The sequence below is a fragment of the Barbus barbus genome, assembly GCF_936440315.1.
Source record: "Barbus barbus genome assembly, chromosome: 1".
NCBI classification, from domain to species: Eukaryota; Metazoa; Chordata; class Actinopteri; order Cypriniformes; family Cyprinidae; genus Barbus; species Barbus barbus.
Window position 1 is genome coordinate 6,928,638 of NC_136729.1, and position 72,089 is coordinate 7,000,726.

At 36.0% G+C, this 72,089-nt stretch overlaps 3 protein-coding genes across 19 annotated transcripts; 2 read left to right on the forward strand and 1 right to left on the reverse strand.

Moving 5' to 3' along the window:
- The first annotated feature begins 1,042 nt into the window (after positions 1-1,042).
- Positions 1,043-20,989, forward strand: LOC306887535 (AN1-type zinc finger protein 6-like). Of its 17 annotated transcripts, none has more exons than XM_079445346.1 (9): positions 1,089-1,217; positions 2,994-3,024; positions 4,808-4,931; positions 5,094-5,247; positions 9,398-9,467; positions 10,270-10,364; positions 12,409-12,534; positions 12,694-12,789; positions 20,201-20,989. In XM_079445346.1, exons 4-9 carry the CDS (start codon positions 5,103-5,105, stop codon positions 20,347-20,349), a joined length of 681 nt encoding a protein of 226 aa, XP_079301472.1. In that variant the 5' UTR covers positions 1,089-1,217; positions 2,994-3,024; positions 4,808-4,931; positions 5,094-5,102; the 3' UTR covers positions 20,350-20,989. The 17 variants fall into 17 exon arrangements, with proteins under 17 accessions (XP_079301468.1, XP_079301481.1, XP_079301466.1 ...); XM_079445353.1 differs by lacking the exon at positions 4,808-4,931 and adding an exon at positions 12,000-12,082 and having other exon boundaries at positions 1,093-1,217; XM_079445352.1 differs by lacking the exons at positions 1,089-1,217; positions 2,994-3,024 and adding exons at positions 1,873-1,976; positions 12,000-12,082.
- Positions 20,990-21,948: 959 nt separating this feature from the next.
- LOC306864249 (fumarylacetoacetase-like) lies at positions 21,949-40,373 on the forward strand. The gene is made up of 14 exons (XM_079408129.1): positions 21,949-22,103; positions 22,496-22,606; positions 22,685-22,806; positions 23,314-23,363; positions 26,158-26,248; positions 27,244-27,341; positions 28,585-28,637; positions 29,636-29,735; positions 32,407-32,537; positions 35,195-35,270; positions 35,370-35,416; positions 36,143-36,244; positions 39,611-39,728; positions 39,819-40,373. The coding sequence occupies exons 1-14, from the start codon at positions 22,023-22,025 to the stop codon at positions 39,893-39,895; spliced, it is 1,257 nt and encodes a 418-aa protein (XP_079264255.1). The 5' UTR covers positions 21,949-22,022; the 3' UTR covers positions 39,896-40,373.
- Positions 40,374-53,377: 13,004 nt separating this feature from the next.
- On the reverse strand, positions 53,378-53,563 carry LOC306870615 (cortexin domain-containing 1 protein; the record flags this gene model as incomplete). The annotated part of the gene is made up of 1 exon (XM_079417998.1): positions 53,378-53,563. Exon 1 carries the CDS (start codon positions 53,555-53,557, stop codon positions 53,378-53,380), a length of 180 nt encoding a protein of 59 aa, XP_079274124.1. The 5' UTR covers positions 53,558-53,563.
- Positions 53,564-72,089: the final 18,526 nt, after the last annotated feature.

Consider the following 72,089-nt stretch of genomic DNA (forward strand, 5'->3'; position numbering starts at 1 on the left):
TCAACAAAACTGAATATATGTGAATTCATATACTAATACTAGACACGTTAAAGATAATGTGGACCAAAAATCTTTGTCATATCTTTATGTTACCATACTTTACTAGCCTTTCGTTTTGGAGCTTTGATGCATCTATCATCTGCTCAAGGTGTAAACAGGAAATAAACTGCTCTGGTCATGTGACAATTTGCACTAATTATGTGAAACTGCACATATTTAATTGAGATGGGATTAAATGTCATCTAATGATTCTTGTTCTAAATATGTCTGACAAGATTATTTTTTTTGGTATATGAACTGTTACACTGAAGGACTAGAATATAACAAATGAAATTTAATAATAAAATTACATTTTATGTTAAATTCTAGTCCTTCAATAAATACAATGTATTAATAATAATAATAATAATAATTATATCAGTTATAATAATAATAATATCAGTTTGTTTGGATATAATAGTTGGTTTGTTCAAAATAGTCATTTTAAAACTCTAAAAGTCAATTTTAAAAAAGTTAAAAGAATAAAAGGGGAGTACCGTAATAAGTCTATTCAATATACATTGTTTTTTTTTGTTTTTTTTTTTTTGTTTTTTTTTAAACAACCAGTCCAAAAAGAAAGTTCCTCTATATGTTTGTTATTATTATTATTATTATTATTAATAATACATTAAATGTATTGAAGGACTAGAATTTAACATAAAATGTAATTGTATTATTAAATTTAATTTGTTATATTCAAGTCCTTCAGTGTAACAGTTCATATACCAAAAAAATTAATAAATCTTGTCAGACATATTTATAACAAGAATCATTAGATGACACATTTAATTCCACAATAGTGATCATAAAAAATATTTTAATTTATACAGCTCGAAAAACCTTACTGACTGATGTTTTAGTGCACTTCCTGCAAATATGGAAAAAATAAAGTCTCAATTAAATATTTTTTATTTTAATTTTTTTTTAACAACCAGTCCAAAAACAAAGTTCCTCTATATGTATGTCGTAAAAATATGAAAATGAATATGTAAAGCGATGATTTGTCATCGGGGAGGTTAAAGTGGGGGCTGGAGCGAGCGTCAAATGTTACTCGATGGGGGAAGGGAAGCTGGCTAACGCCGAACACACTTCACAAACATTATAATAATAGTGCAAGACCATAAAACAAACTCTTCTAATCCAGCGACATCGAGACATTAGTCGCCAGGAGTGCGGAGGTGAGTTTATATGCGGGTGTTATCAGTGAAACAGCTGTTTGTGATCCGTTAGCTAACTTGACATGAACGAAACCTGGTGTATCTGGTCGCGTTGCAAAAGCTCACCTCACAATTATTTATGTGTAAATAGCCGTTAGTTTGGAAGACGAGTAAGTTAGCTGTTAGCAAGCTAATAGCGAGATAATTAAGGGAGCTAGAAAAGTAAACAGTGGTGAATTACTATATTGCTCTTTAGTTTACAGCGTGTGTAAGTCTACTAACGTTAGATAGAAAAACATATGCCGGCTGTTAAAACTACAGTTTATGTCTTTGGGGAAGTATGTGATGTTAATACATTTGAACGAATTTGATAGCAGTCGCTGCAAATAATTAATAAATGATCGCAAAATCAAACCTGATTCGTCTTTCTTTTATTTTAACACGTGTTAAAAAAAAAAATAGACCTGATTTAGAAGTGAATTGTTCTTTAGAGTCAAATCTTCAGTTGATAAGTGAATCGGTTCACAGTAACGGTTGATGCACACATCAGAGGTTATTTTGAAACGAACTGTTCAAATGAGCCGACTCGTGAAAATGAATCAGTTCTTGGTGTACGTGGGCGTGGCTTGCAGGACGCGACCAATAGCGCTTCAGTGGGCGTGTACGTAACCCGTTCTATTATTACTCGATGTGTTTTGCGATGTCCAGCTTTCATTTAAACAGCTAGCGACGTTACGCACAAGATAAACAGAGAGGTGCTCACTATAAACCATTAACCAGGTAAGGAAGGCAAATGTATGGCTATATAGGCGACATATTACGATGAGATCTGCTTTTAGTCAATGTTGCCATTGTTGTTATGATTACTTAAACAAAGGACAATGTAAATAGTGCAAGTTACCGTGGAAACCTAATTATCTTAGTGCTAGGATCCAACTGCTGTAAGTTCTAGTTATAGTCAGTCGGTTTAATTGATAATAAAACAAACTCATTTTAAGAGGAGTGTAGGTGTACTTTACTTCTATTTCTTTGTCCTAAACAGTGACCCCATAAATAGTGCCATGTCATTGATGTTAGCTTTAAAAGACTACTAGAGTATTTGTATTGTGTGAAGATGTGATCTGGTTATTTATTAAGGGAACTGTTAACACTTCTACCTCACAAGCACTTCTTTATCTTTATCCCATTGTGATTGTATTTTCCCCATAAGTTAATGACACTGTCAACCCTAACAGCAAAGCCATATAAAGCACTTCAGTGCTTTTACTACAGTCTTTCCGTTTCCAAATGGTTTTAGATTCTGGAAGCTAATAATACAACAAATGGGAAAAAGTAGCCATTTGTATTGCAGAGCATTTTTTTATTTATTTTTTATTATAAAAAATCTGGTATATGAGGTGAAAAGATCAAAATAATAACAGTAAATATATATCGTGCATACAATTCAAACCTATTGTTATGTAGTCACATTTGCTTCTGACCACTTCTGAATGTTTGAATAATCCAATTACAAAGAAATTTGGCCATTCCTTTAATTTGATGTGATTGGATCACCTTCCCCATTCCCTCTGTAAAGCCTCATCGTTTAAAATGTGGGACAAGTTACACCCCAAAGTTTAATACTTAAGCTTAGCAGTTTGTTCATATCGAACCTAAAGCTTGAGCAGTAGCAATTATGATGCAGTATTCTGCATACTTTCCTTTGTTTATGATATCTATATGTTGATTGTGCAGTTCTCTGCTGTATTTAACTACTTTTGATTCCTGGCAATATATATTATGTTTTTCTCAATGTAGGAAACCATCAACTTGGGGATTTATCTCAAATGTAAGACTCTTTAAGGACAGCATTTCTAGAAGTGCTTTCCTAAAATTACAATCACACCTACCTTTTTAATTCAAACAGACTTCAGCAGATTTCAAAACAAGTAATAATTCGTATTTAATAATGTTGTGATGCTTAAATTGACTCTAATGCTTTGAAATAGTTTTGTTTCATTTACCAAATATACCAAAATTAAGGTGCATCATTTCCAGTTATTTTCATTATTTCCCAGGTGTTATTTTTTAAATTATCTTTGGTACTTTGGTACCTGTGGTGGTATTTGTGAAGGTGTTCTGTAATGGTCATTGTGTTATAGGCTTGTAGCATATGTTCTTGGTCTTTCTTGGCCAGTGTCCTCAGTATCTCTCCAACAAGAGCAACAGGATCACTGAGTGTCTTTATCTGAGCTGTTCTGTATCTGATCCAGTGCAGGGCCTGTCACAGGGCAACACATGTGAGCACAGCGACTTACTGCACATTAGCCAGACAGTGTAGGTTTGTGTGCACATCCTTTTTGATAAGTAGGCTATGTTCTGAAGAAACTTCGATTGAGTTTTTAACATTCACATCAGAATTACGCACTTCTTTCTCATCAGCTCTTGGGCCATTTAAACCTGTTTGAAAGTTGATTTAAAGCTGCTGTTTGGCTTGAACATTGACCGAGAACACTGCCATGGTGAAGCATTATGTTTGGAGTCTCTCTTTGAAGTGTTTATGTAATGATAAAGTCAACATGGAAGCAGTAGTGACTATTTTTTCTTGCTATATTTTTCCTGCTGTCGGGGCAGTGGTGGCCTAATGGTTAGAGAGTTGGACTTGTAACCCGAAGGTGGCAGGTTTGGGTATCAGTAGGAAATGTAGGTGGAGTGAGTGAATGAACAGTGCTCACTTCCACCCTCAAAACCTATGACTTGGGTGCCCTTGAGCAAACCTAACCCCCCAGTTGCTCCCCACAGCAAAAAAGGCTGCCCACTGCTTTATGTGTGTTCACTACTCACTGTGTGTGCACTTAGATGGGTGAAATGCAGAAAATGTATTTCAATCATGACAACTCTCTGAAAAGTTTAGCATGGTGATGGATATGACAATGTTAATGTATTTGGTCTTGGTGGAATAGATCTGCTACACTGCTGCTGAATTGCTGCTGCTGTTGGTTATCGCTGTAGTTGTAGATTATTGCTGCTGCTGCAAGCAAGTACAGGAACTTGCTACTGCCAATGCATATGGCGATACGGTGCCATGAGTATTTAAGACGTACTGCTGCTGCACAATAGCATATAAAATAACCCGCAGCAGACTTATACAGGTGGACCTGGGGAAGGTGGAGGGCTTCAGAGAACTCTGAAAGCGTGCTGCAAGAATCTCAAGTGAATACTAGCCAGCCATATAAATGCAAGGCATTAAGTTCATTGGCTGCATGTCCAGCATGAACCAATCAGCTTGCGCCATCTAGAGTTTCATGACTGAACTCTTTATATTTAAGAACATAATTGAAATCACGCTATAATTTGAATAAAATTACAAAGTAAATAGCATTTCTCATTAATTTGTAATATGTCTTGTCTGTCTGTCTGTCATTCCATCTATGCATCATTTTATCTTAGCTCCATCTATCCGTATATCATATATATTTGTCTGTCATTCCATCTTTCTGTCTGTCTATATCCAGCATTCTATATTTCTATTGTTCTGTCTGTCTGTCATTCCAACTATCCATCATCCATATTGTCTGTCTGTATTTTTTTTATTTTTCAAATTGGAATTGGCCTTTTCTCCCATCTTTCAGCACAGCGAGGACACTTCTTTTACAGTATGAATGTGAGACAGCCGCACAGGTAGTGTGAGAGAGACAGACCCTTACAGACAGGTCCAGAGAGACAGTTAGAACATGTCAGAGGAAGATCAGATAAGTGTCTTAATCACTCAAACATCTGCACAAAGCCTAATTCAGCCGTACACTCAAAGCACAGATCGTAGACTCAGAGCTCTTTTAAGGTGAAAATGCATGCTTTTACGTCTGTTATTTAGCCTCTAAATTTTTTAATGGCGATCTCTCTCTGTTCTGTCCACAGGAGAGGGATATGGCTCAGGAGACCAATCAGACACGAGTGCTCTGTTCCAATGGTTGTGGGTTTTACGGGAACCCGCGTAATAACGGCATGTGCTCGGTGTGCTACAAAGACTCCTTACAGCGACAGAACAACAGCGGCAGGTCCAGCGATCCAGGTCAGTCAGATGTATCGCAGAAAGACCCATTTCCAACTCTTCTGTGTTGGCAAGTACTATTTTACCATCAGAATTTAACGGTATTTGATCACATCAGGAGATGGCATTGATTGGTTTTTAATGTCAACCCAAAATTCTGTGCATAGATTCATAGAACATTTGTGAGTTAGCTTTGCAAATGGGTTTCAAAAGTAAGAGGGGGTTGTGATTTTAAAAGGAAGGTCTTTTCAAAGGTGGAGGAAGTTATTACGTTTTCATGATGGACTGTAAAGACAAACTTTTGAAATACAGGTGCTGGTCATAAAATTAGAATATCGTGAAAAAGTTGATTTATTTCAGTAATACCATTCAAAAAGTGAAACTTGTATATTAGATTAATTCATTACACACAGACTGATATATTTCAAATGTTTATTTCCTTTAATTTTGATGATTATAACTGACAACTAATGAAAGTCCCAAATTCAGTATCTCAGAAAATTTGAATATCAATTAAGACCAATGCAAAAAAAGATTTTTAGAAATGTTGGCCAACTGAAAAGTATGAACATGAAAAGTATGAGCATGTACAGCACTCAATATTTAGTTGGGGCTCCTTTGGCCTGGATTACTGCAGCAATGCGGCGTGGCATGGAGTCGATCAGTCTGTGGCACTGCTCAGGTGTTATGAGAGCCCATGTTGCTCTGATAGTGGCCTTCAGCTCTTCTGAATTGTTGGGTCTGGCATATTGCATCTTCCTCTTCACAATACCCCATAGGTTTTCTATGGGGTTAAGGTCAGGCGAGTTTGCTGGCCAATCAAGAACAGGGATACCATGGTCTTTAAACCAGGTATTGGTAGTTTTGGCAGTGTGTGCAGGTGCCAAGTCCTGTTGGAAAATGAAATCTGCATCTCCATAAAGTTGGTCAGCAGCAGGAAGCATGAAGTGCTCTAAAACTTCCTGGTAGACGGCTGCGTTGACCTTGGACCTCAGAAAACACAATGGACCAACACCAGCAGATGACATGGCACCCCAAACCATCAATGACTGTGGAAACTTTACACTGGACCTCAAGCAACGTGGATTATGTGCCTCTCCTCTCTTCCTCCAGACTCTGGGACCTTGATTTCCAAAGGAAATGCAAAATTTACTTTCATCAGAGAACATAACTTTGGACCACTCAGCAGCAGTCCAGTCAAGACGCTTCTGACGCTGTCTCGTTCAAGAGTGGCTTGACACAAGGAATGCGACAGCTGAAACCCATGTCTTGCATACGTCTGTGCGTGGTGGTTCTTGAAGCACTGACTCCAGCTGCAGTCCACTCTTTGTGAATCTCCCCCACATTTTTGAATGGGTTTTGTTTCACAATCCTCTCCAGGGTGCGGTTATCCCTATTGCTTGTACACTTTTTTTCTACCACATCTTGTCCTTCCCTTCGCCTCTCTATTAATGTGCTTGGACACAGAGCTCTGTGAACAGCCAGCCTCTTTAGCAATGACCTTTTGTGTCTTGCCCTCCTTGTGCAAGGTGTCAATGGTCGTCTTTTGGACAACTGTCAAGTCCGCAGTCTTCCCCATGATTGTGTAGCCTACAGAACTAGACTGAGAGACCATTTAAAGGCTTTTGCAGGTGTTTTGAGTTAATTAGCTGATTAGAGTGTGGCACCAGGGGTCTTCAATATTGAACATTTTCACAATATTCTAATTTTCTGAGATACTGAATTTGGGACTTTCATTTGTTGTCAGTTATAATCATCAAAATTAAAGGAAATAAACATTTGAAATATATCAGTCTGTGTGTAATGAATGAATCTAATATACAAGTTTCACTTTTTGAATGGTATTACTGAAATAAATCAACTTTTTCATGATATTCTAATTTTATGACCAGCACCTGTATGCTTATTACGGCTGTCGCGATTCGTCGATCTAGTCGATTTAAAAAAAAAAAAAAAAAAAAAATTGTCGACTTCATTTTGCTCGCGTCGACTAACCGGCCAAATACTGGAAGTGGCACATTTCACAGACGAGAATCCATAAAACACATTATTAGACTATTTTCCAAGGCTGCATGATATATTAAACCCATTTAAAAATCATAATTAAGCAGAGTTGTGAACTCACAAACGTTATGATTTATTTAAATAATTATATGCGATTTAATTATATTTATCTGGGAACGCAACATGTGCCATTTCATCAGATTTGTAAGGTAAATAATTTATAAATCTACACAAACACAGGAGAATACATCACGATTTCAAAATAAAAGCTCAAACCCTCACTCTGAGTTTACACGGTTTGATGTCCACATATTCATTTAATTACAGTGGCTATAGCATTTCTGTCCGAAAGAAATGGCCAAATATCAACGATTAAGTGGACATTTGAATTAAATGGTGCTCAATATTAAACAAGGATTAGATCGCGCAGTAATGTGTAAAAACAATCGTCAGGCCGTTGGTGCCCCCTGCAGGCCTTTGTTATGCGTAATCTACATTAGCTCTATTGTTTATAGTACATGTATTTGAACAGTTTTGTTCAATAAAACCATGTGATTTCATGCTTTTGATGCTTCATTTGAACTAATTATCGCATCATTGCTATTTTTTTTTTTATATATTTATTTTTTAAGTCATTTTAAAAGCTATTGTTCTCTTGCATCTATTTTTATTACCACAAAAAATGTTTTATTTCCAAATTCATTTTTTTCCATTTTAATTTTTCTATACTCTGTTTTAATGGTTAAATTAAATTTTATTAATCAAAAAGCCTGTCTAATTATTTTTAGAGTTTTACAGTTTTATCTTTACCAAATTCTGTTTTCCATTATTTTCTGGATTCTATTTTAATGGTTCCATTAAACACATTTACACTTTTCGCCTAAATAAATTCTGGTAAAAACTCCTTTTAAAAAGTGTTTTTTGATTATAATTTTATTATTATTAGACTAGAACACGTGGATATGTTGTCATTCTTACACTATAATACTGAACTTTGATTTCAGTGATTTGGACTGTGAGATGGACACTTGCTTCTTGCACTCTGTTGCACTTTACTTTTGCTTTAAAAGGATTTCATAGAAATTTGGATTTCATTTGGTTTAATAAAATATTCTTAAAATAGTTTTGTTTTTGTTTAATCGTTTAGATTAATCGAAATAAAAATAGTCGTTAGTGGAAGCCCTAATGCTTATTATGAATCATTCATGATAAGATCAGAATTATGTTTTAAGAAAGTGGAAATGGTCAATAATGGCAAGATATTGGTGGTTTAATTGTTGCTCGATTTCATGCTACATTTCAGAAGTTTGAGTTCGGTAAATGTTTGTAATATTTTTGAAAGAAGTCTCTTGTGCTCATCAAGGCTGCATTTATTTGATCAAAAATACAGTAAAATTTGTAATTGTGTGAAATTATTATTATTATTACTGTTTAAGATAACTTTTTTTATTTTTATATATATATATTTGATACTCAAGAATCCCTTATTATTATTAATGTTGAAAACAGTTGTGATGCGTTATATTTTTGTGGAAACCCTGGTACATTTTTTTTAAATAAATTTTTGTGCTGTCAAACGATTAATCGCGATTAATCGCATTTAAAATAAGTTTTTGTTTTGTTTAGATAATGTGTGTGCTGTGTATATTTATTATGCATATAAAAATACACACACACATGTATATATTTAAGAAAAATGTTGTTTATATATTAAATCTATTTATAAATATAAATTATATGAATATACATATATGCATGTAAATGAGAATATTTTCAAAATATGTACATGCATGTGTGTGCATATGTACATAATAAATATACACAGTACGCACTAATAGTACGCATAATATTGTGTAAACTAAAACTTTTATTTTGGATTGTGATTTAATCGTTCGACAGCGCTTTTTTTTTTTTTTTTTTTTTTTTTTTTTTTTTTTTTTTTTTTTTACTGAATAAAGTTCAAAAGAATAGCATTTATTTGAAATGATAATCTTTCAAAAAATAGCTTTGCTGATCCTAAACTCCCCCTTCCCCCCCACGTCTAAAACAAACCAACCCTCACATTTTCTGTTACTTTGATCAACTTCTGAACTTATTCTGAAGAATAAGGAGAGCTTAAAATTGAAGTGTTGACATTTTGGGTTTCCTGCTCTTTCATTGCCTGCAGTGTCTTCCAGCCTTAGCAGTAAAGGAGAATCTATGACTGTACCATCGACATCACAGCATGAACAAAACGGGTACAACATCTTCCTCTCTACCACCCTTTCATCATTTCTCATAAGTTGCTTAAGTCATTTCAATTGCAAAGGATGTAGTTTGTTTGTGCAACTCTTATTTCAAAAGGTCAAAAAAAGGTTGTGCACTGCCATTTATGTAACAATAGAAATATTTGTATGACTATCAGTGGGCAGGTCTACTGTTGTTCTTTTGTGTTAAACTCAGGTATTGCATATTACATAATGTCAAGCTGTTTTTGTGCTGATGGCAGACTTAATTTATGAATAGTTTATTTTTCATCCAAGTTCCAATAAGTATTTATTTTTTAAATCGGTGGGGTACTACTGTAGTTTTTGAATTAGATTTATTTTTAGGTTTTAATTTTCATTTTAGATGGTTTTGGTAAAATTATTATTATTTTTCTTATTTTTAAATTGTTTATTTAATTTCACTTTTAGTTATTTTAGTACTTTGTTAAACCAAATAAAAATGAGAAATGTTGCCTTGGGAGCTAGCTGAAATAAACCCAATTAAAAAAAAAAAAAAAGATTTTATTTGTGTAAAAAAAGAAAAAAAAAAAGTTTTTTTAAATTTTTTTTTTTATGGTTAATTCACTGTTTTGTAGTGTATTTAATCTGTAGGTTTATCCGTAAATAGGCATTACAGCATGGTTGTTAAATATATGAACAATTTCTCATTTACTTTCCAGCTGTGAAAAAAATTACTCGTACTGTGATATAAGGTTTATAACACCCACTTCTAAGTTTTACACAACTGGTATGCTTTTTCACTTGTATAATGTTCTCTCATCATCCTCTTCAGTCAGTGTTTTACAACGCCAACACCAGCAGCAGCAGCAGCAGTTACACATAAAGAAGGTGCTTCAGCAGCAGCTCAATCAGGCCTGAAAACACCAGGTATGTTCCCTTTTTCACTTTGACCCATTTATTATGACATCCCCTGCTCCAAAACCAGACACTGAGCAGATTACCATGACACAAAAAGAGACAAACACTCTGTCAAACTCCATAGAAACAGCCAGACATCATCTTCCAAATGCCTCTGATTGTTTTCTTTGAGAGCAGGCCAATAAGTGCTCAAAGTTCACTTGTTATATTTGATTAAAGCCCTGTTTTCTTCTTTTTCCATGGCTTAACTGGCTTACATTAGTATGTCTACTGATTTTACTGATCATAAGGCTCTTGTTTGTTATTTAGGTAGAATTGTTTATAAGATAGAGATTAAAGGTGGGGTATGTATTTTTTCAAAAACGCTTTAGAAAACTGAGTCGGGGCAGAGTACCAAAACAAACTTGTAGCCAATCACCAGTAAGGCATGTGTCTACTCGTGATGTGGAGGAGAGCGCGTTCAGTGCACAGCTGTGCCGAGCGACCGAAAGATAGAGATGGTGGATAAAAAACGAGAGGAAAACGTCTGTGGAACGCTAAGGCAAGAAGTAGGACCCGTGTAAATATGGGATCAGCTTTCCAGCGCTGGACAGAACTCAAGGAGCAAAAGGCCTGCGATCGGACGCGATCTTTGGTTCTTTTCGATAGGTGAGGCAGCAGTTCTCTGTCGGGGATTTGTCGTGTCGAGCCGCGCAGCATCCAGTGTAGACAGCATCACTGATTATAATGACTTTATTTTTCGCGACGCTCACGTCTGGTGTAGACACGGTGTAACATTGGTTTTGCTTTTTCACAGAACTAATCGTTGTGTAGGCTACGTATGTGTGGGGCAGAGCTATCAAAATAGGGGCGAGACCCTTTTGGGGTAGGGGCGTGTTTGTTTTGGTGATTTCAAATATCAACATTGGCTTCCTGAAATCGCTTACCCCACCTTTAATGATAAAGGTTATTGAATAACAAATGTTGATTGAAAACCAAGCACAGGTTTAGTCATATTGCTTTATTTTCTCTCAGTAATGAGCTTTAATCAACTAGCATTAGCTTGCAGGCAAAAGCAGTTTGTTTTTAGAAATGTTTAGTAATTTATAGAAATATTTTGCATGTATACTGTATTACATATTTTGATTTTGACATTTGTGATTGCTCAAAACAGAAATCTTTTGTAACAATTTAATCTTTACAAAGTGTTCTTTTGAACTTTTTATTCCTTAAAGAATCCTGAAAGAAGTATCGCAGATCCCAAAAAATACTAAGTAGCACAACTGTTTCCAACACTTATAATAAATCAGTATATTAGAATGATTTCTGAAGGATCATGTGACTCTGAAGACTGGAGTAATGATGCTGGAAATTCAGCTTTGCATCACAGGAATAAATTATATTTTCAATTATCCATCCACCTTATTTTTCCCATAAGAGTAAGTGCGGCCATTTGTGAAATTAATGTGTCTGGCTTCCGGTGTCATCTGCTTCCAGCTATTTTTAGCTGTACAAAACTGCTCATTTTGCTGCTTGAAATTGCTAATTGGTGTGTCTTACCATATTATTTTAATGTATTATCTTAATTATGAACACACTGGTTTGTAGTGCAAACAGTTTTACTGTTTACTGCATGTTGTCATTCTTCTCGTTATTTCCCTATAGCGACTAATGAACCGGAAGTCTCACACATTCACAGAAAAGGGCTTACTTCCACGTTGAAAAACAAGATGGATATTAAAACCATGGTTAGAAAACCATTATTTTAAATTGTAATAATATTTCATGATATTACTGATTTTCGTGTATTTTTGCTTAAATGAATGCAGGCTTGGTAAGCATAAGCGACATCTTTAAACAAAAAAGTTACAAATCTTACTGATCCCAAACTTTTGAACGGTCTTGTGTGTGTGTGTGTATGTATCTCTTTCAATAACCATTTCAATTTTTTTCTACTTGGTTAATTAACAAAAGTGTTAACTCTCCAAAGTGCAACAGCCTAGTTAATGAGTAATGCACAATTGCTGGTTTAAAATAATGATAAAATTGACTGTGTTTGCTTGTATTGACGAAGTGTCTTGCAGTAAATTGGCGAGGAACATCCAGGAGTCCAAGGCAGGTAAATCATCAGCGGAGGATTGCATATCGAGAGGGAAGAGGAAGCTTGATGAAACTTGTCAACCGACAGAAAGAGTGTCTGGTGAGTATCAGCATCAGAAAGTTCATTTTCTTCAGAATGTTTTGATCAATAATATCTGAGGAAAAATTTTAGGCTCAAACCGGATGCCGACCAAGAATTTTTGATATACAGAATGATAGCAGCATTTCTAACTATTTGACACCTGTATTAAACTCTTAGCCTCCGATGTCTCAGCGCAAACCTCAGATGTACCAGAGCAATCCAGACCCAAGAAGAACCGCTGCTTCACTTGCCGCAAGAAAGTCGGGCTCACTGGTATGCAAAACCAAGCAATACATTGAGAGAGAGATAAAAAGTAGCTTCAGCAAGAAATGTTTTGTTTGATTCAACATAATGCGTTACATATACTCTTTTGGACCATGAGGGTGAGTAAATGACAATTTTCATTTTTGGGTGGGTGAACTATACCTTTAATAATTATTATTACTATGGAAATATGAAATTATTTATTTAATGAAATGATAGGCCTACTCGAGGTAAGAAACTAAAACTGCCAGTAGGTGGTGGTAAATGTCTTGATGGTTAAGTCATCAAGTCATTTATTCATTCATTTGATTCGTTCAAATGGCTGATTCATTCAGGAGTGAAATAAATGGCTCTTTATGAATGGTCCATTGAAACATTAGGCTTGTTCCAGCGGATCATCACCATCAGACCGATCGGTGTGTTTTTTTTTTTTTTTTTTTTTTTGTCACACACCGATCGGTCTGCAGTGCTGCTTCAAATCCAACACGCCTAATGGTGCACCCAATTTGTTCAAAACGTGGATTAAGAAATAAAATGCCGCTGTGTGTTGCTCGGAGACTAAGGCTGATGATACACGGGGCAACTTTCTGAGCAATGTTGCCGTCAACAGGCAACCAGGTGAGACACGGGGCCCAAAACCGATCTAAAGTATCCAGATAGAAATTTGTTACCCATTCTCAGTGAGAAAGTGCCCAGCAAAATTGCTTAAGTTGCCCCGTGTATCATCAGCCTGACAGTTCTGCTTTGTCTTTAAATTTTCATTGGCAACGTTGAGCAAAACAGACAACCTTGTCTAAAATAACACAATATTAACTTCTTATTTATTGAACCGGTTTAGAAGATTAGTATCACATTTGCACTCGTGTGATATTTCACTTATTGTTTGTGTGATACTGCTTAACTATATGATGTAAATATGAGACAAAAACTCATACAGGGGCATTTTTGCCCCATATCTTAAATTTTAGGGACATTCTAACTACGTTGAATGAATGAGGCAAGTGCGTTAAATGCATTAATAATTCTAATGCGTTATTTTCACCCCGGGTCCCAAAGACGGTGCTTTTATGTCGTTTAATGTCGTCTGTTCGTCTCCAAATTAGTGTAAGTTTACCGCTAACTCTTAAGGAAATCACCCCAGAATTCATCTATGATCGCCAAAGTCTTCTGAATATCAGCAACGCATACGAGCATCAACTCTCGCCGGCGGCTACTGAGAAGCTACGAGGCCTTTGTTTACTGCTGGAGCCGGACCTCGAGACCGCGGCCTCGCCTACTGACGCTACCCGCACAAGGCAGCGTCGCAAGCGGTGTGAGAGAGGACGGAAGCGCGGTAAGCGCGGAGGTATACGAGCTAGGCTAAGAGCTAACCCCTCAAGACCGGCTCTTCCAACACTCATGCTCTCAAACGCTCGCTCTCTGGAAAACAAACTGGACTTAATTCAACTCAGTCGATCTACACAGCATGAGGCAAGGGACTGTTGCGTGTTTGTTTTCACCGAAACATGGCTAAACGACAACATCCCGGACTCCGCCATTCAACTGCACGGGCTATCCAACTTCCGAGCGGACAGAGATTCATCACTGTCTGGTAAGACACTGCTAAAGACCAGAGATGAAGCATTCAGATCAGGGGATAAAGCAGCCCTCAAAACAGCAAGAGCCAATCTGTCCTGTGGCATCAAAAAAGCAAAACGGTCATATGCCCAAAAAATCAACAACCACTTCACAGACAGCAGAGACACACGGAGCCTGTGGCAAGCCATTCAGACCATCACTGACTACAAGCCCCCGCCACAGGCCTGTGATGAGGACACATCCCTCCCCGATGCACTCAACCACTTTTATTCACGGTTTGAAATGCAGAATGACACACCTGCACAAAAACTGCCCACACCTTCCAACGACCGGGCGCTCTGTCTGTCTCCAGCCGACGTAAGGAAGACCCTATCTAGGATTAACCCACGCAAGGCTGCGGGTCCTGACAACATACCTGGCCGTGTTCTGAGAGACTGTGCTGCACAGCTGACAGATGTCCTAACAGATATCTTCAACACCTCGCTGAGCCAGGCAGTCGTCCCCACGTGTTTCAAATCCACAACAATCATACCGGTACCAAAGAAATCACCTGTGTCCTGTCTCAATGACTTCCGTCCCATAGCACTGACTCCAATCATGATGAAGTGCTTTGAGAGGCTAGTCATGCATAACATCAAAACCAGCCTCCCCAACACACTCGACCCGCTCCAGTTTGCATACCGTCCAAACCGCTCTACGGACGATGCAATTTCCTCCACCCTCCACCTGGCTCTTACCCACCTAGAAAATAAAGACTCCTATGTTAGAATGCTGTTCATTGACTTCAGCTCGGCATTCAACACAATAGTCCCACAACAGCTCATAAATAAGATAAACCTGCTGGGCCTTAACAATTCCCTTTGTAACTGGATCCTGGACTTTCTAACTGGAAGACCTCAGTCAGTCCATGTCGGCAACAACACCTCGAGCACTACAACACTGAGCACAGGTGCCCCACAAGGCTGTGTGCTTAGCCCGCTGCTCTTCACACTGCTGACCCACGACTGCACTGCCAAGTTCAGCTCCAACCACATCATCAAGTTTGCTGATGACACAACAGTGGTAGGTCTCATCAGCAACAACGATGAAACGCACTACAGAGAGGAAGTGGCACAGCTGGCTGAATGGTGTGGCACAAACAATCTGTCCCTCAATGTGGAGAAGACAAAGGAGGTTGTGATGGACTTCAAGAGAAACTCCGTTGACCACCCCCCACTGACCATCGACAGCTCGACTGTGGAGAGAGTCAGCAGCACTAAATTCCTGGGGGTGCACATCACAGAGGATCTCACCTGGACCACCAACACCATGTCACTCTCCAAAAAGGCACAACAGCGCCTACACTTTCTCCGCCGGCTGAAAAGAGCAAGTCTCCCTCCACCCATCCTCACCACATTCTACAGAGGCACCATTGAGAGTGTGCTGACCAGCTGCATCACTGTCTGGTACGGGAACTGCAGTGCTGCTGACCGCAAGACCCTCCAGCGGACAGTGAACACAGCTGCAAAGATCATCGGTGCCCCTCTCCCCTCCATCCTGGACATCTTCCTTACACGATGCTCCAGCAAAACCAACAGCATCGTGAAGGACTCCACCCATCCCTCCCACAGTCTCTTCCAGCTCCTACCATCAGGAAGACGATACCGGAGCATCAGAGCCCGCTCCGCCAGACTGCTCAACAGCTTTTTCCCCCAGGCTGTGAGAGCCCTGAACTCAAACCACCCCACCCCCCTCTGAAACCCCATGCAAACCCCTACCTCCTGAACATGGACCACCCCCACCCCAAACCTTACCACACCAAAGAAAAAAACTGTATGGAACTTAATTTTTTTTTTTTTTTTTTTTGTGCAATTCAAGTGTGCTACACACAGGTGAGTGGGCCTGTACAAACCACCTGTAGTAACACACTCTCCTCTATGTGCACTATGGACACTTTACACTATGGACACTTTACACTATGGACACTTACACTTTACACTATGTGCACTATGGACACTTGCACTGCTGCGTGTGCACAATCTCACAAAAGACTCAGCAATATGTATGTTTACATGCTCATGCACTACAAATCATCCCGCACTGTTCCCCAACCAGCTGCTGACTCAAATGTCTCTCTTTGCACATGTGCGGTATTTGTGAAGCATTCGTATAGTTTGTATTTTTTATCTTTTATTTTTTAGTTTGTATAGGGTAATATTTATGTGAAGCATTCGTATAGTTGTATTTTTTTATCCTTTATTCTTTTAGTTTGTATAGGGTAAATACTTATAGTATACTTATAGTTAAATATGTCAGTAGGTTAGTTGTGTATAGGTTTATAGTGTTTTTTACTTCATTGTTGTATGTCTGTATTTATGTAGCACCGTGGTCCTGCGAGACACGACATTTCATTCCACTGTATGTCCCCACATGTAGCGGAATGACAATAAAGCTCAACTTGAACTTGAACTTGAAATATATATATATATATATATATATATGTATGTGTTCAAAATAATAGCAGTCCAACATCACTAACCAGATCAATCACTGTTTTTGGTAGAAATTATATTTCTACATGGCAAATACTTTACTAGTAGGTTTGGTAGAGTAATAGAAAACCAACAGACATGACATGCATGCTGTTGATTCTGTGTAATTGAGTCATTGATTGAAAAGGGCATGTTCAAAATAATAGCAGTGTGGAGTTTAATTAGAGAGGTAAATCATTCACAAGTGGCCCTTATTTAAGGACGAAGGCAGCAAATGTTGTACTGTGCATTTTTCTCTGAAAATCTGAGTAAAATGTGTCGTTCCAGACATTCAAAAGAATAGCGTACTTTGATTAAAAAGTTGATTAGAGGGAAAACGTATAAAGAAGTGCAGAAAACGATAGGCTGCTCAGCTAAAATGATATCAAATGCTTTAAAATGGCAAGCAAAACCAGAAAGATGTGGAAGAAAAAAAAAAAAAAAATAACATTCAAATGGATCGAAGAATAGCCAAAATGGCAAAGACTCAGCCAATGATCAGGTCCAGGACGATCAAAGAAAGTCTAAAGTTACCTGTGAGCACTGTATCAATTAGAAGACGCCTATGTGAAGCCAAGCTATCGAGACATATGAAGAGGTTACAATTTGCCAAAGAACACACTGACTGGCCTAAAGAAAAATGGCGCAATATTGTGTGTACTAATGAAGCAAGATTGTTCTTTTTGGGTCTAGGGGCCCCAGACAGTTTGTCAAACGACCCCCAAACACTGAATTTAAGCCACAGTGCACTGTGAAGACAGTGAAGCTAGCATCATGATATGGGGATGTTTCTCATACTACGTGTTGGGCCTATTTATCGCATTCCAAGGATCATGGATCAGTTTGAGTACATTAAAATACTTAGAGGTTATGTTGCCTAGTGTCGAAGAGGAAATGCCCTTGAAATGGGTGTTTCAACAAGACAACAACCCCAAACACACCAGTAAGCGAGCAGCATCTTGGTTCCAGGCCAACAAGATTAACGTTATGGAGTGGCCAGCCCGATCTCCAGACCTTAATCCAATAGAAAACTTGTGGGGTGACATCAAAGATGCTGTTTCTGAGGCAAAACCAAGAAATGCAGAGGAATTTTCCTCTTGCCTGTACTTTCCTGTAGATCAAATAGTAGAGCATGGCGCTAGCAACGCCAAGGTCATGGGTTCGATTCCCAGGGAAAGCAAGAGCTGAAGAGCTGATAAAATGTAAAAACTGTAACTTGAATGCAATGTAAGTCGCTTTGGATAAAAGTGTCTGCTAAATGCATAAATGTAAATGAATTGTGGTATAGTGCAATCGTCCTGGGCTGGAATACCTGTTCACGGGTGCCAGACTCCATGCAACACAGATGTGAAGCAGTTCTCAGAAACCGTGGCTGTACAACTAAATGTTAGTTCAGTCATTCACAAGAAAGCTAAATCTTCAAGCATTTTTCAGTAAATGTTTGACATGGTAAAGAAAAATGCAGACACTGCTATTTTTTTTGAACAGCCTAATATTCCCTTTTTTTACTTTCTGTAAAGTAATGACAAATTTGTTAAATTTTTCTTCATATTTTGATTTCGAATAGAATGCGCAATGTTCCCAATGCATCTGTGTGCATTGAAGTAAAAGTTATTATAAGGATTTTGAGTTTTACTCGAGTTTAAAAACACACTCCTATTATTTTGATATATATATATATATATATATATACAGGTCCTTTTCAAAAAATTAGCATATTGTGATAAAGTTCATTATTTTCTGTAATGTACTGATAAACATTAGACTTTCATATATTTTAGATTCATTACAACACAACTGAAGTAGTTCAAGCCTTTTATTGTTTTAATATTGATGATTTTGGCATACAGCTCATGAAAACCCAAAATTCCTATCTCAAAAAATTAGCATATCATGAAAAGGTTCTCTAAACGAGCTATTAACCTAATCATCTGAATCAACTAATTAACTCTAAACACCTGCAAAAGATTCCTGAGGCTTTTAAAAACTCCCAGCCTGGTTCATTACTCAAAACCGCAATCATGGGTAAGACTGCCGACCTGACTGCTGTCCAGAAGGCCATCATTGACACCCTCAAGCAAGAGGGTAAGACACAGAAAGACATTTCTGAACGAATAGGCTGTTCCCAGAGTGCTGTATCAAGGCACCTCAGTGGGAAGTCTGTGGGAAGGAAAAAGTGTGGCAGAAAACGCAGCACAACGAGAAGAGGTGACCGGACCCTGAGGAAGATTGTGGAGAAGGACCGATTCCAGACCTTGGGGGACCTGCGGAAGCAGTGGACTGAGTCTGGAGTAGAAACATCCAGAGCCACCGTGTACAGGCGTGTGCAGGAAATGGGCTACAGGTGCCGCATTCCCCAGGTCAAGCCACTTTTGAACAGAGAAGCAGCATTGGACTGTTGCTCAGTGGTCCAAAGTACTTTTTTCGGATGAAAGCAAATTTTGCATGTCATTCGGAAATCAAGGTGCCAGAGTCTGGAGGAAGACTGGGGAGAGGGAAATGCCAAAATGCCTGAAGTCCAGTGTCAAGTACCCACAGTCGGTGATGGTCTGGGGTGCCATGTCAGCTGCTGGTGTTGGTCCACTGTGTTTTATCAAGGGCAGGGTCAATGCAGCTAGCTATCAGGAGATTTTGGAGCACTTCATGCTTCCATCTGCTGAAAAGCTTTATGGAGATGATTTCATTTTTCAGCACGACCTGGCACCTGCTCACAGTGCCAAAACCACTGGTAAATGGTTTACTGACCATGGTATTACTGTGCTCAATTGGCCTGCCAACTCTCCTGACCTGAACCCCATAGAGAATCTGTGGGATATTGTGAAGAGAAAGTTGAGAGACGCAAGACCCAACACTCTGGATGAGCTTAAGGCCGCTATCGAAGCATCCTGGGCCTCCATAACACCTCAGCAGTGCCACAGGCTGATTGCCTCCATGCCACGCCGCATTGAAGCAGTCATTTCTGCAAAAGGATTCCCGACCAAGTATTGAGTGCATAACTGAACATAATTATTTGAAGGTTGACTCTTTTTTGTATTAAAAACACTTCTTTTATTGGTCGGATGAAATATGCTAATTTTTTGAGATAGGAATTTGGGGTTTTCATGAGCTGTATGCCAAAATCATCAATATTAAAACAATAAAAGGCTTGAACTACTTCAGTTGTGTTGTAATGAATCTAAAATATATGAAAGTCTAATGTTTATCAGTACATTACAGAAAATAATGAACTTTATCACAATATGCTAATTATATGTGTGTGTAATATTTGTGTATACTTATTTTATAAATCTGGAGTATATTGTGCTAATTTAGCTTTTGTTTTTATATGACAGGCTTCGACTGCCGGTGCGGACACTTGTTTTGCAGCATCCACCGATATTCAGATGTTCACAACTGCAGCTTCGACTACAAGGCTGATGCAGCTGAGAAAATAAGAAAGGAAAACCCGCTTATCGTTGGGGAGAAAATCAAGAAGATTTGAGTTGAAGATTGCAAAGATTTTTTTTTTTTTTTTTTTACCCTCTTTCCCTTGAAACCTTGAATTGTGCATGCTACAATGAAACCTATACGCAAATTTATTTGGTCCCTTTGTTTCATTTTACCTCTCAAATTTATTTACTATAAAATACTGTGGTATGTATACCTTGAAATATTTATATAATTAGTCATTTAATTTGCATTAATAAATGGGTTTTAGTTCTCACATGCTGAGAGGACTCGGGTGCCTGTGCATTTCTGGTGATTGAACAAAGCTTGCATGTTAAAACCATTGCCAATTTTTTATTTAGTCTTTTCAATAGCGTTTGTAAAAAAGAAAATTACATTATTTACTTAAGAAAACCTTATCTTTTTTTATATTATATTATCAATTACTGTATATGCTTCATCAAATTAAGGTTTATAAGTCATTTCAAATATACAAATTAGGTTTGCGACTGCGGTCTCTGGTTTAACAGTTTTTTTGCACTTCATTGCAGACTGATTTACATTTTCCTCATAGCTCATTTATTAGAGAGTGGAAGTTGCAAGTGGTTTAATTTATGTTTGTGTATTCACTGCATTCATTCAATAAAGTTTTACATGTCACACTAGTAAGCTCTAGTGACTCAATTTAGCCAAGTATGCAGCCTCCCTAGTGTTTTTTTACTGGCATTATGTGTTTATGCTATTAATGTTAATACCTCATAAGACTGGTAATACTGCTGCAAAATCTTGCCATTAGTGTTACGGTGCATAGTTGTTTAAAGGTACAAATCATTTAAGTGGTTGGCAAACCGATTATACCTTAATTCATGCTTCTTATGACAATACGTGCCTTTCAAGTGCTGAAAATGATCTTTTACATAACCCTGACTTATATTTATGAGCCATGAAATCTTAAAGTAATGTCAGAGGATATTAGAAATGAAAGAAGAAGAAAAAAAGTAATATTTTATACAATGTAGTCTATCAAAATAGTCTGTGTTCTGGAAACGTTAGCTAATTTATAGTTACAAAAAATAAAATGTTAAGACAAAATTGTTATTAGATTATAACAACGACAAAATAATACTAAAAGGAGTGTTCAAGGGGAGCCTTTCCACATGAAAATATACTACACTGTAATAAAAAAAAAGTTGAGCCAGCTTAAAATTTTAAGGCAACCAGCTTCAGCAGATTTTTGAGTTTTCTCAACTTGTTTTAAGTTTATACAACAAAAAGTTGAGAATCTTCTACAAAAGATAAGTTGAGAGAACTCAAAAATCTGCTGAAGCTGGGTTGCCTTAATTTTTTTTGCTTTTGCATCTGAACTGTTGTGTGTGGAAAATATGATTATTCAGTTTTGTCCATCAAAAAACTCTCGTTAGACAATGTTTTTATTAGGTTGTCACAAAAAAAAAAAAAAAAAAAAAAAAACCTTTACAACGTTGGTTGCACAAAACGTTCCCAGAACATTAGGAATTAGTTAAAGTAATGGGACCCATAGGGTATTGTTCTGTGGATGGTGCTTTCTCTGCTGAGTCACGTTGAATAGACGAAGTGTACTTGACATAGGGAGGATAGAAGGAGGCGTCTCTGATTGGCTCGCCGCTTCGACACGTCAACATCTGGAAGAGGTTACTCGCGCTGCTGTTTACTCTGAGAAGTAGTTCAGAGTACGACTGCAACTTCAAAATGTCTTTCGTAAAAGTGGAGGAGAAAAGTGACTTTTCTTATCACAACTTGCCTTATGGAGTCTTCTCCACGCCGGATAATGTGAGTACACGGTTTATTCACTCCTGGAAGTATGTTTGTCTGAACTGAATGACTGAAGTATTATGTAATAAGAGCGTGTTTAGCTTTATAAAATGACTAAATGGTGTTACTCAGAATAGTATTACTTCCTCTGCAATACTGTGTGGACACGAGGTTTCAAAGGTCAGAATGCACATGGAAAATCTGCAGAATCTAAAGTAAACTCTTTTATTGACAACCAAATTTTATTAGCATGCGTTTATAACACTGACAAAGCATATAGTATTTAAAGTAGTAAATATATAGATAATCAAGCTGGAGAACATGATCTGTCATAAAAGCAAAGGAAATCCAAAGACATTCTGAAATCCATGCAAAATTTTCAACTTATATGACATGTTTGGATATAACAGCCCAGGCATAGAATCGGCGTTGCCATTGGAGACCAGATTTTGGACCTCAGTGTTATCAAACATCTTTTCAGTGGACCAGCTCTTGGGCATCATCAGGATGTTTTTGAACAGGTGAGCTCCATATAGTTTTGTATTAAACAACATCATGGATTCTTTTGCATCCTTATGCTGTTTTTTTCTTCATCAAAGCCCACACTCAATGCTTTTATGGCTCTGGATTATGATGCTTGGAGGGAAGCGAGAAAGTGCCTCCAGATGCTTCTGGCTGCAAACGAGTCCACGCTGCGTGATGATGTCGGTTTAAGAAGCCGGTAAATATCCCTCATATAATATGGATATTTCATTTGGTTAGTGTGCTTATTACTGCATATGTATATAAGTATGTGCTGTATACTGTCTATATGTAGAATAGTACATATATAACATTTTAAATGGTAGTATGCAACTGCATTTATAATTTTTCATTTATAAATATTTATTTTTATTATTATTTATCAATACTAAAATAATTAATACAGTAATAATAGTATTATTATTTATTATTTTATATAATTAGTACATTAAATTCTCGATTTATAATAGAAAGCTGAAGGAACGTTTAATGACGAAATAATAATAATAATAATTTTATTTAATTAATAGTATTATGTAAATATTTTATATGTGTGCGTGTGTGTGTATATATATATATATATATATATATATATATATATATATATATATATTTTATTTATTTTTTTTTTTACCAGAAAGCTGAAAAAAAAAAAAAATTATTTATTAAAATCAGGAAGCTTGTGTGTGTGATTTGTAATCTCCAGGGCATTTGTTCAGCAGAGTTCTGCCGTGATGCATCTCCCAGCTGAGATTGGTGAGTGTGAAAGTCAAATAAATGGCCTCAAACTCCATATTTCCAAATCATAGGACCATATTTCATATAAAACTCATGTTTCAACTCTTTTCCTAAATATAGATTTAAAGTCAACAGTTCCATTTGCAACAGTTTAACTTCCATTATCTAATATATTTCAGAATTAAACAGTAAATTAATCTAGAAAACATGTACAGTGGGACTTTATTATTATTTTATCCATAAGGAATTGATTGGATCATGAAAAGTGGTGTTATACAGCAGAATTAAGACTGGCGGTGAAGAGGGATTACTCTTACTGATGTCTGCCTAATGCAAAGTTGAGGCCGAGTAGGTTATTACATTTTGATGAAAGATTATAAAGACAAACATTTTTCATTGAAAAAACATGCACTGGTCAATAATACATACATCAACACTTTGAAGTTGTCTTTAAAGCAGTCAATGCTGTCTGAATTTGACTAGTGTCTTTAAAATGGTCCTGTAGAGACAGAAGTCATGATTCTGTTTCATAATGACCACTAGAGTGCACTGTTCACTAACTATCGCTGTCAGAGCCATTCAGAAACCCTCTCATGCCATGAAAGATTACAGCCTTCACTTTGTTCTGCATTTCTATGTTTTTTCACTACAGCCCCTTTTCTCTCATAGGGTAGCACTGATTTAAAAAAAAAGACACACACACATTTCTATACTGCATAGACAGCCAGCTTGTCTTAAAACCTCATCTTGTTAGCAGTGAATTACCTCACTAACTTATGCAGTTACTTTAGGATTTATTTTTATTTATAAATACTTCAATACTTATTCATATTTTATAATTATTTGTGATAATCAGAATTCTAATAATTATTGTTTATTTTTAATTTAAATACTGAATTCTTGATCGGTCTTTCTTGCTCTTGAGCATGAAAAATGGTGCTATATAGCACTAACAGTAGTTCTTGGCTCGTAATCATAGGGGAACCACTTTTGGTGCTATATAGCACCATATCTTTAAAGGTGCTATACAGCACCTTTGTCAAATGGTGCTATGTAGAACCATAAGAGGTGCCATATTGCATTGTATTTCTTCAACAAAAATGGTGCTAAACAGCACCAACAAGTTCAAGTTTATTTGTATAGCGCTTTTTACGATACAAATCGTTGCAAAGCAGCTCTACAGGAAATTAAGTTTCCACAATATATTTATGCAAAATTGGATATTTTTTTATGTTGTCTGAGCGTTGGCATCCTCTGAGGTCCTCTGAGGGGTTGGCATCATCTTTTCTCAGGTGTTCGGTCATCTCAGATCATTTAAGAGTTGGATCCAGACTGAAGCGTTTGTAATGGGATGTTAATCCCGTGGCAGAAACAGAGAAACAAATAAGGGAAGGGGGGTGGGGTTCGGTGCTTTGCTCAAGGGTCTCACCTCAGTCGTGGTATTGAGGGAGGAGAGAGTGTTGGTTATTCACTCCCCCCACCTACAATCCCTGACGGACCTGAGACTCGAACCCACGACCTTCAGGTTACAAGTCCAACTCTCTAACCATTAGGCCACGACTGCCCACACACTCAAACACAAATAGAGACATAATTAGCGTAGCTGCTGTTCCATCTAAGCAAAAATTATTTGTTCAACCCAAGTTAAAGAATAATAATAATGTACATTTGATCAGATATAACTGCAGTACAAGATTATAACTTGTGATTCTTGAAGGAATGTTTCTGCTCTAAACAATTTTGAGGATGTGGAAAATCTGGAAACTTTTGTGAAAGGTGGTTTTCATAGTGTCTTGATGAAGGAGTTACAGGGATAGTGCATCCCAAAATTCAAATTTATACCTACACTACCAGACAAAAGTTTGGAATAATTAATGATGAATTGAATACATTTTTTTTTCCTATTTTTGAAAGAAGACTTTTATGCTCACCAAGGCTGCATTTATTTGATAAAAAACTAAAATCAGTAGTATTGTAAAATATTATTACAATTTAAAATAACTGTTTTCTATTTGAGGATATTTAAAAATGTAATTTATTTCTGTGATTTATTGCTGCGCAGTTATTATCATTATTATTGATGCTAAATGATTTATAACGTTTCTGATGATTTTTTTGCGATATTTAAATAGAAAACAGTTATTTTAAATTGTAATGATATTTCACAGTATTACTGTTTTTACTGTAATTGTAATCAAATAAATGCAGCCTTTATGAGCAGAAGAGACTTATTTCAAAAACATAAGCAATGGTAATTATTCCAAACTTTTGACTAGTAGTGTATATATTGATTTTTTAATAAATAATTTACTTTTTTTATTTTGTCTGGCATTCCAACACTGTATTATGTTCTTTTTCCATGAAACAAAAGTAATAATCGTCCTCTCTTCCAGACCTCTTAAATCACTTTTAGAAACGGATTTTGCATAATTTATACCAAATGTCATTTGATATCAGCTGTCACATGACCAATTAAAAACTGAAAATTAGGATTGAGATTTGAGATTTTGAGTGGAGGTGACGGTTATCAGTGAGTAACTAAAATAAATGGAAGTTTCTGTCATAAATGTATAATTCATTTTCTCACACAAAGCGAGAGGATTAGTTATTGATGACTGAACTTTCATTTGTGGTTGAGATGTTTCTTTAATGTTGTGCACCAGAAACAGAACTGAATAAACCTGAGCAGAAGTCTGACACAGAGGGTTAAGGCAAATTGTGATTTTTCACTCGTGTCACTACAAGTGTTTACTCCTCATTAACCCCCCTGTTTTTTCCCCATCATCTTTTATTCTCCCTTCTCTTGTAACAGGCGACTACACAGACTTTTACTCATCGAGAGATCATGCCACCAACGTTGGAATAATGTTCCGTGGAAAAGAAAATGCCTTGATGCCCAACTGGTACGTGACAGCCTATTAATATTCCTCACCCTCTTAAATACTAATATCCGAAGCAAGCGTGCAGCCAAATCACACCATCACCGGCTCCTGCTGACTTCATATTTCACTTATCTTGTGAGTTACTAATCACATACGTACGAGTTTTAAAGACCCAGCAAAGTTCCTGTAAGTTATTCCCATAAACACTCGCTTTATTCTTTCCCAGCGTATGCCTGTCAGGCTAAATAATGCACCTGCGCATTTTTCAGCTCGCTGTGAAAAACGTCTTTTAGCAATAACTCTTCCCTCCGAAACAGAACTGTATTTCTTGTCACATTTTCACTTACAAGGCCCAGAGAGGGAGTCATTCGCTCGGAGACAGAGCTAGGACTCGTGTGGAAATAAAGAGGGAAGTTTTCTGAAATTTAATTTCGGCAGCTCGCCTACCTGAAGTTCCCCTCGGCTCAGTCAATCTGTCAGCGGACCGTTCCAAACATGTACCACTTCTTCAAGAATGAATGAGAATTAGTCTGGAGGAAAATCTATTGTTGATTTACATGGGGCTTGAAGAATTTGGGAGAATTTTTGCTCTTTTCTATACAAAGAATTTCAACTGAACTGAAAGAGTTCATTACACACTCATATATTATGTAAACAAAAACTTTTATTTTGGATGCGATTAATCGCGATTAATAATCGTTTGATAGCACTATGTATTATGTATGACAATAAATATAGCGAAATCTTACAACATTTCAATGTTTTTCCATTTAAGCCATTATTGTTTTCTACTGTTCTTCTTAAGATCTTCTTTTATATTCTGGAGAACAAAGAAAGTCATGCAGGTTTGGATTGGGACAACATGAGGAGGCATAAATGATGACAGAAATGCAATTTTTGGATCTCTTAAAGGATGCAAAATTCACCCAAAAGATAAAAAGACCCCCATCTAAAGCACTGCTAGAAAGTTATGATGTGTTGTGATAAAGGGAATGATATATTATCCTGTCCTGTAGGCTGCAACTGCCAGTGGGGTATCATGGGAGAGCTTCATCTGTGGTCGTCTCTGGAACACCAATCAGAAGACCTCGAGGACAGATGAGACCAGACGCAGGTAAACTAAAGATGGTGGATAAACCACAGACTCATCAACACAAGAAGTTCTTCTGCTGTAAATTTAGAATTTATTAAACTAAAAATAAACTCTATTGTTTCTGTTTGATTGTGTTTAAAGGAATAGTTCACCCAAAAATGAAAATTTGTTAAAAATGTACTCACCATCATGCCATCCAAGGTGTAGATGAGTTTGTTTCTTCATCAGATTTGGAGAAATGTAGCATTATGACACTTGCTCATCAATGGATCCTCTGCAGTGAATGGGTGCCGTCAGAACGAGAGTCCAAACAACTGATAAATACATCACAATAATCCACACCAGTCCGTCAGTTAACATCTTGTGAAGTGAAGACGGCTACATGTCTTTAACTTCAAACTGATGTTTTAAGCTAAAATAGTCCCCTATCCAAAACCGTGCTTTCGCAAGATTCCAACTAACAGTGTAAATAACTCAACATGCATGAAGTATTACAAACAAGCAGCTTTTTGCTTTACAAGATGTGAATTAATGGTCTGGAGTGGTGTGGATTACTTGTGGATTACTGTGATGTTTTTATCAACCGTTTGGACTCTAATGTAATGTAATAAATTACATTAGCAGTGATGATACAAAATGTATTCAAATCCAGTGAAGAAACAAACTCATTTGCATCTTGGATGGACTGAGGTTGGGTTAATTTTCAGCAATTTTTTTAATGTGAACCATTCCTTTAATTGACAACAAAATGTTCATAATTCAAAAAATGTATATGAATTCTTTTGGAAGTATAAATATGTTTATATAGTGTATATATTTATTTAAATGTATGTATTTTGAAGTTTATTTTAGCAGTGCACATTTAAGTGCACATTGCAGTGTTCTCTGTGTGAATAACGTGTTGTGCATATGGCACAGTCAGCACATTAACAAAAAAAAAACACAATATGTGCATTTGCTTATTTTGCAGCATAGACATCATAGCAGTGACAGGCTGATTAATGGCATCATGTTTCATGAAAAACCTCCATGTGGCATGAAATGATGGGGCTGTTATGATATTTTCCCGTATGTTAAATGATTGCTTTCACTGGTCAGCAAACCCGCGCCGTTCATTATTACAGCCTCACTTGAGAACTGATCTGACACGTTTAAGTGGGAACTGTAAATATTATGCAAATTCAGCCTCTAATGAATTTTGCTGCGAAATCCATCATAACAGCTGTAAATCTGTGTTTGTTTCATAACTATATTTCTCTTTCAGCTCAACCGCCCATCTTTGGACCTAGCAAGCAGCTGGATATAGAGTTAGAGATGGTGAGTTAATGTGTTATATGATATAGTTCATTAGTTTATTAGTTGAGCATTTAGTTGTTCCTGATTCAGTCCTGTGCAGCAATGATGTAAGGAAATAAAGACTTATAGATCTCAATCCTTCCCCATTGTTCCCATAAACAAGGTACATATCTCAGAAGAATGTCTTTACAAGAAATGTACTTTCAGTGTAAATGTTTCCAAAATTGCATTCAATTTGTCACTTTCTGCTAGCATGTAATGCTGTATTATGCTGTTGCCATTTCTATGATCAAGGTTACAGCTAAGCGCTAAATCGCAATATCTCAAATCTCTTTTGCAGCTGAATTTATATATATATATATATATATATATATATATATAGGTATATAGTGTGTGTGTGTGTGTGTGTGTATACTGTATATATATATATCAAGCCAAATAGCCTTTTTAGTGAATGCTGAAATTCAAAATTATTTATTAAACACTTAATGTAATTCAAGTAATTTTGTAAAATCAGTAAAACTCCAGTTAAAGTAGATTTGTTCACTAAATATTTAACAATTATTTGCTAAATATTTAATAATATTAATAAATATGCAACCATAAAACAATAAAAAATTATGCTTTTGAATGCATCAAGTCAGCTTTGTTGTTTTTACCATCACTTTATCCTCCATGCATGAATATCATATACAGTTGATTTGAAATAACCAAAATGTATTAATGTAATTTATTTGTCACTTTCTCACTGCAACTGTAAAAGCAACCAGAAAAACCATTTAGGCTTAATGTAATGAAATTATGAGTGGTGCAATGCTCTCTGTTATTTACTCATGCATTTATGTGCTACTTGGATAACAATGTTGTTAGGCAAGGTGCCACAGAGATTAAATAATATTTGCACTAGCATTCTGTTTGCTTATGCAGATACTTGTCTCAAAATATGGTGTAATATTCTAAACATATAAATTAGGATGATATACTGTTAATAAATATTCAATATGATATTTGTTTTTCAGGCGTTCTTTGTGGGAAAAGGGAACAAACTTGGAGAGCCCATCCCAGTGGAGAAGGCTCAAGAGCACATCTTTGGCATGGTGCTTATGAACGACTGGAGTGGTGAGAGCTAACTTTGGCAATGCATGTTCTTCAAAATCAACTTCTAAGATGTTATATTAGCTTATATAAACTATATATTGCAACACAAGTGTGAAAAATAGCAAACGAGATTTGAGAGGGGAAGAAGAATGGGTTGAATTCCATACAATCGAATTATCATGGATCTATACTGGTATGAAGGACTTTTGTAAAGAAGTTCATATGTCATTAAACCATATGAAGTATTTTACATTTCAAATACACTGCATTTAACACCACCCATCTTGCTACAAAAACAGCAAAACATTAATATAAATCTCAGTTTACAAATCGTGCCACAACTCGGCTTCACTTGAGAGAATTTTAATCATATCTTGCAAGGTTTCTTCAACTGTTCAGAGAAGCCTGGTGCTGTGAGTCTGACGTGGCGTGATTTAGCAATGTTTCCCGGTCTGGCAAGTGTGCCATTTCTGAGCAACAGCCACTGTTAATTCTTTTTATTATTCGTCTGTCTCTTCTTAAACCTTCGTCTCCTTCTTGAGTACACTAAACACATTGCATTTTTATGAGCTGTTGAGCAGACTCGGGAAATGAGAAACACTTTTAGGGCCAGGAGGCAGAGGGTGACGCTTGGTGAAGTGTGCATGCCAAACTACGTCCATTTACACAGCATCTGCTTAGCTGTAGCTCAGTTTCTTTTGGCAGAATGCTGTGTTTTTGTAGCAGAGCGAGTAAAACACAAGTATTTTGACTTGTAATAGTTTGTGCCAATCAAAAAATTTAGTCTGTGCAGTGAAATCTTGGCTGATATCAGTAAGAAAACATAAAAATTGTTTCATCAGAATTGTTGCAAATTAGATCATTTACTTATGTACTTATGTTTTTTTTTACATAAATGCATGGGCATTATTTTGTACACGCAGTGCTGTATTGCTGTGCTTTGCTGCAAAACTTGTAAAAATGTAAAGAAATATTACATAATATATTAAAAACTTCATTCAATGCAAAAATGCATTAATAAGTTCTAATTAAATTTTTTATTTGTCACTTAAAATCATTATTTGAAATGTAAAAATGCACCACTTTGCGCAATATCTGTTTATTTACTTTTTTAGTTTTTATGTATTTTATATTTGCCATTATTTTGCATTTGCATTGCTGTCTTGCAAAACTTAGCGAACTACAGATAAATTGATAGAAATATTATATAATATATTCAACATTTTTCATCACTTGTTTAATACTAAAATGCATCACTAAGCAATTTATATACTGTATGTACTATTTTGCCCAATATTTTTGTGTATTTATTTGCTTATGTATTTTATATTTGCCATTATTTTGGACTTGCATTTGTGTTTTTATTTCAATGACAAACTGTCTCATGAATGCTTATGGCTTTTTTAAATTGCACTTCCTTCCAGATTTTACTTTAAATTCAGTGTTTTCTTCCTTGCATTTCTTTAGAAAACCTCTCTTTCTCCTTCCTCACCAGAAGCGAGTCCCATTTGAAACACATTCCTCAGAAATGCTTCGTGTCTTCTAGCGAGAGTCTGTCAGAATTATGCAGAGGGTAGATACCTGTATGTTCCGCAGCTCCAGAATATCTTGTGCTGTTTGGAGCAGATTCTAGAAACTGTCTGCATTCATGCAGAGAGATGACGTCTTGATGATGTGTATTGGCATCTCTTTGGCATCTGTTCTGTGTAATGCTGCGAGAAATACTCGAATGCATCAGTCTGGATGAGATTTCTATAAATATGAATGGATTTAAAACACAATGAATAAATAAAGACATGAGACGGCTAAAGAATATCAATGCATTGAGGCTGCAGACTTTCTGAAAGCTTGCGGTTTCAAATTCAATAATCTTGCTTTAATGTGACCGGATTTATTTGTCTGGACAAAAGCTTTATTGGGCTTATTTTGCCAGTGCATTTTAGTTTGGGAAATTGAATTATACTGCACTGTAATGTATTACGGTGAAGTGTGGGAATTTACACTGCACCAAATTATTCCTTAAATCAATTCTTGCACTGTTGCAAAACTAAGTGAATTACATGGTCAGTATTGTAAGGGGTCATGCACATTTCCACCGCACAGACTGATCCTAAATGTTCAAAGATACCTTCTTTTGTCAAAATCTAAGGTAGCAGTGCATGTGTGATATAACAAAGTGAGAGAACTGTTATATGAAATAGTAAAAATACAATAAATTTATTACCAAAATGCACTGTTAAAACTACTTTTTTAAAATGTATTATTTGGCCAATATCTGTGTGTGTTATATGTTTATGCTTGTTGAAGTATTTGAATATTGTGTTGTTAAAGTTAAGTTCTATCTATGTAGACATCAAGGCCGCACACTAGGATTTGGAACACAGCCCGTTTGTGCCTGGTGCAATGAATAACTGCACATTTAATTTGAAGAAACTAATTATATTTAGTTAAAGAAGATGAAGCAGCACAGGTAATGATCCATCCTGTCCCAGATTCAGGCAAGCTGCAGAAGAGATAAAGTTTAAAGAGAGTTTAAATGCATCAAGTTGTTCAGGACTCATGCATTTAAATTGTTTTCAGCAAATGTTTTAAAGAAAGTTTTGTAGAAAGTTTGTGCCCCTGCATAACGCACTGCCACAATGCCAGTGCATGACTTATTATACATTGTCTTTTTTTCTCTTTTATGTTGCAGCTCGTGATATCCAGGCTTGGGAGTATGTTCCATTAGGTCCGTTCCTGGGCAAGAATTTTGGGACCACTATCTCTCCCTGGGTCGTCCCAATGGAAGCACTGATGCCCTTTGTTGAGCCCAATCCGCTCCAGGTAAATTGGGTCGAATCTGAAGTGTAAGAGTGTGAATATTTTGGGAATGGGATGACACTATAAATTCTCAGTCATTTGTTACTGCATTCCTCAAAATGAGTTAAAAATAACTGCATGCACAGCACATTTCCAGCTGCTTTTTTCTGTGTATCGGTGTATTTTCTAGTTTCCTGTTTATTTTAAGATCATACTCTAGCACTGCATTACAGTATTTGATTCCTTTCAACCTCTATATGCTGTTTGAGAAGACTTCATTTCTCAGGTTTTGGCCTTTTGAACTTTATATATTTGGTGGGACTTTCACTTATTTTAAGATCATTCTCTAGCATTTCACAGGGACAGATTATGGTAGATTATAGAAAAACTGAATGCTTATTAATATTAGTATTAATTCTCAGCTCATTGGGACTCTGCAATATTAGAGCATCTCTAATTTGACATAAACTACAGTTTGGGGTCAGTGTTTTTTTTTTTTAAATAATACTTTTATTTTATAAAGGTGCATTAAATTGATCAAAGTCTTTATTCTTATTTTTGATCAATTTAATGCACCTTTAGAAAATAAAAGTATTATTTAAAAAATGTTGTTACAAAAAAGTTATATTTCATATAAATGTTGTTTTTTGATCATTCTGTTGAGAGAATCCTGAGAAGAAAAAACAAACAAAAATATGAAGCAGCACAACTGCTTTCAATATTTTAATAATGTTAAATGTTTCTTGAGCAGCAAATCAGCATATTAGAATGATTTCTGAAGAATCATGTGACACTGAAGACTGGAGTAATGATGCTGAAAATTCAGCTTTGCGTCACAAGAATGTTCAAATAGAAAAGAGTTATTTGAAATTTTAATTTTTTCCAGTTTTACTGTGTTGTTGATCAAATAAAGGCAGCCTAAACATTTCATAAACATTAGAAAAAAATCTTGCCAACCCCAAACTTTTGAATGGAAGTGTGTAATATCAGCATAGTATCTCATGTTTTTCCAAAACCTGCTGTCTACTACACATGTAGGCATCATCCTTGTAAGTGAATGATTTGGATCTCTACACAGGCAGCAGCTCCATGTATCACACAAATAGCCTTTCTTCATGCTAAATGGATGGGTGCCTTTAGAAGGCAACATAATCATGCCTACCTTTGGTAGAAGATCTTTGGTGCCTTTAAAACGCTGCCTCCTTTGGCTTTGAGCAAAGTATCCGATTAGCACCTCAGGAGCGGCCATTGCAGACCCATTATCTTTAAAAATGATGGTCAGAGTGCGAATTTAGTCAACTTTACAGTCCCGTTACAGCTCTGTGGAACAGACTCTTCATCACAGACGGCAGAGTGCAGACTTTGCATATGAGCAGGAAATGAGACGTGCTAAAGGCCGTTCTTTGAGTTACTGCTTTCCTCTTTCTCTACAGCAGCCAGCCACTATGAGCGAATGAGGCACAAACACATCTTTATTCTCTTTTACGAATTCATTTGTTGGATCAATGATTTGTTGGATCTCAATTGGTGGTTTACTGGCCAAAAATGGGCCGCAGGACTGTTCTGATGCTTCAGTGCTAATGTAGTTTTTTTTTTTTTTAAAAGCAAATATATATCGACTGTAACACTTATTGTGCATTTAGCGCAAGAAAAATAGAATCTTACGTTTTAAAAATAATTGAAACTGTTTAAATCAGTGTTATTTTAGAGTCATTGAGATAATATTTTAGTTTTTTAGTAATTTTGGTCATTTTGTTTTGTGCTTTTGTCATTTTTAGTATTTTTGGTTTTTAAATTTGTTTTAAAAAATGTATTTTAGTACATTCAGTTAAACTTATTAAAATAAATATTGCCTTGGCAACAAGCTAAAATAAATATTTATTTTTAATATTTTATATTACATATATTAATATAGATTTTTGTTTTATTTCATTTTATTTCTGTTACTGTTTCATTTCAAGTCACAAAATGTTTTTAATGGTTTTAATTTTAGCTAACTGAAATAACCCTAGTTTAAATTCATTTACGTATTTCAATTCCATAACATAGCATTTTTCTTATTTCCATCACTTATTTTAGTATCACTGATATTTTTTAAATTATATTTCATTTGAATTTTTATTTTTTCACTTTTTTATAATTTTTTGTGCATTTTTGTTGTTATGTATATATATGTATAATGTACATATATATATATATGTGTGTGTGTGTGTGTGTGTGTGCATTTTTTAGTCTATGTAGTATTTATTTCTTTTTTAGAAAATGAGAAACTGAGCAATAAATGAAAACAAAACGTTGTCTTAGCAACTTGCTGAAATAAAATATTTTTAGTTTTAGTTAACTATAATAATCCTGATACTGAGCTGCAACAAATATATATATATAAAATATTAAATAACAAAATATTTTAAGAGCCATCAAAATAAAAATTGTGCATAAGTAAAACTAGTGTTATTTTTTATTTATGTATTTATTTATTTTGTTTTATTTTTTGTCAGATGCATGTCTACATTTGAATGGCTTTTTGACCTGGATAACTAGGACAACCATGGCCTCTTGATGCAAATATTGAGTTCAGGTGTGCCTTTCTGCACCTGAGAAGACTTTATTTTCAGGCTTTGGCTGAGATGCGTTCTTAATGTCTGGTGAGGTTTCCTAATGTTATTTTATTGTCATTTCAGGACCCTGCGCCTCTTCCATACTTGCACCACGATGAACCCTACACGTTCAACATCAACCTGTTCGTCGCTGTGAAAAGTGTGTGTCAGTTCTGTAACATCTGTCTGTCATTATGCATACGCTGCACGTTAAAGCGCTCAGTCTTGTTTTCTTCTTGTTTGTTTCTCATCTGTCCAGGTGAGGGGATGCGAGAGGCCGCCACCATTTGCAAGTCCAATTTTAAGGTAAGATATAGATTTGCATTTGTTTTGCATTGGCACACTGCTGTTTCACAAATAACTCATACTGACAACTTACTGTACCCATTTGAGTATACATGATTTTCCCTGGAAAAACTCCAGCATGAACCAGATATGGTTAAAATAAAAAAAGAAATATATGATTGCATAGAGGAATTGTATAAGGTAATGATAAACATACTCTACACAATTATGCAGAATTGCTGGCCAAAATATTGTAAACGTTTGGTCATACTGGGACAAGAAACAACAAAATACTGACAATTTGGGCCAAATAAAAATGTAAAAATATTTTGTGATTACCCTTTGAACCCAATAGATGTGATTTTATCCCCACTGGAATTGTTTTGTGCCGTTTTCTGTGCATAAATACACACTCTTGCTGTTTTTACGTGGACTGTTTGTCTCGTCGTAAATTTCCCTGTGCAAGTTTAGATTTGCAACCGCACACCATTACCTAATTTGCAAAATTCCATTAGTGAATCAGGCACTAAAATAGCACAGACTGTGCAGAGCAAATAAACAAAGCTATTCGTTCTTAGTGAAACTCCCCTCCGTCTCTGTGTTGGGCTCCTTGTGTTCTGGGAGAAACTCATTCCATTTCCAGGCTTTCTGTATCGTCACATGCAGAGAACGCCATTTCCTCGTTTAGTAAGAACGAGGCATGTGTAGTAACAGCAGGCATGTGTAATGTGTTGTGTCTCTTCTCAGTACATGTACTGGTCCATGAAACAGCAGCTGGCACACCACACAGTCAACGGCTGCAACGTCAGACCGGGAGACCTGCTGGCTTCAGGCACCATCAGCGGACCGGTGCGTGTGTGTGTGTGTGTGTGTGTGTGTGTGCGTGTGTGTGCGTGAGAGAGACAGAATGTTAAAGAAATAGTTCACTCAAAAAAGAAAAAACTGCCATCTCATGATTTAGAACAAGGCCTAACGAGTCAGATACGTTTTGGAACCTTAAAAAAATAATGCTTTTAATTTTTATTAATTTAAGTAAATATCATGGAATCCACATTTGTATTTTTATTGTAATTCAATGTTAATTTTAGTAAATAATATAAAAAATATAATCTGTATATATATATATATAAGTAATATTAATATAATATAGCAATATAACACATTTAACTGTAATTATTAATAATAGTTTATATAATATATATGTATTTACATGTTTCTGTTCTGTTGCTGTTTTTCACTTTTAAAGCACACATTAATACAACTATTGTTGCCCAAGGTGCTGAACAAACAAAGCAAAACAAATAAAGACCAAGAACATCCAAAGATAAATTCAAAGTAAACACTAAAAATTCAATGGCACCCCTCAATACCCAGTAGAATTCAAAGCCTGAGATAATAAATTAATTTTTAACCAAGTTTTAAATGTAAATATAGTTGGAGCTGCTCTAACATACAAGGGTAAAGAATTCCACAGTCTAGGTACAATTACCAAAAATGCCTGATCACCCCTAAGTTTTAATCTAGGCCTAGGAACAGTTAGAAGCAGCTGATCAGAGGACCTAAAGGATCAAGTAGGCGTGTGTCGTTTAAGAAGGTCTGCAAGGTAAGGAGGTGCCAAACCATTTAATGATTTAAAAACAAAAAGCTTGAATTCTATTTGGAAACGTACTGGCAGCCAATGAAGGGGAAAACAGAGCTGGTGTGATGTGCTCTTGTTTTCGAGTGCCTGTCAGCATCCTAGCTGCTGCATTTTGGACTGCCTGCAAATGCTTTCTGGCTAACTCCTCTATAAAGGGAATTACAATATTCAAGCCTCGAAAAAATAAAGGCATAGATGACTTCCTCAAGGTCTTTAAAAGAGAGAAATATCTTTACCTTAAAGCCAAAAGTCTCAAGTGGAAAAAGCAGGATTTAACGGCAGCATTAATTTGAATTTTTCTCTAAAAAGGGCTGTGATTGGCTGTGAAAACTACTTTCTCCAACGCTTTTGGAAAAAAGGGAAGTTTCGAAATCGGTCTAAAATTTGAACAAACTGTAGGATCTAAATTAGCTTTTTTAATAAGAGGCTGCACTATTGCATGTTTAAAATAGACAGGAACAGAGACAGCAACAATTTATTATTGCCATGACACTCGGACCAATGACACTAAAAGCGTGTTTAAAAATGCGAGTAGGGATAATATCTTGATGGCAAACTGTTGGCTTCAAATGTTCAACGATCTCTCCCAAGGTTTCAAAAGATACAGGCTCAAAAACGCTTACAACCGTGCTGTCCGACAATGGTATTACATTTATTAATAGTTGAAAATGAAGAACGAAGATGTTTAATGGTAGAAAGACTCTTGGAGGACCCTGAAGATGTGTTATATTTTGATGACAAAACACTTATAAGTAATTACAGACTGCCACACAACATATTACAGTTAGCACTGGAACTGCAACCAGCATAATAGAGACCAACAAAATTGTCACGGAGCATTACTGTGAATAATGTGAATAATGCCTTACGTTTTTTTTGCAAAAGGCGATTTTCAAAGTGAAGTAGCTTCTATTATTTTGTTTACCTCATCAGCTGTGTTGGTTGCTTGGTAACAGACCTGAGAGTGGATTTGAGCTTGATTGTGCCATTTAAGATTTCCTAACTAGAGATAATATACTATTTTGTAAGATAGGATAATAATCCCAAATCAATTTAAGATTTGCTTCTGTAATACGAATTTGCGAAAAATCCTAATTTAACATATCATATCTTAAGTTAAGACCTAAGATGAGAAACTTTCTGTAATACGCCCCCTGGACCACAAAACCAGTCTTAAGTCACTGGGGTATATTTGTTGCAAAAGCTAAAAACACATCGCATTTTTCTTTTATGCCAAAAATCATTAGGATAGTAAGTAAAGATCATGTTCCATGAAGATATTTAGTAAATTTCTTACTGTAAATATATCAAAACTTCATTTCTGATTAGTAATATGCATTGCTAAGAACTTAATTTGGACAACTTTAAAGGCGATTTTCTCAATATTTTAATTTTTTTAAATCGTCAGATTCCAGATTTTCAAAAAATTGGCACTTAAGACTGGTTTTGTTGTCCAGGGTCACATTTAAAAACTTCTGATAATTGGCTAGATAATCCTTAAAAATCTCATAAGAAATATATGAATATGTATATGTAATTTAGGTTAATGCATTGGAAGCCACTTTTAAATTTTTATATTTCAATCTGTTAAATTCAGTAAATAATATAATGAATAACTTTTAATTATTTATAATAAAAAAAAAAAAAGTAATTTGGTAAATACACTGGAAGTCACGTTTATTTGTTATTTCAATCTTTAAAATCTGTAAATAATATAATAATTAACTATTAAACTAATAAATATAACTAGAATTATTAAATATAAAAAATATTTAGGTAAATAAACTGGAAGACACATTTACATTTTGATATTTGAACCATTAATTCCAGTAAATAATATAATAATTAAGATTTCAACTTCATTCAATAAGATTAATCATAAAATCATAAAATACTGCAAATAATTCAGAAATGTTTGTCTTCTGTAAAAAACAATTAATTAACAAAATAGCATTTAATTTTATATTATCTGTTAAATTCTGTAAATTATATAATAATTAACTTTATTAAATTATAATTATTAATTATAAAAAGATAAATAGTTAATTTAGCTAAGTACACTGGAGCACACATTTATATTTTAATATTATTTTGATCTGTTAAATTCAGTAAATAATATAATAATTAACTTTAATTATTACATTTAACTATAATTAATAATATTTTTAAAAAGCGATTCAAGTAAATACACTGGAAGCTACATTTATTTTTCCTTTTTGTCAATCTGTTAAATTTTGTAAACAATATTATAATTATAATAAATTACATAATTAATATAATTATTATATTAATTATAAATAATTAATATAATATATTAATTATAAATAATTCAAATAATTATTGTAAATAAATGCACTAGAAGACATATTTACATTTATAATTTCAATCAGTTAAACTGACTAAATAATATTAATTACCATTATTCATTTTAACAATTATTACTTATAAAAAAATAGTAAAAATTAAGAGATTAAGAAATATGTCATATGTTTGTCATATTTACCTGAAAAAGCTAACTAACATTTCTCTGTACAGAGCTGTATTACATAGGACTGACTGTATTTGTGTGCATGAAGGACCCTCAGAGTTTCGGCTCTATGCTGGAGCTCTCATGGAGGGGATCCAAGACTATTGATCTCGGCGATGGAGAGACAAGGACCTTCCTGAAGGACGGGGACAAGGTCACTCTCTCAGGTGGGCTTCTGGAGTCTGTGTGTGCTTGTTTAATGTGTGTTGATGGAAATGTGATCTCTGTGATAAGGGTCATGGTCTTTCTCTGTGCAGGTTATTGTGAGGGCAGGGGTTACAGAGTGGGCTTCGGTCTGTGTGAGGGGAAGATCCTTCCTGCCCTGCTACAGTGACGCACATCTGTCTGTAAGCCAGACACAACAGCCATGAACAAATACAGTATTATTCAAGATCTAATATCCACAGCCTGTTTAAACCTGTTTAGAGGTCTTTTATAAATAACGTAAAATGCTTTTTACGTTCATAATCTGGTGCATTTCTGAGTGAAACAGGATATTCAATAAGAAATAATGTAGGGTGGGACTTGATTTTATCCATCTGGATTGATTGGATGGTGAAAATTGGTCATTAAATGTCATTAAATATGAAGGAAAATGTAAAAGAACGTGTTTCTTTAAATAACCTTTGTGATCTTAAGAAAATATGTAGGTAAAATAGTAATGCATCATTATGGGCCTCCATATGCTTGAAAACGGTCATTAATTTCTGCAATTGAACTAGTTTTTGCAGAAATTACACACTTGAATTGCTTTGTCATTCTGTTACTGAAAAATAATTCAATAAAGTTACTGATTGCTTTTAAACTGTTTTAAGTCATGCTTTTAAATTTTTTAATGTTTCATTTCATTATTTTATTTTATTATATATTTTTTATGTCCGTAAAATGTTTGGCCATTGCATGTTGCTGAGCTAATAATGCGATATGATAAAAATGCATACCACTGGGTAAAATAATACATTTCTAATTACTAATCATTTTTGCTTTTCAGTATTGATTGAATGAATATATTTATAAGAATTTCTCTCACTTCATCTTGGGTGGATGTATTTTCGTGTATATTATTTATACATTAATTGTGTAATTTGTATTTATTTTATTTGCATCTTCAACATTTTACCAGGTTTTATTCTGCACGTTACTTGTTCCATGGTACTACTTCGATTTTTTTATTATTATTATTATTATCATGGTGCTACCATGGTGTTTTTAAATACCTTTTTATTTAGTTGTATTAGTTTATTTATTATTTTTATTTTATTTATTTCACTGCAGTGCATTTGGGGATTGAGAGAGATGAAGAAAGCATTGCAAAGGTGATAAAACAGAGCCAAAAAGAAACTTGGAACTCTGTATGTAAGCAAAAAGATATTGTGTGTATAACATTATAATTGGGGATGTGATAAACAAGATGTTTATTGTTGTTGCTAGCAGCATCATATATGAAACTGCTGGATTGATGCAGCAGTTGAGTTGCAGTTCCAGTGCCTGACTGTCAAACAGGTAAAGTGCTCCCAGAGGGACAGGCCACTGCTTGAGCTCTTTGTCTGTGATGGTGGGTTTGTCTCACATCACCACATCATTAACAAGCCTTTCAAAGCTTTGAGTGAAGTGAATGATGCTGTAATGACTGACGGAGGACGTCCGGTTCAGACTGAACAGACCTGATTGTGTGTATCAATAAACTCAGGAAAAACATTCAATAGTAATTAGAGATGCTTGTTAAATTGAACATTCACTGTTTTTGCTGTTGCTTTTTCAGGTTAGTGCCTGAAGATGAATTTTGAGAGTTTTGATGGTAATGCCATTTTTGGACATGGTATCCGAAAAAGAGATTTTGTCATGGTACATGTTTTTTGGACCTGTATGTTTTTTAATTAAGTTATTTTATTTTATTTTACAGCATAATTGTTTTTGATGTGTACTTATGCCATTGCACTACTTTGTTTTTTATTTTATTTTATCTCACATGCACTATGGTGCTACCAAGTTTTTTGTTTGTTTGGACATGTACCATGAAAATAGAATGTTTTTATAGATATGCACTATACTATTGAAGTACTTTTTTATTTATTTTCATGTGTATTAATATATTGATCATGCGATTTCAATTTTTTTATTTGTTTTATATGCACATTTACTATTTTCTTGCCATGTTGTTTTCCCTGCACATTACTACCATTTTTTTTCTGCACGTTACCTCTTTCATGGCACTACTTAGATTTATTCTATTTATTTTATTTGTTGTTTTTTATTTTATTTTATTTGTTTATCTCTTTGTTTATTTGTATTTTTTGCCCATTTAAATTATTATTTATTTTATTGGTATTTTTGGATATTTATAATGGAAATTTATAATTCTAATATTTACTAAATTATCTTTTGGTATCTGGAGTATTTACGGTATCACCCTTAAACCACAGTGCGTTTATGTAAGGGCAGATGGTACGGATACTCTGAGACAAATTTAAACCATCGACTCAAACTGAAAAATAAAATATATGATATGGAATATACCTATTATAAATATTAGTTGTCGCGACAAACCCTTCCATTAAGACTTCCTCTGCAATGAATCACTTGTATTGTATCTCCTGAGCTGCTAACAGATGGTGTGGAGCATTTGGAGCCGTGCGGTGGAGATCACGAGGGCCCTCGTGGAGTCATTGAGTCATCTGAGGTCACATGGTCCATCCACGACTCATTCAGCGTAAGTTTGTGAACGTGTGAGCGCTCGTGTTGGTTTGCAGACAGAGATAGAAGGATCTGGGTTTCACTCTTACTGTGTGTTTCTCCCCCTCTGTGATCAGACTTTTATCCATGAATCTTGGCGGCCTCACAGATGGACCTCAAGCGTTTGACCTTTCGCTTACTGAAGGAGAAAAGCAGGTGATAAATCTGAATACAGTGTGTGCTACCAATAAAAGTGTGGTGCTGCCAGCTCCGTTTAACATAATTAACCCTGGCAGAATCCCTTCTACAGAATGAAGCAGATTAACTAGTACCAAACTAGTACAAAAAGTCTGCAGATTTGAATCAGCTTCTATTGTTATATTTCCATTTTAGTTTTTTTCATTTCATAGGTGGGGTTGATTATAAGCACAACGTGTGTGTGTGTGTGTGTGTGTGTGTGTTTCTTGGATTTAAACTAAAGCAGAACGGAAAGTTAGACATCAGAGCAGCCGGATTTGGAGTGCGCTCCGACTGGCTGGATTTAAACGACCTCTGCTGCCGTACAGGAATACAGCTGTCCTGGCTGGGACCCGACGGAGAAGTAGTTGCTCTTAACGATAGCATAATCACCGATCCGCTGGTTTCCACCCTGGCGATCCTCAATAAAGACAGTACACCTCATCAGCTACAGATTAAACATGCAAGAGCCTCAATTCTTCATCTTAGACAGACCCAAAATGGACAGCACTGGACGGGTCTCAGATTACAAGGAAACCTTGCATTACTTCAATTTGCCGACCATTCAGTGTCTCATTCTGTCCTGTCAAACTCCTCAATCTCAGATGACATTCTTCTATTCATGATTAAGGCAAGACTACAGTGTCTACCAACAAAGTACAATTTGGCAATATGGTATCCATCAAAGCATGAACCCTATTGTATATTACATCCAACTCAGCAGGAAAATGAAACGGTTGCTCATATACTAAACGGATGCTACAATTATAAAGGGCTTTATGTAGCCAGAGATGACCGTCTGGTTGCAAAGGACTTGCAAAAGGTAATCTGTGGACATGATAGTCAGATTCACAAGCATAGCACTGTACGAATTAACTGGTTTCATCATAACATATCTGACAGTGATTACTTTAAAAACATTCCAAATACTCCCGATATTGTAATTGTAAATGAGGTTATGAAATCTGTATGTATCTTTGAGGTGGGCTGCTGTTTTGACCTGTATATGAATACTTGCTACTATTCCAAACTATTGAAATATCAACCTCTGGTAGATCTCATTCTCCAACTTGGATACAACTGTAGATGAATAATTCTGGTATTTGGAAGTTTGGGTCATGTCCATAAGAGTGTGATCAGAGGGATGCAGTTAGGGGGGCTGCAACAAAAGGAGGCAAAAAGGCTTGCAAAATTTCAGCCACCATAGGGAGCATGCAAATATGGAGACGGAGATGCTTTGTTTATCCTTAATGTGTTGAGTATCATAAATGGAAGGACTTGTGCAAGTATGTGAGCCATGAATTGTAGATCTGTCACCTTGTCAAAGACTCTTCCCAGAGTATTTGGATCTTGTTTTCTTTGTAATGTCTTTCAGATCCAAATAAAAGTATTCAAATGTGTGTGTATGTGTGCACTGCTTTAATCAGTCGGTTCTGTGGATCAGAGTGTTGTAAATTAACTCCATGGGAGACGCATTTAATCAATGCAGAGGTACATTATAAATGCAAATGTACAAAACGTGAAACATTTTTATTTCACACTGCATTTCAAAACACAGACCAAAAACAGGTGCTAATAGCATGTGCACACAGATAATAACAAAGAGACATTTATTATTATTATATTAAAAAAAGCTGTCTTTTTGAAGAATCCAAAAGAAATGTTTCTTGAGCAGCAAATAAGTACATTATACTGATTTCTGAAAGATCATGTGACACTGAAGACTGGAGCAATGATGCTGGAAATTCAGCTTTGCATCACAGGAATAAATGACATTTTACAATATATTCAAATATAAAATGGTTGTTTTAAATTGTAATAATATTTCACAATATTTCAGTTTTTACTGTATTTTTGTTCAAATAAATGCAGCTTTGGTGAGCGTGAGAGACCTGGTCTCTTGTTAGTTAATGTGCATCGCCCTCAACAGCAGCACATCCTTACTGTTAGCATAAAGCTTTGTGTATTCCCCAATTGTAAGTCGCTTTGGATAAAAGCGTCTGCCAAATGACTAAATGTAATTCAGTTTGCACTGCTGAGAGCTTTTATCCTGCTGCCCGTCATGAATTATGGACCCAAAGTTAATAATAAGTTAATAAAGTATTGATTTGTGTGAGTTGTGTGGCAGTGCTATTATACTGTGTGTGTGTGTGTGTGTGTGTGTGTGTGTGTGTGTGTGTGTGTGTGTGTGAGTAGTTTCAGTTAGCAACACACAGCTAATTTCAGAGCTTTCAAACAAATGCCTGAACACTGATGTAAACACATTAACACTGATTGGAAATTAAATAATTCAGCTATTAACAGATTAAATACTTGGTGATACATACTGCAAACTGGACATGTTTGGGATATACTATGCGGTACATTTTCTTATTAAATTTTTATGTTTCTATCAATTTTATAGAGATGGATTTCACATTTTACCATAATATCAGTTTTAAATTTTTGTGTTTTAATGGAAAACCATATAAGTCCTTCCTTTGTCCTCAACTTTACTTTCCATCCTGTCAGTCCCTTTAATTTTAATGTTAATTTAATCAATTTTAAGTAATTTATTTGACTATTTTTAATGGTTTTAAAAATTTGCAGATATAGCCAGGGGGTACATTGGTCTGCAGGGAAATTATAATAATAAAAATAAATAAATAAAAATGTTTAGAAAATAAAATAAAAATAAACAAAAGATTTTAAATACAATCATTAAAATTATAAGAATTAACACATTTGACAGATTTCTTATTGTTTTAAAGCAAATACAGAATAGTGTCAGCAAAATAAAAAAGTCTAAAATTGATGAATTCTGAGATGTTTTGTGATAGTTGGACTGTGTCACTTTGAAATATAATATAAAACATAATTAAGAAAGTTAAATGTCTGAGTTTTTTCAGCATATTTCTGAAAGTCTGCAAGCATATTCATTTTTTGAAGGTTAGACTTGGAAAGGTTCTGCAGAACAGGAATGACTGGAGGACGGGTTAGATCAGCTGAATTAGGTTGCAGAAAAGGAGAAACTAGTCTGAGAAACCTCTTGTCAGTTCAGCTGCACTATAGAGAAAGCTCTGACAGAGCGTTTGATGGATGGGAATCTGTCAAATCAGCTTGACATCAAGTAGGAATACAGTAAACTGGATGTTAGAAAACATAAATGGAGCAGCCTTTGAAATTCTCATTTGTGTGTGTAATTTCAGTATCACTGGTGTATTATTATAGTTTTAGTTAATGTTTTGAATTGATAATATGATATTTTGTTTTAACTTAATTTTAAGGGGAAGTCGTGGCCTAATGGTTAGAGAGTCGGACTTGTAATCCGAAGGTTGCGGGTTCGAGTCTCGGGCCGGCAGGGATTGTAGGTGGGGGGAGTGAATGTACAGCGCTCTCTCCACCCTCAATACCACGACTGAGGTGCCCTTGAGCAAGGCACCCAACCCCCAACTGCTCCCCGTATCACCAAATTATTTCAACTTTAATTATATTAAACTTATCTTGAATAACTTTGAAACTTTGATAAAGTTATTAACACGAGTTAAAATGTCATCATCACATCATTTGTTTATAGTGCTATATTTTTTAAAAGTTATTTTAACTGTTAAACTTTTCAAATAATTCCTCCTGGTCTTATTATGCAAAATCCATCAGTGCATGTCCAAAAAGTAAAAAGTGCATTTTATGTTGACAATTTTAGGCTATAAAATCCATGTCTAATGCATTAGACACGTGTTGAAGTACAGTGTGTACAAATCCCAAAACAAAAACAACAACTCATTTGATTATTTAATGTTCCATTTAGCTTCATACTGGAAGTTGAACATTGTTGCGAGAAAAAAAAATGGTGAGCAAAACATTACTGGGTTACATTTGATGAATAATTCCATTAGGCGAATGCACTCTTACTGAAATAATTATACTGAACGTAACTGAACCCTTGAAAGTGCTGCTTGATCATTGAAAAGCTGTACTTTGCATCATGAGCCACCTGGCCTAGAGTAGTAATTATGTCTTTCTGCTGTATTTCAAATCAGGACTCCAGTTTATGATGCAGCTCTTGTACTCTTTGTACTCTGGCACGACTAACTAACTTATTAACTAAAAGAAAGTGTTTATTTTCAAAAAGCCTCTTAAGCATTTATAATGCAAACCTTGATAAGAGTTAAGTAAAATGTTGGCCACACTGCCAGGAAAATGATTTGTAGCATTTAAATGAATTGAACAGCAAATGAAAAGCTGAGGTATTCTTGGGTTGATCGATCACGCGATCACGCTGCACTGTTGGTAATACTCATGTTGAGAGAAGGGGAACTTGTGGTTCTTATGATGGACAACAAATGCTTTTGCTGTGCTGAATCATCAGCTCATTTTGAGCACTGCTTCCTCTGAGTGTATGAGCTAAAAGAGGGAGTGATGCGAGGAAAAACATAAATCTGTTTTTAATGAAAGTGATCATAACTTGCTGTCAAGCTCCTCAACACTACTGTCTTTGAATTTAGAGCACATGCAATTTGTCACTGTAATGCTTTTTGTCATTACCTTTAAAAAAAAAAATAAAAAATACTTCTGGTTGCAGAGATAAGACCTTCTTGACAGGTGTGTCAGTGAGGCTTTCTATCAGTGGATGATTGTAGACAGGAACTGGTTCTTTTGAATTCGTTCAAACAGATGTTTTCGATGACTCTGCTTGTGTTAAAGGGGTCATGAATGGAGAAATCTAAATTCCCTTGATCTTTTCACATATAAGAGGACATTGTACTATAAAAAACATCCTGTATAAGTTTCAGCACGCAAAACTTTGTCGTTACTCTAAAAACAGATTATATTGAAGCCAGTCTGCCATAACCACATGTTCCATGATGTTATAGTGTGGTTTAGCCCTGCCCACCGATTCACACACGAAGGGCCCTATTTTAACGATCTAAGCGCAAGGTCTAAAGCGCACGGCGTTAAACTAGCAAAATCAACTTTTGCTAGTTTAACGACGGGAAAACAGTCAGCGCGCCCAGGCGCATGGTCTAAACGGGTTGTCCCTATTCTCTTAATGAGTAATGGGTGTTTTTTGGGTGTACCGTGCAATAAACCAATCAGAATCTCATTTCCCTTTAAGAGCAAGTTGTGCTCGCGCCATGGCGGATTCGCTATTTAAACGGCAGAATTTTAAGGTGCACAAACTGAACTCGTCTCCAGAGAGCAACTGGATCTGCTCATGTTCAAGCAAATGGTTAGGCTAATTCTGATACACGCAATGACTATACATTATGACATGTATGACATTTTAATATTTATGTAGCCTATACACAATAATATTCTTTTACACTGTAATCCTTTAATTTTTTAATATTTTGCATGTTTGTGTGCTGTGTATAATATGTAAAGTGAACACGCGTTGTGGACCAGCCCAGAGGTGCATTTTCTTTAAATAACATAAAAAATGTTGCGCCATTGACTTTAGATCTTAGACCAGGTTTGAGTTGGTCTATGGCGCAGTCTATTTTCAGTTCCTCAAAATAGCAACATGCCAACAATGCGCCTGAACACCTATTTTTTAGACCAGCACGCCCATGGGCGCACAAATGGGCACAAATGCATTTGCTATTTAAACAACGCGGCGCAGGACGGGAAAATGAGATCTGCGTCAGGCTGAAACTAGCAAAAACACTTTGCGCCGGGTGTATGATAGGGCCCGTAGAGTAAATAACAAAAGGCGAACGCGTATGTCTACGCAGAAACCAAATGATAAAGATGCTCCGAAGACAACAAGATGCCGCACAGTGCTGAGTTGTCGAAAAAACTGTATGAATGTTTTTACGAAGATCCAGACCGCGTCAGTAAGAACTCAGTCCTTTGTTCACTTAATTTTACCACGGATTCTTTTACAAACAAGGCACATTGTGGGCAGTCGTGGCCTAATGGTTAGAGAGTCGGACTCGTAACCCAAAGGTAGCGAGTTGGAGTCTCAGGTCCGGCAGGGATTGTAGGTGGAGGGAGTGAATGCACAGCGCTCTCTTCCACCTTCAATACCACGACTGTTGCCCTTGAGCAAGGCACCGAACCCCCAGCTGCTCCCCGGGCGCCGCAGCATAAACGGCTGCTCACTGCTCCGGGTGTGTGTTCACTGCTGTGTGTGTGCACTTAGGATGGGTTAAATGCAGGTCACCATACTTGGCCACGTCACTTTCACTTTGTCACTTTCACAATTCAATGCAGGATTTTCAAAAAGATTGAAACTAAAAGACGATGCTGTGCCGACTATATTGGATCCAACAGTACTGTCTGTCACAAGCGTGAGTAACTGTTTTTATTATGTGATCACTATTGCTTTGTCTGTTAAACAGATCGTTTGATACATGTACTGAGTATTAATGCGATTGTTTTGCCTAAAACAGCAGCACCTGTGAAGGACGTTGGCTGTCAAACATACACATCTGTAAGCCAATCACAGCAGTGGGCGTTTACTTCTGAGTTTACAATCTGCCACACCTATTCAAACCGAGTGATCTGATGAGGGGGGTTAAATATGGCCTATTACTTCAAAATTATGATGTTTTTTTAATGTAAAAATCTTGATAACATTATAAGATTATAAATCTTTGAAACAATATGTAGGCTATTATCTAAAATGCTAAATAAATGTGATATAACTTGTTTATACTCAAATTCCCCCCAAATTGTAGCGTGAGCACATTTCAATTTCCATTATAAAGCTTTAAGATTTCCAGTGGTAATATCTGTAGTGTACTCACCAATGGTTGGTGATAATTCACCAGATATATTACTATTACCTTTATTGTGGTTAAGAACAGACATGTTGCACATTTGCATTTTCTCATCAGACAGGACACTGGCATTTAGTTGTTTTGTCCTTCAAATGAATGAAGGAGACATTAATTCATGACTTCAGCTGAGGCACTTGACTATAGTGCAGACTATAGCTCTCTGCAAATGCGTACAATTCATCAAAGCCAACAGAATCAAACCACATCAGGGGATCAGAACGTAAGAGCCGATAAATGAAAGAGACAGATGCTCTTGTAAAGACAACGTTAAGATGAATGCAACAGTTTATGCCGTTTTTGATCTTTAGCAGTTTCCACAAGGCCTTCAGTCAAGGTTTTGTCTTCTTGCAAAACATAATCACGATTAAGATCATACTCTATGCAAGTCTGTAAATGTGAATGCTTGACCAATGTATTGCAGGTATGCAGTCCCATTGTAAATACTGTATTCGCAGTGGTCCTACCCAAGGGGGCGATAGAGTTAACTGCAAATTACTGTGCCAATAAACCATAAATAAACATGCTGGCTGATAACTAGCCTTTTTACAAACTGTTGCTCCACCATGACCATGTAAAAGAAAAATGACTTTAAGAAGACAACTATAGCACCCCTTGTGGCAATGCTAAAAATGCAGCTTCGTTTGCGTACAAAATTGCTAGACATGTTTTCCGTACCTTACTTAAATGCGTATCTCATTTATCATTATGAAATATAAAAATATACATTTGCTCCCTTGTTTAACTACAAATTCAGGATGCATTGGTTGTGAGAACATCAGGTTAGCGTGGTTGGAAGCAGGGGTGGACTGGCCATCTGGCAGACCGGGCATTTTCCCGCTGGGTCGACGTACTTTTTGGGCCGGGCCTATACATCTTCTCATACCATATTTGTCTGATCGGCCCATAATACTCTTAGCAGCCTATAGTTTTTCTGCCTAAATAGTTGACGGCGCTGTGGTCTTTGCGGCTGTTTAATGTATTTGTCAAAAAAAGTCGGTTTAGGATTTTTTCCCCAGACAGACCGGCCCATGAGACATTTAATCAGCAGCCCATTGGTTATTTTCTTCATTGACATTGGGCTGACCCAATCACATCTTTAAACAACTCCCCTTTTGGGCTCTCTCTCTCTCTCTCTCTCTCTCTCTCTCTCTCTCTCTCTCTCTCTCACACACACACACACACACACACACAGTGGTGTATTGTAACGAAGTAATACTTCGTTACAGTACTTAAGTATTTTTTGAGAGTATCTGTAGCCTACTTGAGTTTTTATATTTCAGCCAACTTTTACGTTTACTCCACTATATTTCCTAATTAAAATGTATACTTTTACTCCGATACATTTCCCCGAAGCATATTCGTTACTTTCAAGAAAATAGTCAGAAGAACACAGACTGCAGGAAAGCAGGTTTGAGAATCAGTGGTCTGTTTGTAAGTTAGAACAGCTTTGCTCATCTGCAAACCATGCAAACAAGTGCGCGCACAATCACGGATGATTCATTTTCCACTTAAAGTGGAGTCTGGGGTGTGTGATATACAGTATATCTTCTGCAATAATAGGGTAAGTGTTGTTGTAATGATGTGTAATCTGACATTATCAAGTAGGCTATATCATCAAATCACACACAGAGTGCACGCACTTGATTTATTAATGTATTAAACAATTCCAGGCATTCTAAATTGTAGACGGTAAAAATGCTTCTGTATGCTTTTTATATTTATATAATATAGTTAACTTCTATATCTATATCACACAAAGAGTACCATTTTTCTGCAGATTTCAGCATGAACACATTTAATAATCATTTCATACAAGTTCAGTAAAGCAATAAGTGACTTACATTTTAGACTTATTGCTTGTTTTTGCTAAATTTTAATAAAAAGAAAATAGTTCCAAACAAAGATCACAGCACTGTTTTGCGTCTCTGAGCAATGGACGGTGTACTTATTGAATGAATCCGCTTTTTGAACGAATCGGTTGAATAAATGATTCAGTGATTCACTCATTAACACTGTCAAATGCTCTGTTTCTGAATGAATCAGTCGTTTGAATGAATCGGTTGAATAAATGATTCAGTGATTCACTCATTAACACTGTCAAATGCTCTGTTTCTGAATGAATCAGTCGTTTGAATGAATCGGTTGAATAAATGATTCAGTGATTCACTCATTAACACAGTCAAATGCTCTGTTCCTGAATGAATCGGTCGTTTGAATGAATCGGTTGAATAAATGATTCAGTGATTCACTCATTAACACTGTCAAATGCTCTGTTTCTGAATGAATCAGTCGTTTGAATGAATCGGTTGAATAAATGATTCAGTGATTCACTCATTAACACAGTCAAATGCTCTGTTCCTGAATGAATCGGTCGTTTGAATGAATCGGTTGAATAAATGATTCAGTGATTCACTCATTAACACAGTCAAATGCTCTGTTCCTGAATGAATCAGTCGTTTGAATGAATCTGTTGAATAAATGATTCAGTGATTCACTCATTAACACTGTCAAATGCTCTGTTTCTGAATGAATCAGTCGTTTGAGTGAATCGGTTGAATAAATGATTCAGTGATTCACTCATTAACACAGTCAAATGCTCTGTTTCTGAATGAATCAGTCGTTTGAATGAATCGGTTGAATAAATGATTCAGTGATTCACTCATTAACACAGTCAAATGCTCTGTTTCTGAATGAATCAGCCGTTTGAGTGAATCGGTTGAATCTCAATGACTCACTCATTAATGGTCACTTGCTGTCACCAAAGTCTTTGCTGTCATCTACTAGCGGTTTTAATTTCACATTTTGACAATTTTCATGTTTTAAATTATTTCAAATATCAGTATTCAATGTTTTATGTTAAAAACACAACATTAGGCCTATTTATGCATCTGTAACTGCAGTTTAAATGCATCCATGTCCCCTCTGAGATACATAAACTGTGTAAATAAATACATCTTAATGCTATTTCAGATGCAGATTCCAGAAATGGTTTCTTATGTTGGAATGAAAGACACTAAGTACCGGATGAAGTGCTTCTTATTCTTACCCAAAAATACAAAATGGAAGAAAGAGTTCAAACTGAACACAATCTTGCTACTAAAGCTGTATGAATATTTTTTTTATATATATATATACATTTATTTGCTTCTTTTCCATTTTGCATTTACTTGTACTTTTACTTTCAATACTTAAGTACGTTTAAGATTTTTAAAAATACTTTTCGTACTTAAGTACAATAAATATCATATACTTTAAGACTTTTACTCAAGTAATATTCTAAACGAAGACTTCAGCTTCTACCAAAGTCATTTTTTGGTAAGATACCTGTACTTTTACTTAAGTATGGCTTTCGAGTACTTTATACACCACTGCACACACACACACACACACACACACACACACACAAACACACAGGATGCCTTCTTATGCTTTTAAAGTTTCATCCAAGGAGTTAACAAATTTGACTAAGTAAGTTTACAGTTAATTTAATGCTATACTATGGGAAACAGTGGTCATCTGATCAACTATTTATCATGTCTCTTCCCTTTCTCCCTCAAACACACAGGCACATACAAGATGGATGTCATAACTATATAGGCCTATAGTTTTATTATATTAATAAATTACACTTTTTAGAAGTTTTTAATGTGTCAACTCTCACTCTTTCCTACCTATTATTATATGGCTTTAGTGTTTTTATGGAATAGGAGCTGGTATACATATTCAAGGGCTTGCAAAGATGGGTAGTATTTTGATCGTATGTAGTGGGCCGGTCTGGGCCAAAATGCCAGGGCCGATTTTTTGTCCCAGTCCAGCCCTGGTTGGAAGTGTCTGATTTTGGCTTGTTTGTGCTTCGTTATGGGGTGATTTCAATTTACTGAAGCCCTTCCAGGGCAGGAGCAAAAAAGGATATGGGTGTCAAAATCAACTTCATTTCGGGATTCATGCCTTCTTCTTCAATACAGTGTTGAATTCAGAATTCAACTCAGTTTCCATAAAGATGTCTTCAAAGCTAGTGATGCTGTATGCAAGCAGCTTAAATATCCCACAGACATCTGTGTACTGGTTGAAACATGATGTTAGGGTTTGATTGAATGCAGGTGCATGTTTATTTGCCGTGGTCATAGGAAAAATGTGATCTGCTAGTCGTCCAAGTGCTGTTCCTCCCAGGTGGAGGTGGGAATGGCACTGTAGGGGTCCATGATGACTTTGGCACAGCGGATGATCATTGCCACCAGCAGCAGACAGAGGAAGGCGATACACGCCAGGGTCAGACCCTGGTCCACATCCACAAAAGCGGGGTCTGGCGTTGTCTCCTCCATCGCTTCGGTCTGTCCGCATCAGTCCGGGCCTCTGCTACCATCCTGATCGCTTATCTGTGGGTGAGGAGACAGAGAGAGAAGTAAATTACTGTCTGCCAGAAAGTCCACTAAACTCAGATGGCTGAACGAAACCGTAATGGACTTTAGGTTCAGTACACCTTAAACTCGAATTACCACAGATAATCTTTATTATTTGCTCTGTAAAGGGGCCGTTCATTCAGGACATGGTTTTACATTCTGTCTGAGCTATTTTTCAATTGTTTGATTTTGTCATTTGAACGTTTTGACCAATCGTACTGCATTTTTAAAAGATTTTCAGCGCCCTGGAGTGAGAGAGGAGTCATTTGTCAATATGACTGTAGAATTAAGAAACCAACAATCATATTTAGCTCCCGTGTATGCATGGTCAAAGAACTACAAACTGCTGATTAATGGTCATAAATCTACCTAAACTCATCTTAAATGGGCACAATTCTTTCAGCCAGTGCTAATGACTTTAAAACGGTTTAATATTAGATGATAATTGCTTTTTTGGCCAATTAACAGTCTTTTTCTAAACATAACAACAGTTTTGTCAGTGGATAGAACAGTTTCTGTTTTCAGAAAAAAGAAGCTATTTGTTAATGCATTTTTAAAGGGGTCCTATTATGCTCTTTTACAAAGTCTTGATTTTGTTTTGGGGGTGTACTAGAACATGCTCTCATTCTTCGTGACGTAATTTAGGCTACATTATTACAATACCTTTCTCCCCAGCCTGGAACAAACGGCTCAATTAGTTCCGGGTTTGATGAAAGCCCGCCTTCCGAAAAACTAAATGTGTTGTGATTGGTTAGCTGTCCCAGCGCGTTGTGATTGGCGAATAGCTTAGACGGCATTTCAGTATTGCCCCGCCCCTTGCCAAAACAGCAAGTTCGTCAATATTGCTATATCAATTCAGACATCGAGAATATTGAACAAGACGATCGCGCAGAACCTTTGCACGCACGGATATTGCAAGACATATTAAAGTGGTAACGTTGTTGTAGTTTTTTGGGCTAAATCACGTTTTAGACAGGATGTCAACAACAGCTTAAAAATAACTGCATTTACTATGTACAGATAAGTGCAACGGTAATATGTATTATGTTTATTATTCTTTAATTCTAACATTATAACATGAATTGCAGTGAAACTGTTATACAGTTGTATTTATTTATACCATAGTCCCACAGACTTACATTATTTGTGGCGGCATATATATGCAAATGAATTCTCTGCCAGCAGGAGGCGTTATTGGAGCAGGAGAGAGCGACGTTTCCCTGGTAACGCTGTACACAAAGCAGAGCTCCGCTCACAAACACTGCTTTATCAGACATTACATGCAAGATGAAATGAAAATGACATCCAAAATTGTCTGAAAACAGTCGGTTTCCATCAGAAATGCAGTGATATAAAAACACCCGCACCGGGTTTCGATTTTGAAATGTGCACCCGCCAACCATTAGAATTTCCGTGGGCGGGATTTATTTTTGTGATGTCACAAATACAGGAAAACAACTTTGTAGTCCAAACGAGCCGTTCGTTGTAGTTCTTGAAAAGGGATTTGTTTTTTTTAAACAAAATATCTCCCTTTGGAGTGGACTTTGACATTTGTAACTTTGTAGATCGTTTTATGCCCAAACATACACACTACACACTGACTAAAACTCAAAAAGTGAAAAAGCATAATAGGACCCCTTTAAATATAAATCTCATTAACAGTTATTAATAGAGATCGACCATTATGGGGGTTTTTTCTCGCCAATGCGATATTTAGAAATCAGGGCAGCTGATGGCCCATATATGATGCCGATTTTCTTAGTTTTTTTCCCATCCATCTCATAAAAGAGAGTTTGAGTAAATGATTATTGCAGGGTACAAGATAGTAATAGTAGTAGTAGCCTAATTCATAGTAATAATACATGGCTCAAAACTTAAGCACCTTCTCAACACCGTTCTGAAGCATGCTTTTTCTTAGTTTGATGGTTGATAATAGTAGCCTATTATTTCTAAATAGTTTTTTTGACGTAAAAATCTTGATAACATTATAAGGGGACCTCAGAGAACATAACAAAATAGCCTAATAAAAAAGCAGTTCATGACCCCTTTAATGCATACACCTAAACTCTATAATCTTGGTATTGCATCACTTCTCTTGTTACTTTCCCCTTAGGGTGATTCTTCATTTGTTTGAATTCTCTGTTCCACAAGTGTTGTTGGCTTTGTGTTCAATAAGTGTGACATTGCATTAAACCAGTTTGCATTGCTTTTATATATTTTGTAGCATTGTCCCATTGATGCTCACTTCTTCAACACAGCACTTTTCCTTTTTTCCCATGGCTACCTCCAAGATCACGATGCATGGTGCAACAGACTTCGGAGACAACCCCTTAGGACTATTGAAATCTACTTTAATAATGAAACAAACGTCTAATCTGAGACGTCTCATTGGGAACCGTCCCACACTCCAGCTGTGTCAGCATGTTTGGGATTATCCCTGCATTCATCAAGCCCACCAGCCCTTTCAGGTCTTCGGTGAGGTCTGGTCTTTAAGCGGACATGCTGTTGGGTCTTATTTGGGAACGGTAATTAGTTTTCACTCAAGGACGCAGGCAACAGTAACTGTGGCAACTGCATTAGCAATTTAATGGAGAATTACTGCTGTCCCCACCAACCAGAAGACACAGAGAAGGAAACCTTTCATCTCTGTAGTAACCTGAGTGTTTGAAAAAGACTCATTCACAAAAATCATTTAGAAAGCGCTTTGTTTGGGGAATAAAAATCAAACACAGACAGTATGTAAATTAAAAGTGTCTGCTCAGAGATTATCTCTGATAACCAGCTAGCTCTGAGGGATTTTCTACATTTGTCTATTCAGTCCTTATCTGGAACCGTCTCATTCGAAAGGAGATGAAAAGCTGATAAATAGGTTTCATTTTCCAGTGTTTGCTACTGAGTTTCTCACCGGAACCAAAACCAGTTCTTGACAAGCTAATTAAAAACAACACCCTTCAATATGGTGCATAAAAAAAGAAAAATCCATCAGAGAATGCATCAAACATTTGTGAAACTAAGGCAAACATCTATATAGTGCTGTATTCAGATAAAAGGAGACAGAGAAGAAAAGAGTCCTAAAACCCAGAAACAAGCACTTCTATTTTCACGTTTATTCTACAACATAAAATCCATCAGTAATACATGAAAAAGGCATTCACTAGACCGCTTTTACAGTCTTATACTCTTTCATACTATCCTAATACAAACTTTTAGGGGAAATGTTTTTTTAAATTATGATTAAAAGAGCCATTTGAAGCTTAATAGTGGCGTGCAACCGGGGTGAAATTCATTTACAGTCTGTTTAGTTTATTGCTTCTGCTGATTGTATTTATAGGCTTCAAAAATCATAATAGTTTTGTTCATTTCTGAAGATTATCTTGATGAAATAAAAAGAATCAGAAACGTTTTTTTTTTTGGCAAAAATCCAAGTTGTATTATCACACTATAGTATAACAGTTAATATTTATAATATGTTAATATATTAACAAGCTGGAAGCTAAAGATGAAGATGGAAGTTTTTTGGTGTTTAGTCTATGTTGTGGCAAATCAATGCACTCTCTTTGTATATTCCCTTAAAAGTTGACAATAAACTTTTTAGCAGATATGCATTTGAAATTTACATTTTTTTTTCTTTTACAGAAAAATTATCCAAAAGTACGGATGACTAATGGCTATTCTGAGATGAAACGTCAACCGCAGCAGCATTTCACGCTTCTAGAAGCCCTGCGAAAAATCTGTCACCGGTAAACATCTACTGCGATATAATGAAATATTTGTGATTTATGTTGCTTGCAATTTTCTTTTTTTTTTCTGAATATGACTACTTTTGAATGACTGTTTTTGGAGAAATGCTTTTTGCCTGCATTATGGTTTTGTTAGCATCTGCCAAAAGGGGCAAACCTTGACCCAATTTTGGATAGTTTATGTAGACTGTTAAAAAAACTTAGGACATTATCTATTTCATGGAAATTTCCTTTAATCCTAAAATAAAACTAAATGTAGTAATTCATAGCAATGCGTAAAAATGCGTAAAAATCTTGATAGGCCTCTCAAACACAGCATTTATTTTAGTATAATTATCAAATCTAAAGATTTGAATTGAATTGCCGCAATCAGGTTTCAGAGTTATTAGTTAATATAAATGCAAATGCATAGCAATCCCTTTGAAAAATCTACCATGGCAGCCTAGTTTTTAGCAAAATACCATAGTTAGTCCAGTTCAGATTAAAACAGAAAAAACTGTGGTTTGACACTTTAAAAGAATAGTTCACCCAAAAATGAAAATTTGCTGAAAATGTCACTCTCAGGTCATCAAAGATAGATGAGTTTATTTTTTCATCTCCAACAATTTACATTTACATCACACAGTATTAATGGATGCCGTCAGAATGAGAGTCCAAACAGCTGATAAAAACATCACAATAATCCAGTCCATCAGTCAATGTCTTATGATGCAAAAAGATGCATGTTTGTAATAAACAAATCCATCAAAACATTTTTTAGCTTTAAACCATTGCTTCTGGCTAATACATATCATAAATAATAATAGCACTCCCTTCAGTGAAAAAGCTTTTTGTTTGTAAACAACACTTGATCTGTGCATATTTTGCTCCTGATTCAGACAAGACTACTTTTTCACCGGAGAAAGCAATATTATGGATTATGGTCTCATAATTTAGCCAGAAGCAGTGATTTGAAGTTAAAACATTGTTATGATGGAATTGTTTTTTACAAACACAACTTTTCGCTTCACAAGACAGTAACTGATGGACTGGAGTGGTGTGGATTACTTTACTTTACTGGATTATTGTGATGTTTTTATCAGCTGTTTGGACTCTCATTCTGACGGCACCCATTCACTGCAGAGCATCCATTGGTGAGCAAGTGATGTAATGCTACATTTCTCCAAATCTGTTTAGATGAAGAAACACATTTATCAACATCTCGGATGGCCTGAAAGTACATTTCCAGCTAATTTTAATGAACTATTCCTTTAAGCAAGTACGTGAATGCAAACACTGCTAGTAATGATTCATAATACAACCCTAAGCAACTAAAGCAAGTATTAGCATAAACTTCTTTCAGTTTTCTCTTTCTGAACAACTAATGTCGTGAAGAGAATCTTCCTCAAGTAAGTTAAAGTTAAACTATCAACATTTTTATTGCTACAGATGGCTAACTAAATAATATAGAACATTATGGCTCAGATAGTATTACCACCATAGTGATGCATGACCACATGTGAGTGTATTTAGTGTACACTTGCAGTCCACATATCTGATTTTGCACTTGCATCTCGAAGGTTTCTGACCTCAGCTGAGTTTGTCGTATTGTACCCACATGTTTTGGAGATTAAATGGTCCCTAAAAAGTTGTCGCTGGAGATAAATTATTTTTGCAGCCGTTATCATTTAAGCTGTAATAGTGTGTGACATTTGCAGTATTTTGATAATTGGCTGCTGTGATTAATGACTTAGCCATTGAGGGTGCTATAGGCTGTCGAAGCTGGGATGGGAGATAACGCCATTGTGTGTGAGGCAGAATCTGCAGTGCCACTCAGGCCTGACATGAAGAACAACTCAATTTATCAGTGACTAGAGGGGAAAATACTCTCTTGGACCTCTTTGGACTGTCTTGTGGTTGAGCCTTTGTTGGGTTGTGTTGCATTGTGCCCAAAATGGAAGCTAGCAGATAATAATATCATTTATCATGGTAGGGGAATAGTAAGGAATTTAGCCGTTTTCATTCTATTTCAGATGACACTTTTACACATTTTTTTTTTTTTTTAAAACACTATTCCTTATAATGATTCCGTTATCAGTTATTTTTTTAATTCTGAAGAAGCCATCCTAATCATTCGTTCTAACTGTAAACTAAACAAAAACAAATTCTGCAAAAAAAAAAAATTAATATAATTTTATAATTAATTATGAATATAAATATAATTAATAATGAATATAAAACATAAAATAAATATTTTAGCAAATAATTAAAATAAGATACATTAATTTGAGCAGCAACACTGCATAACATAACAATACTTGTTTTTATAGATTTAATATTGAATTTAAGTCTATTTTGTCTTATTGCACTTGCAGATTTTTTTATACTCATTTTTACTCGTGTAAAAAAATTAAGCATGCATTAAGAAAAAACACTATTAATACAGTATTAATATCTAAGATAATAATCAAATAAAGTAATATATTTTGAGGATTTACAGATATTACTATAAAAACTTAAATTACTGGTTCTAAATTTTTTTATTAATAATGAAAAATAATGGATAATGAATGAAAAGCTATACTGTATTAATGTTGTTTTAATTAATACATTAATAATCAGTTGTGTAATTATATATTAGTTCTTCCCAAGTAAATACATCTTGTTTTGAATTGCTGTGAGCTGTTTATTTTAATATTTCACATTTAATTTAAGCAACTTTAATGCAATGAAACTCTGAACAGTATGAACAACCAAGTTAAACCAAAGAAGTGTCTCAAATTTGAAGTGCATTTCATCCGATAGCTCACAAACTGATTGATAAGTCTTTTTCTTTTGCAAAAACAAATGCAAGTGGTTCTCGATTCCCAGCTGTAATCACAGCCATCTGTCGGAGACGAAGCCCAGAGAAAGCGCATCTGTTCGGCCCAATCCAGCAGAACCAGTACACACTCACACTTTCTTTATGCTTTGTTCAGTAGCTCTGGACGTTACGGTGGGGATTCGAGACCTTTCACACTGACAAGCAGCTCCTCCATTACAGTTCTGTTTATTAATGCCTTTGCATTTAACCCCAGGGATCAATTTTCTCGTAATACCTCTCACACTTTTCCCTTCACCCTTTATTATGGTCAATCTTCTCCCTCGCTCTATTCCCACTTGTTTCTCTCTCACACTCTCTCCTCTTGCCACATCATCTATCTCTCTGCATGTTGCTCCAAACTCATATGCTGTATTATTATTTATGTACAACACATCAAGAGAATTTTTACAGGGCTTAACCCTTGTATTATGTTAAAAGTCTGAGTATGATTATTATGTTCCAGGTCAGATTGATCCAAACTGAATTCAATACAATTTATGAGAATATATGTGACCATGGACCACAAAACCAGTCATAAAGTTTGAAAAATTTTTTTGAAATTGAGATTTATACATCATCATAAAGCTGAATAAATGGTTTGTTAGGATCGGACAATATTTGGCCGAGATACAACTATGTGAAATCTGAGGATGCAAAACAATCTAAATACTTGTCCAAATGAAGTTCTTAGCAATGCATGTTACTAATCAAAAATTAGGCTTTGATATATTTACAGTAGGAAATTTACAAAATATCTTCATGGAACATGATCTTTACTTAATATCCTAATGATTTTTGGCATAAAAGAAAAATCAATAATTTTGTCATTTTGACTCATACAATGTATTGCTGGCTATTTCTAAAAATATACCTGTGCTACTTATGACTAGTTTTGTGGTCCAGGGATATATATGTAATACTACTTTTCTCTTTCTACTTCCAAATTTCATGTTTTCAATGTGTTACTTGCCATTTCTTTGTAATTAATTGTGAAATTAAATAGCAATTTGTTTCTACACCATTTTTTTCTGTGTAGTTAAGAAACAGGGTTTTGACTCTAAATGAGAAATAGTCACACAATTTCAAGAAAAACAACCCCATCGACACTCAGTATGAACTCAGTACGCAGTAACACAGTCAACAAAAGATGAAAGACACAGATGAGCACTTCACAGCATCCCATCATTTGATTTCACGTGTGTCTGGATCAGATGATCGGGGGCAACTGAGGTGATGTGATTTCTTTTAGCAGAGTGAGCGAGGAATCCAGCCAAAGGGCTTTAAATCAATTCCCCTACAATCCCAATGGCTACAAACCCACACAAGTTCACTTGGTCTTACTTTCCTGCTTCTCATCAGGACAAGCGAGCCTACAGTACTGCTCTTATCTGGCACTGAAAAGCCTACAAATCAAATAAACAGCTTCATATTAGTGTCAGATAGATGGATATAATATCATTTCTGAGTGAATTGTTTGCCGGGCCGACGATGGGTTTTGTGTATTAGGCTAATTAGACAACATGTTGAGGTAGTTGTGTTGTTTTCTAAATAGCATAACTATAGCTAAGCCTAAGTGTTTTTGTGCCAACAATATTATAATGAATATATTAGAAGAATTATAATGCAGTACTGTTCAAAAGTTTGTGGTTGGTATAAGTGTTACGTGTACTCCAGGTAGGGAGACAAGACAAGGTACGAATATCAAAAGTAACAGGTTTTAATCACAGGAAACTTAGCAACGTGTAACAGGCAATAACCGACACAAACTGAACAGAACAGAGACTTTAAGTAGGCTGTGTCCAAATTCAGGGTCTGCATCCTCCTTAGGATCCTTCCTACCCGGTTGAAGGAGGAGGGATCCTCCGACGTCCGCAAAACCCGGAAGTCGGTGTTTGTGAATTTGGACAGCCTACCCTTCTTTCAGTTCCCTCCCTTACCCGTTGCTCATATCCTGTCGCCTAGCAACCGTGACAGCGCCAAGCAAGAAGCGGGAAAATGGACAAACAAAGAGTTATTCTCCTCATTTTAATTCTTTTGGAAGAAATAAAGCAATTAAATAAATTAAATACTTTCTTTGCTCGTTGTCGGAGAGTTTTTTATATCAGACTACAAGACAGTCACATCCAGGTAAGCCATTATAGCCTATTTTTATTTGTTTTTAAGTATTCTACTAATTTCTCCTACAAATTCATTGAGCCGAAGCATAAACTTTAGCTTGTTTTGTCAGAGAAACTCCTCTCCCACTCCGCTACCGCTCGCTTCGTCCGCCATTACGCTCTGCTGAAAAGAATTATGGGATAGGTAGGACGGGAAAGGATCCACCACACCCATCCTTCCAATTCGGGGAAAAGGAGGACGTATTTGTGGGCCGCATTTGAAGGATCCTACGAATTTGGACAGCCTTCGTCGCGGCGCTGTGACGTAACATCCTTCAAATGAGTACTCCGAAGGATGCAGACCCTGAATTTGGACACAGCCAACAAGTAGACTGCAACATAGGCAAAACACAGGTGAAGGGGTTTAACTAATAATGACCTAAGGAGCAGATGAACTGATGAGCTAAATCAAACAGGAACAAAACCAAATAAGGTAATACAGGAAAAGGCAGACGAAAAAGACAGAATAAAGTCCAATATCCTAACATTACTCCCCCTCCTCGAAAGGCGTGTGCCCACGCGCCATAGCAGGAAGATCCGTGGAGAACGGGAGGGCGTGTTTTTCAGGCTGACTTTTTCAAAAGAAACTTAACTCCAGATGGCTGCTTCATGATAATTAGCTATCAGGACATTTGGTAACTGCTATAATCAATCCAGGAGAGAGTCATCCAGCACCTCTGGGCCAGCCACGGTTTTTAATATTGACAGAGAACACAAGTACAAGTACACAAACACAGACACACTCCCTATTTTGCATTTAACATAATTAACTGTTGTGGAAAGAAATGTTGTTGCTCAAGACAGATTATCTAAATGATCTATGTTCACACATATAAGTATGTCACCCGAGAAGCGTGTTTGGAATATGCTGGCTAAGCGTTCACATGCATCTACTTGCACGCTCGAGTAAATAGTATGTTTCAGGCCTTAGTTTGCATAATGTGTTTTGTTTGTGTCTGTGTCTGTGCATGTTTTAAGGGGTTATTGTTTAGCTAATTGACAGTGTTTTGGCACAAAAGGAGACTAAGATTAAGATTTCCAGTAAAATACACACACCAGTGTTATTTTGCTATTTATTTATGTACTATTAGTGGATTTACTAATAGTTTGAATGATCCTTTATTTTTATATTTTCAGTTTTAATTTTAATTATAGCTTACGCTTTAGTTATTTTGTTGTGATTTTGTCATTGTTATCATTTTATTTTATTTTTATATTAGTTTTAATTTGACTTATTTTAGTTAGTTTCCAAGGCAGCATTTCTCATTTTTAAAGTTGAAGTTTACATTTTTCATCTAATATTTATGTTTTATTTTATTGTAGTTAATGAAATCCATTTTAAATAGCTTAATTTTGAGTTAACAACACTGACACACACACACACAATTATTGGCATAGTTGGTCAATGTCACATATCTTTCCGCCTAGAGTTTATTCCAGATAAATCACAGCTACTTATGCCAATATTGATGTGTTTAATCATTTCTCTGATACAGATCCTCCCATTGCCATTCCAACAGCTTCATTTATTATTAAAGCTGCAGTGTTTTTCTGTATCCACCAAACAGAAGATTTTTAAACAAAAAAAGTTTCCAAACAGGTTTTTAAATAAATATTAATGCCTTTAGCAAAAATAAGGATTAATTTCAAATGGGGTTTAAACTAAATATGAATGTTTTTAAAAAAAATAATGATTGATATCAAACAGGTTTTCAAATAAATATGAATGTTTTTTTTGTTTGTTTGTTTGTTTGTTTTTCTAAATAATGATTGTTACCAAACAGGTTTGCAAATATATACTGGGTCCAAGGTTTTGGCAAATATAAAAAAATAATGAAGTATTAATAAATATAATATTTATATAATATACATAAATATTGGGATGTGTGGCCCTGCTGGTAGATGCTGGAATTGCACACTTTGGTTCTAAAAGGCATTTTTCAAAAGTAGAGGTGTGTTTAAAAAAACTGTGAGCAAAACATAAATCACTAATATGTCAATATATTACTGTTGAATCTTTACTAGTTACAGATTTTGTTTTGGAGGATCTTAAATGCGTGAAATTGACTGAAAGTGAAAGTGAAAGTGAAGTGACATACTGCCAAGTATAGTGACCCATACTCGGAATTCGTGCTTTGCATTTAACCCATCCAACGTGCACACACACAGCAGTGAACACACACACACCGTGAACACACACCCGGAGCAGTGGGCAGCCATTTATGCTGCGGCGCCCGGGGAGCAGTTGGGGGTTCGGTGCCTTGCTCAAGGGCACCTCAGTCGTGGTATTGAGGGTGGAGAGAGAGCTGGACATTCACTCCCCCCACCTACAATCCCTGCCGGCCCGAGACTCGAACCCGCAACCTTTGGATTACAAGTCCGACTCTCTAACCATTAGGCCACGACTTCCCATTGCTATTTTAATTTACCAACTGCCATTGAGATGAATGAGAATGCTAATAGCACTCTTCATAAATGATAGACTTTTAAAGAAACACTTTCTGTTTACTGCTATTATTCTTTCCTTCTTTCTCATATACGTTATCTCTCTCTCTCTCTCTCCTGCCTCTTTCTTCAGGTCTCTCTAGCAGGATAGTTCATATCTTGGTGCCCAGAACATATTCCTCAAATTAATTTCCTGCATGACCTCCATCCCCAATAAACCTCATGTCCTCGCCGGACAGCTTAAAGCTCAATTTAAGTTTTATCATCAGCGCTAAAGTCCCCTGACTATGAGGGTCTTCACTTCCGCAATTAAGTTTAAAAGACTCACATTTTATTTTGAGGAGAGAGAACAAGGTGAAGCTGATTTAACATTTTCAGTGAGATTATTAACAAAATAGATGGGAGCCACGCTGTGATCTGCAGGCTAAAGAATGAAAGTAAAAATGAGTAAGCTATGCTTTAATAAATCATATTCGTCATGATTCCAGCACAAATCGATGAAGTGTGCTTGCCAGTATAATCTGTCATCTTTAATAGTCTGGCACCAACACTCATTCTTTATGAAGGAACATTCTTGTCAATAGGGTTTGCTGAAAACTGAGAATATGGTGCTTTGTTATGGTTATTTAATGCAATAATAGAGTAAATGTTCACATTAGCAGCAATTAGCTGTTTCCCTCAGTTTCATTTCCTTTTTATACTTTTTAAACTGAAGATAGTTAAATTAATTGCCTTGCTCTTTGATATGTAGACTAATGAGTTTCTACAAAAATTTAATAGAAACTGCAAACTTCTTGGAAATAAATCCAAAGCAGGAGTCTTCAGGGACTGGGTGATATACTGAATGAAAGATATTGCTTGCAATATAAATAAAAAAAAAAACATTGTGAATCTTGAAATGTCTTTAATGCACTTTTTATTTGGCCATTAGGTCTCCTAAAGACCGTGTCATTAGATTACTTCTGTTATCCTTCTTTATGTCACCGCTTGTGAGTGAGGCCATTAGGATGAATTCAGAGTAAAGCTGTTTACAAACCCATTTTGATTTCTATAACAGAATAGATTTTACCAATCAGAGCTGATTTGTTTGTACAATCTGTCTTTTTATGACAGGTGGTTGGAAGGGAGGAGTTGAAAGCTATTGGTGGTGAAAAGGGAATAACATATGTAAGATTTTTGAGGACAAAAGATTTTTGGCACCTCAGTATTTGAGTGAGCTCTTATCGCATTATAGTCCTTCACGTCCGCTGCGATCTCAAAACTCTGGCCATTTGATAATACCTAGAATATCAAAATCAACTGTGGGCGGGAGATGGGTTTCCTATTTAGCGCCCAAACTCTGGAACAATCTACCTAACACTGCTCGGGAAGCAGACACCGTCTGTCAGTTTAAATCTAGATTAAAGACCCATCTCTTTAACATGGCTTACAAATAATACACTATCACATTTCTATAATTCAAATCCATTAAAGGATTGTTAGGCTGCATTAATTAGGTCAACCGGAACCGGGAACACTTCCCAAAACACCTGATGTACTTGTTACATTGTTAGGAGAATGGCATCTACGCTAATATTAGTAATATTATTCCGAGGTCACCGTAGCCAACCCAGATCCAGACTGTATCCAGATCAGATGGTCACCGTAGCCAACCCAGATCCAGTCCGTATCCAAATCAGATGGTGGATCAGCACCTAGAGATGACCTCTACAGCCCTGAATGTCAGTGGAGACCAGGACAACTAGATGAGTTCCAGAGACTGATCCCCAGTAAAAACCCTGTCTCCATCGGGACAAGACCACAGGAACCAGATGAGTCCTTTGCACAATCTGATTCTGCTTTAGCCTAGATTTAAACTGCTGATTTTGTCTGGCCAGAGGAGAATGACTCTATTTTGACAAACTATTTCCCCGTCTAAATACTGTAAAGCTGATATAAAGCCACCCAGCTTTATATCAAGCTGATGTAAAGCTGCTTTGACACAATTTACATTGTTAAAACCGCTATACAAATAATAGTGACTTGAATTGACTTGACAAACAGTTCTTCCCCTTAAATAATGTGCACTTTTGATTTCATGATGATTTTAATAGCATCTCTATTTTAACTGATATAAATACATATTATATTATTATAGTTTCATTGTAACATTTTATAGATATAAATAAATAATGCTTATAATATATTAACGTAATATATATATATATATATATATATATATATATATATATATATATATATATATATATATATATTAAAGAAAATGCATTTATTAAACAGGCATATATGTGTGCATCATTTTGATTAATATATTATATAATTATATATTTATATGAACTTAACTACATAATACTGTAAATATAATTTTCACTCAGAAATTGGTAGAACAGTCACAATTAATTACAAAAAAAGGAAAAAAGTTGTTGTTTTTTTAAAGTAACTCATTGAATATATATGTGTGTGTATACTGTATATATATATATATATATATATTGTGACGAGTCGGCTGCCTCCCCCCTTATTATCATCACCGCCCCGTCCCGTATTCGCCGCCCTTCACCAGGCTGGAGTGGGTGTGTGTGAGAGGAGGGGCGCTGAAACAGCCAGGGCTGGCGGCGTGTGATGAGGCGCACGTGATGTGAATAGAGCCTCATCACCGCCGTCGTTTAAATGCCGAGCGCGCCTCTCCTCCGGAGATCGGCCTCTTCCCCGTGCGTGCACGCTGGTGTCCTCGCGGGTCCAGGACGGGAGCGTTGAGGGATTCCCGCAGCACCGGAGACGTGAGCTGCCGGACCCGTAGAGTATGGATGGAATTCCGCACCCGTTTGACGGCTGACGGGCCAGGATGCCGGGCCGTTCTATTCCCCGGAAGCGCCGCGGGCAAGGGATGGATGATGCCGCTCAGAAGAAGCCGCCGACCCACGCGCCCCGGTCCCGAGAGGGGAGCGCGTGCGGCCACCAGACTCCGCCCCTTACCTGGACCCGTCCTTCCCGAACACTGCCCTCCTTCACGAACCCCGTAGCACGACGAGGACACCAGATTCCCTGTTTTATTTTGGACACTTTTTACCCCCTTTGGACACTTTATTTTGATTATTATTTAATAAAAACCTCTCCGAGGCCTGAGGCCACGCCCACTGTGTCTGTCGTTTGCTCCTCCCGCCACTATAAATATATATATTAGTGCTGTCAAACGATTAGTTACGATTAATCACATCCAAAATAAAAGTTTTTGTTTACATATTATATGTGTGTGCACTGTGTATATTCATTATGTATATATAAATACAAACACATGCATGTATATATTTAAGAAAGATATGGTATATTTATATATTAAATATATTTTTATATAATATAAATTATATAAATATAAACATGTAAATATTTTCAAAATATATACTGTATGTGTGTGTCTTTATATATACAAAATAAATATATACAGAAGACACATACGGTATATTGTGTAAACAAAAACTTTTATTTTGGATGCGATTAATCACGATTAATCGTTTGACAGCACTAATATATATATATCACTTCCATGTGATTCATAACTTCAGAAAATAATCTGTGATATAACACTCTACTGTAGATGCATTTTTGTTTTCTCAGCACATTTTCAGCATGTCGCTCGTGTGTTTCTGTGCTGTATGTGATGATTAATACAGCCCACTTTGAAAATGTTGACAGTCACCTGAGAGCAGCAGCCATATACGAAAATAATTCAAGAATGATTCAGATTCTGCTTTAGCATGCAGGACTGATTTTAGATATGAATCAAGAGCTGGGATTACAGACACGCTTCTCTAGTTTCCTCTTACCTTCATTACAGTGCCGTTAAAATATTTACATTTAGAAAGTCCTGATCATCATTTTGAATTTAGTACATGAAGTCAGGATGTTGCAGTCACCCTGTTTGACTTATTTAGTTGTCAGGAATAATATGTGAATAATATGTGATATGATGAAGTCTAAGTGAGATCTATTAATATATGAAATTATTATTTTACTAAAATATATTGATCAGCTAATGAGTCAAAAACAGCTTTCAGCTATAAATTGTAATAAACTAATTTCATAACTAGTGTTACAATTGTCCTTTATCATGCCCACAGCACGATCAAATATTATCTAACAGCTATCAGCAACAGTTTTAGTATATATTCTTATTAAATTTTAAGCAATGACCAGAAGATAAAATATATAGTAAAGATGTCTAAATTCAAAGGCATCAAAATTTCAGACAAAAGAAGAAACATGCCAAAAACATCACAATTATACCTCAAAACCATTGTAAATATTTCACAGAGTGATAAAATCACAGTCCTTTTTCTCAAGCAGAAAGATTATGAGTTGAATTGTGAGTAGCTTGTTTGTACATTAGGAAATGTAAAGCGTTACAATTGCTTCTGGTCTGTCTGAACAGGTTTTTTACTGTGATTGCATGAAAACTGAATGACTCACAGGCAAAAGCATCATGGAAGTCATGGACAATATGAAGCTTTTATCTTCAAGATTGCAAAAACTTTCTGCATTCTCTTGGCCATTAAAAACAACTAAAGAGATAAAGTCCACACTCTTCAACATCCAGCTTTGAATTGGTTAAAGTGCTCAAACGTTCAATGAAACATGCAACAATTCTTTGAGTCTTGACAGGATCCTAACTAACCAGACCAGACGTACTGTGAGCAGGCTCCCCGCGGCTGAGGTGAGGATCAGGTGGCTGGCAGAGCAGCGCAGAGACGTGACATGAGGAGAGAAAGGACATGGTCCTACCTGAACTCACATCCCGCAGAGCAGAAAGTGTGGATCAAGTGTGTTTCCTGATGCATGCTGCAGAGCGGCTGACACTGAGACACTGATGCTGCTGCTGCAGCTCAGCGCACACTCTTACTGCATTGCTTCTGAACACACACACTCACACAGAGAGAGAGAGAGAAACAGAGAGAGAGAGAGTAAGAGTGCGAGTGTTTGGAAATAGAAGTGAGGGACTCACACTCCACATACTGTCTATCTATCTATCTATCTATCTATCTATCTATCTATCTATCTATCTATCTATCTATCTATCTATCTATCTATCTATGTCTCTGTTTGTCTATATATCTGTCAGTCAATCTATCGTTCTGTCTATCTCTCTGTTTGACTATATATCTGTCTGTCAGTCAATCTATCGTTCTGTCTATCTCTCTGTTTGACTATATATCTGTCTGTCAGTCAATCTATCATTCGGTCTATCTCTCTGTTTGACTATATATCTGTCTGTCAATCAATCTATCGTTCGGTCTATCTTTCTGTTTGACTATATATCTGTCTGTCAGTCAATCTATGGTTCTGTCTATCTCTCTGTTTGACTATATATCTGTCTGTCAGTCAATCTATGGTTCTGTCTATCTCTCTGTTTGACTATATATCTGTCTGTCAGTCAATCTATCGTTCTGTCTATCTCTCTGTTTGACTATATATCTGTCTGTCAGTCAATCTATCGTTCTGTCTCTCTCTGTTTGACTATATATCTGTCTGTCAGTCAATCTATCGTTCTGTCTATCTCTCTGTTTGACTATATATCTGTCTGTCAGTCAATCTATCGTTCGGTCTATCTCTCTGTTTGACTATATATCTGTCTGTCAATCAATCTATCGTTCGGTCTATCTCTCTGTTTGACTATATATCTGTCTGTCAGTCAATCTATGGTTCTGTCTATCTCTCTGTTTGACTATATATCTGTCTGTCAGTCAATCTATGGTTCTGTCTATCTCTCTGTTTACCTATATATCTGTCTGTCAGTCAATCTATCGTTCTGTCTATCTCTCTGTTTGACTATATATCTGTCTGTCAGTCAATCTATCGTTCTGTCTCTCTCTGTTTGACTATATATCTGTCTGTCAGTCAATCTATCGTTCTGTCTACCTCTCTGTTTGACTATATATCTGTCTGTCAGTCAATCTATCGTTCTGTCTATCTCTCTGTTTGACTATATATATGTCTGTCAGTCAATCTATCGTTCTGTCTATCTCTCTGTTTGACTATATATCTGTCTGTCAGTCAATCTATCGTTCTGTCTATCTCTGTTTGACTATATATCTGTCTGTCAGTCAATCTATCGTTCTGTCTATCTCTCTGTTTGACTATATATCTGTCTGTCAGTCAATCTATCGTTCTGTCTATCTCTCTGTTTGACTATATATCTGTCTGTCAGTCAATCTATCGTTCTGTCTATCTCTCTGTTTGACTATATAACTGTCTGTCAGTCAATCTATCGTTCTGTCTACCTCTCTGTTTGACTATATATCTGTCTGTCAGTCAATCTATCGTTCTGTCTATCTCTCTGTTTGACTATATATCTGTCTGTCAGTCAATCTATCGTTCTGTCTATCTCTCTGTTTGACTATATATCTGTATGTCAGTCAATCTATCGTTCTGTCTATCTCTCTGTTTGACTATATATCTGTCTGTCAGTCAATCTATCGTTCTGTCTATCTCTCTGTTTGACTATATATCTGTCTGTCAGTCAATCTATCGTTCTGTCTATCTCTCTGTTTGACTACATATCTGTCTGTCAGTCAATCTATCGTTCGGTCTATCTCTCTGTTTGACTATATATCTGTCTGTCAGTCAATCTATCGTTCGGTCTATCTCTCTGTTTGACTATATATCTGTCTGTCAGTCAATCTATCTTTCTGTCTACCTCTCTGTTTGACTATATATCTGTCTGTCAGTCAATCTATCGTTCGGTCTATCTCTCTGTTTGACTATATATCTGTCTGTCGGTCAATCTATTGTTCTGTCTATCTCTCTGTTTGACTATATATCTGTCTGTCAGTCAATCTATCATTTTGTCTCTCTCTGTTTGACTATATCTGTCTGTCAGTCAATCTATCGTTCTGTCTCTCTCTGTTTGACTATATATCTGTCTGTCAGTCAATCTATCGTTCTGTCTACCTCTGTGTTGACTATATATCTGTCTGTCAGTCAATCTATCGTTCGGTCTATCTCTCTGTTTGACTATATATCTGTCTGTCAATCAATCTATCGTTCGGTCTATCTCTCTGTTTGACTATATATCTGTGTCAGTCAATCTATCGTTCTGTCTATCTCTCTGTTTGACTATATATCTGTCTGTCAGTCAATCTATCGTTCTGTCTACCTCTCTGTTTGACTATATATCTGTCTGTCAGTCAATCTATCGTTCTGTCTATCTCTCTGTTTGACTATATATCTGTCTGTCAGTCAATCTATCGTTCTGTCTATCTCTCTGTTTGACTATA

Coding starts and splice junctions, on each gene's coding strand:
- LOC306864249 (XM_079408129.1), top strand. CDS start 22,023: ATGTCTTTCGTAAAAGTGGAGGAGAAAAGTGACTTTTCTTATCACAAC. Junction 22,104..22,495: donor TCTTCTCCACGCCGGATAAT/GTGAGTACACGG, acceptor TGGATATAACAG/CCCAGGCATAGAATCGGCGT. Junction 35,417..36,142: donor TTTGCAAGTCCAATTTTAAG/GTAAGATATAGA, acceptor GTCTCTTCTCAG/TACATGTACTGGTCCATGAA.
- LOC306887535 (XM_079445341.1), top strand. Junction 12,535..12,693: donor ACCGACAGAAAGAGTGTCTG/GTGAGTATCAGC, acceptor TTAAACTCTTAG/CCTCCGATGTCTCAGCGCAA. Junction 12,790..20,200: donor CAAGAAAGTCGGGCTCACTG/GTATGCAAAACC, acceptor TTTATATGACAG/GCTTCGACTGCCGGTGCGGA.